Source organism: Arachis hypogaea, chromosome 13 (assembly GCF_003086295.3).
Source record: "Arachis hypogaea cultivar Tifrunner chromosome 13, arahy.Tifrunner.gnm2.J5K5, whole genome shotgun sequence".
Taxonomy (NCBI): Eukaryota; Viridiplantae; Streptophyta; class Magnoliopsida; order Fabales; family Fabaceae; genus Arachis; species Arachis hypogaea.
Genome location: NC_092048.1, coordinates 50,018,640 through 50,090,728, shown reverse-complemented (window position 1 = coordinate 50,090,728; position 72,089 = coordinate 50,018,640). Strand labels below are relative to the sequence as shown.

The window sequence follows — 72,089 nt, the reverse complement described above, 5'->3', positions numbered from 1 at the left end:
GTTGGTGGGAGACTAAAGCAGAGTTTTAACCGTTTGTCACAGTCTTGGACACATTCCAACGTTATGGTATCGATACTCAGATTTACTCAATATCTTGAGCTAAGGCCAAGTTAGCCTAACTCTCAATGTTTAGCAAGAAAACTAAGAACACAAGAGAAATGAAACTTTGGTGGAAATAACACTTTATTACTCAAGTGTATGTTACAAATGATTTCCATACCCAAACTCTAATTCTCACCCCTTGTTTAAAGTTATCCACCTCCTTAATGGATGATTAGGATTAAATCTAATTAACGGTCTAGATTGACCAGCCAGAACCTTCACTACAAATATCTATCCTACCATAACTCTCTAAATACTTCTAGATTATTCCATATTACTCTTTATAATTCTATATATATTCACACTATTTTAGAATACTCTATGATTTTCAGAGTCTTTCAAAACCTTCTAGGGTATTCTGAAATTTTTAGGACATTCTAGAACATTTCAAAACCATCTAGAGTATTCTCAAATATTTTAAAAAACTATATAAACACCGTTAAATATAATCTTCTAAAATTTACTATGGCATGTCGTCCTAAGGGGTCTTAAGAACTTTTAAAGAAGTCTTCAGAATGTCTCTTTTTGACCTAAAGATTTTTAGATTGAAATTCAAGAGCACTAACACTACATTTGGCTGGAGAGAAAATGAGTGGAAAGAAAACAGATGAAAAGAAAATGAATGAAAAATGATATTTTCTTTTGTTTGGTTATCAAAGAAAATAGGAAGGAAAGAAAATTTTGGTGTGGATCCTACTAAAATTTTTTTTCCAGCACAAGCAAAAGAACAAGAAAAAAATGCTATATTTTTTGTATTTTGTTATGATAACAATGGATGTCTATTAATGTGGGCGGCTGAGCTTTTCAAAGCTTAACTTCTCAATACAAATTGAGAATTAATGAAGGTTGAATGTTTGAATTTTTGTATCTATAAATAGAGGGCAAATCCTCACGTAACATACACAAAACTGATAATAATAAAACATTCTTCACTCTCTTATAATATTCTCTCTCTCTTATATTCTTTACTACAATATTAGTAAATATATTAATTATATTGTGATAATAATTGTGGTGAATATTACTATTAAAGTTATATAATTATACTTTTTATTTTATATTTGTTACCTCTTCCTTATTTATTTATTCCAAAACACGTTATCAGCATGAGACTCTGATCAAAATTTAGGAAGACTCAAGGTAACAAATGTTTATTATGTCGAAGCTCTCTCATCTTGAATTTAATACTCTTGATATATCTGGAAATAATTATTTATCATGGATATTAGATGCTGAAATCCATCTTGATTCAATGAATTTTGGAGATACCATTAAGGCTGAAAATAATGCATACCAGAAGGATAAAGCCAAAGCCATGATTTTCCTTCGTCGTTATCTTGATGAAGGATTAAAAAATGAATATCTCACATTAAAAGATCCTGCAGATCTTTGGAAAGACCTTGAAGAAAGGTATAATCATCAAAAGACAGTGATACTTCCTCAAACCCGATAAGAATGGACGCACTTGCATTTACAGGATTTTAAATTCATAAATGAATATAATTCAGCAATGTTTTGAATCACCTCACAAATGAAATTATGTGCAAAAAGATAACTGATAATGATATGTTAGAGAAAACTTTCTCGACCTTCCATGCCTCGAATGTGCTCCTGCAGCAACAGTATCGAGAAAAAGGACTTAAAAAATATTCTGAGTTAATTTCTTGCCTTCTTGTTGCTGAACGCAAATATGAGTTGCTCTTAAAGAATCACGGAGTGCGCCTAGCTGGCGCCGCCCCATTTTCTGAAGTAAATGCGGCAAATTATTACCCTAGAAGAGGTAAATGGCAAGGTTTTGGCAACAAGAAAAATTATGGAAGGAAAAGGAATTATGTTCAAAAGAGAGGATCTCACCAGAAGTGGGATAAAGAAAGAAATACTGGGCAAAATAAATCAACAGAGGATAAGTACTTCCGTTGTGGTGGAAAGGGCCATTGGTCGCATACGTGTCATATACCAAGGCACCTAGTCAATCTTTATCAAGCATCTTTGAAAAAAGACGACAAAGGAAAGGAGACGAATTTCGTTTCAAATGATGTTGCTGAAAATTCCACCACTCATTATGATGTATCTAATTTTTTGAGGACCCTAAAGGAAATATTGATCATTTGATCAATGATGAAATAGTTTAATATGTGAAATTGTTAAGTATCCATGTAAATAGATAATGTAAAGAACTTATTGTTAAGTTTTATTTTCTATGTATTTAGTTTTCAAATATGATGTATATAAATAATGAAATATTAATGTTTATGAATTTTGAAATCATTAAATGTGTCAATGGTGCACGAAATTGTGATCTCAGGCAACGGCGCCAAAAACTCTGTACGCACGTCTTAATAAATCGTTTTTCATTCACAACTTCGATACAACTAACCAGCAAGTGCACTGGGTCGTCCAAGTAATAAAACCTTACATGAGTAAGGGTCGATCCCACGGAGATTGTCGGCTTGAAGCAAGCTATGGTCACCTTGTAAATCTCAGTCAGGCGGATATCAAATAGTTATGGAGTTTTCAAAAATTAATAATAAATAGACAGAAAATAAAGATAGAAATACTTATGTAATTCATTGGTGAAAAATTCAGATAAGTGTATGGAGATACGTTCGTTCCTCTGAACTTCTGCTTTCCTGCTGTCTTCATCCAATCAGTCCTACTCCTTTCCATGGCTGGCTTTATGTAAGGACATCACCATTGTCAATGGCTACTTTTCATCCTCTCTGGAAAATGGTCTGATGCGCTGTCACTGCATGGCTAATCATCTGGAGGCATCACCGTGGACAATGGCTGCATCCTATCCTCTTGTGAAAATGGTCCAAATGCTCTGTCACAGCACGGCTAATCATCTGAGGTTCTCGATCATACTGGAATAGGATTCACCCTCCTTTTGCGTCTGTCACTACGCTCAGTACTCGCGAGTTTGAAGTTTGTCACAGTCATTGAATCCCAGAGTCCTACTCGGAATACCACAGACAAGGTTTAGACTTTCCGGACTCTCATGAATGCCGCCATCAATCTAGCTTATACCACGAAGATTCTGACTAAGGGATCCAAGAGATACTCATTAAATCTAAGGTGGAACGGAAGTGGTTGTCAGGCACGCGTTCGTTGGGGAATGATGATGATTGTCACGTTCATCACATTCATATTGAAGTGCAAATGAATATCTTAGAAGCGGAATAAGTTGAATTGAATAGAAAAACAGTAGTACTTTGCATTAATTTATGAGGAACAGCAGAGCTCCACACCTTAATCTATGGAGTGTAGAAACTCTACCGTTAAAAATACATAAGTGAAAGGTCCAGGCATGGCCGAATGGCCAGCCCCCGTGATCTAAGAACTAGACGTCCCAAGATGTCTACTACAATAGTAAAATGTCCTATTTATACTAAACTAGCTACTAGGGTTTACAGAAGTAAGTAATTGATGCATAAATCCACTTCCGGGGCCCACTTGGTGTGTGCTTGGGCTGAGCTTGAATGTTACACGTGCAGAGGCTCTTTCTGGAGTTGAACGCCAGGTTGTAACGTATTTCTGGCGTTCAACTCTGGTTCGTGACGTGTTTCTGGCGTTTAACTCCAGACAGCAGCGTAGAACTGGTGTTCAACGCCCTTTTACGTCATCTAAACTCGGCCAAAGTATGGACTATTACATATTACTGGAAAGCCCTGAATGTCTACTTTCCAACGCAATTGGAAGCGTGCCATTTGAGTTCTGTAGCTCCAAAAAATCCACTTTGAGTGCAGGGAGGTCAGAATCCAACAGCATCAGCAGTCCTTCTTCTACCTCTGAATCTGATTTTTGCTCAAGTCCCTCAATTTCAGCCAGAAAATACCTGAAATCACAGAAAAACACACAAACTCATAGTAAAGTCCAGAAATGTAAATTTAACATAAAAACTAATAAAAACATCCCTAAAAGTAACTAGATCCTACTAAAAACATACTAAAAACAATGCCAAAAAGCGTATAAATTATCCGCTCATCACAACACCAAACTTAAATTGTTGCTTGTCCCCAAGCAACTGAAAATCAAATAGGATAAAAAGAAGAGAATATACTATAAATTCCAAACTATCAATGAAACATAGCTCCAATCAGATGAGCGGGACTTGTAGCTTTTTGCCTCTTGAATAGTTTTGGCATCTCACTTTATCCATTGAGGTTCAGAATGATTGGCATCTATAGGAACTCAGAGTTCAGATAGTGTTATTGATTCTCCTAGTTCAGTATGTTGATTCTTGAACACAGCTACTTTATGAGTCTTGGCCGTGGCCCTAAGCACTTTGTTTTCCAGTATTACCACCGGATACATAAATGCCACAGACACATAACTGGGTGAACCTTTTCAGATTGTGACTCAGCTTTGCTAAAGTCCCCAATTAGAGGTGTCCAGGATTCTTAAGCACACTCTTCTTTTGCTTTGGACCTTGACTTTAACCGCTCAGTCTCAAGTTTTCACTTGACACCTTCACGCCACAAGCGCATGGTTAGGGACAGCTTGGTTTAGCCGCTTAGGCCAGAATTTTATTCCTTTAGGCCCTCCTATCCACTGATGCTCAAAGCCTTGGGATCCTTTTTATTTACCCTTGCCTTTTGGTTTTAAGGGTTATTGGCTTTTTGCTCTTGCCTTTTGGTTTTAAGAGCTTTTGGCTTTTTCTACTTGCTTTTGCTCTCTTTTTTTTTCGCTATTTATTTTTTTTCTTTTTTTTTTCAACAAGCTTTGTTCTTTGCTGCTTTTTCTTGCTTCAAGAATCACTTTTATGATTTTTCAGATTATCAAATAACATGTCTCCTTGTCATCATTCTTTCAAGAGCCAACATATTTAACATTCTTAAACAACAACTTCAAAAGACATATGCACTGTTCAAGCATTCATTCAGAAAACAAGAAGCATTATCACCACATCAATATAATTAAACTAAGTTCAAGGATAAATTCGAAACTTATGTACTTCTTGTTCTTTTGAATTAAAACATTTTTTTATTTAAGAGAGGTGATGGATTCATAGGACATTCATAACTTTAAGACATAGTTACTAACTACTAATGATCATGTAATAAGACACAAACATGGATAAGCACTTAACATAAAGAAAACGAAAAACAGAGAATTTAAGAGCAAGGAATGAGTCCACCTTAGTGATGGTGGGGTTTCCTTCTTGAGGAACCAATGATGTCCTTGAGCTCTTCTATGTCTCTTCCTTGTCTTTGTTGCTCCTCCCTCATTGCTCTTTGATCTTCTCTAATTTCATGAAGGATGATGGAGTGCTCTTGATGTTCTACCCTTAATTGTCCCATGTTGGAACTTAATTCTCCTAGGAAGGTGTTGATTTGCTCCCAATAGTTTTGTGGAGGAAAATGCATTTGAGGCATCTCCGGGATCTCATGGTGATGAGCTTCATGAGTCTCTTGAGCTCCATGAATGGGCTCTCTTGTTTGCTCCATCCTTTTCCTAGTGATGGGCTTCTCTTCCTCAATGGGAATGTCTCCTTCTATGTCAATCCCAGCCGAATTGCATAGATGGCAAATGAGGTGAGGAAAAGCTAACCTTGCCATAGTGGAGGACTTGTCAGCCACCTTGTAGAGTTCTTGAGGTATAATCTCATGAACCTCCACCTCTTCTCCAATCATGATGCTATGGATCATGATGGCCCGGTCTATAGTAACTTCAGACCGGTTGCTAGTGGGAATGATTGAGCGTTGAATGAACTCCAACCATCCTCTAGCTACAGGCTTAAGGTCCAGTCTTCTCAGTTGAACCGGTTTGCCTTTTGAGTCAATCTTTCATTGAGCTCCTTCCACACATATGTCCATGAGGACTTGGTCCAACCTTTGATCAAAGTTGACTCTTCTTGTGTAGGGGCGTGCGTTCTCTTCCATCATTGGCAAGTTGAACGCCAACCTTACATTTTCCGGACTAAAATCTAAGTAATTCCCCCGAACCATGGTGAGATAATTCTTTGGGTTCGGGTTCTTACTTTGATCATGGTTCCTTGTGATCCATGCATTAGCATAGAACTCTTGAACCATTAGAATTCCGACTTGTTGGATGGGGTTTATTAGAACTTCCTAACCTCTTCTATGGATCTCATGTCGGATCTCCGGATACTCATTTCTCTTGAGTTTGAAAGGAACCTCGGGGATCACCTTCTTCTTGGCCACAACATCATAGAAGTGGTCTTGATGAGCTTTGGAGATGAATCTTTCCATCTCCCATGACTCGGAGGTGGAAGCTTTTGTCTTCCCTTTCCCTTTTCTAGAGGATTCTCCAGTCTTGGGTGCCATCAATGATAATGGAAAAACAAAAAGCTTATGCTTTTACCACACCAAACTTAGAATATTGCTTGCCCTCGAGCAAGAGAAGAAAGAATAGATGAAGAAGAAGAAGAAAATATGGAGGAGAGGAGGGAGAGGTGTATTCGGCCAAGAAGAGAAGAGAGGGTTGTGTTGTGTGAAAATGAGGAAGAATGGAGGGCTATATATAGGGAAGGGAGGGGGTAAGGTTCGGCCATAAGGGTGGGTTTTGGGTGGGAAATTGATTTTGAATTTTGAAGGTAGGTGGGGTTTATGAGGTAGGTTTATGGGGAAGAGTGGATGGACGTGAGTGGTGAAGTGGTGATAGGGAAGAGAGATTGAGGTGATTGGTGAAGAGTTTTGGAGAAGAGTGTTTATTGGAAAGAGAGGATGAATATTGAGAAGAGGGAAGAGAGTGAGTGGTGGTAGGTGGGGATCCTGTGGGGTCCACAGATGCTGAGATGATCCTGTGGGGTCCACAGATCCTGAGGTGTCAAGGAATTGCATCTCTGCACCAATTAGGCATGTAAAATGCCTTTGCATGCAATTCTGGCGTTTAAACGCCGAATTGATGCTTGTTCAGGGCGTTCAACACCCAGATGCAGCATATTTCTGGCGTTGAACGCCAGCCAGATGCTTGTTTCTGGCGTTCAATGCCAACTCTTCTTCACTGTGCATTTCTGGCGTCTGGACGCCAGGATGCTGCTTGTTTCTGGCGTTCAACGCCAGAAACATGCTCTATTCTGGCGTTGAACGCCAGACAGATGCTCCTTACTGGCGTTTAAACGCCAGTGAGATCCTCCTCCAGGGTGTGATTTTTCTTCTGCTGTTTTTGATTCTGTTTTCAATTTTTATATTTATTTTGTGACTCCACATGATCATGAACCTAATAAAACATGAAATAACAATAAAAATAAAAAAAATTAGATAAATAAAAATTGGGTTGCCTCCCAACAAGTGCTTCTTTAATATCAATAGCTTGACAGTGGGCTCTCATGGAGCCTCACAGATGTTCAGAGCATTGTTGAGACTCCCCAACACCAAACTTAGAGTTTGGATATGGGAGTTCAACACCAAACTTAGAGTTTGGTTGTGGCCTCCCAACACCAAACTTAGAGTTTGACTGTGGGGGCTCTGGTTGACTCTGTTTTGAGAGAAGCTTACTGTGCCTCTTTTCCATGTTTACAGAAGGATGTCCTTGAGTTTTAAACTCAAGGGAGTCCTCATTCAATTGAAGGACTAATTTGCCTCTGTCAACATCAATCACAGCTCTTGTTGTGGCTAGGAAGGGTCTTCCAAGGATGATGGATTCATCCTCATCCTTCCCAGTATCTAGGACTATGAAATTAGCAGGGATGTAAAGGCCTTCAACCTTTACTAACACGTCTTCTACTTGTCCATAAGCCTATTTTCTTGAACTGTCTGCCATCTCTAATGAGATTTTAGTAGCTTGCACCCCAAAGATTCCCAGTTTCTCTATTACAGAGAGGGGCATGAGGTTTATCCCTGAACCAAGGTCACACAGAGCCTTTTCAAAGATCATGGTACCTATGGTACAAGGTATTAAGAACTTTCCAGGATCCTGTTTCTTCTGAGGCAATGTCAGTTGATTCAGATCACTCAGTTCATTGGTGAACAAGGGAGGTTTATCTTCCCAAGTCTCAATACCAAATAAATTGGCATTCAGCTTCATGACTGCACCAAGGAACTTGGCAACTTGCTCTTCAGTAACATCCTCATTCTCTTCAGAAGAAGAATACTCATCAGAGCTCATGAAGGGCGTAAGGAGGTTCAATGGAATCTCTATGGTCTCTAGATGAGCCTCAGATTCCTTTGGTTCCTCAGAGGGAAACTCCTTATTGATCACTGGACGTCCCAGGAGGTCTTCCTCCTTGGGATTCACGTCCTCCCTTTCCTCTTTGGATTCGGCCATGATGGTTATATCAATGGTCTTGCACTCTCCTTTTGGATATTCTTCTGTATTACTTGGGAGAGTACTAGGAGGGATTTCAGTGACTCTTTTACTCAGCTGGCCCACTTGTGCTTCCAAATTTCTAATGGAGGACCTTGTTTCATTCATGAAACTCACAGTGGCCTTAGATAGATCAGAGACTAAGTTTGCTAAATTAGAAATATTTTGTTCAGAGTTCTCTGTCTGTTGCTGAGTGGATGATGGAAAAGGTTTACTATTGTTAAACCTATTTCTTCCACCATTATTAAAGCCTTGTTGAGGCTTTTTTTGATCCTTCCATGAGAGATTTGGGTGATTTCTCCATGAGGGGTTATAGGTGTTTCCATAAGGTTCACCCATATAATTTACCTCTGCTATTGCAAGGTTCTCAGGATCATAAGCCTCTTCTTCAGAAGATGCCTCTTGAGTACTGTTGAGTGCAGCTTGCATTCCATTCAGACTCTGAGAAATCATATTGACTTGCTGAGTCAATATTTTATTCTGAGCCAATATGGCATTCAGGGTATCAATTTCAAGAACTCCCTTCTTCTGAGGCATCCCATTACTCATAGGATTCCTCTCAGAAGTGTACATGAACTGGTTGTTAGCAACCATGTCAATGAGTTCTTGAGCTTCTGTAGGCGTTTTCTTTAGGTGAATGGATCCACCTGCAGAAGTATCCAATGACATCTTAGATAACTCAGACAGACCATCATAGAATATATCCAGGATGGTCCATTCTGAAAGCATGTCAGAAGGACACTTTTTGGTCAGTTGCTTGTATCTCTCCCAAGCTTCATAAAGGGATTCACCTTCTTTCTGTCTGAAGGTTTGAACATCCACTCTAAGCTTGCTCAGCTTTTGAGGAGGAAAGAACTTGGCTAAGAAAGCCGTGACCAGCTTATCCCAAGAGTTCAGGCTATCTTTGGGTTGAGAGTCCAACCATACTCTAGCTCTGTCTCTTATAGCAAAAGGGAAAAGCATGAGCCTGTAGACTTCAGGATCTACTCCATTAGTCTTAACAGTATCACAGATCTGCAAAAATTCCGTTAAGAACTAAAAAGGATCTTCAGATGGAAGTCCATGGAACTTGCAGTTCTGCTGCATCAGAGAAACTAATTGAGGTTTCATCTCAAAATTGTTTGCTCCAATGGTGGGGATGGAGATGCTTCTTCCATGTAAATTGGAATTAGGTGCAGTAAAGTCACCAAGCATCCTCCTTGCATTATTATTATTTTCGGCTGCCATCTCCTCTTCCTGTTTGAAAATTTCTGAAAGGTGCTTGCTGGGTTGTTGTAATTTAGCTTCTCTTAGTTTCCTCTTCAGAGTCCTTTCAGGTTCTGGATCTGCTTCAACAAGAATATTCCTGTCCTTGCTCCTGCTCATATGAAAAAGAGGGAACAGAAAAATAATAATAATAGGGATCCTTTTTACCCAGGTATAGAGGTTCCCCTGTGTGAGTAGAAGAAGAAAAGAATGTAATGTAAAGAAAGAAACACAAGGGTGAGGAGAGCAGAGATGTGAGATGAAGAGAAGTGTTAGTAGATGAATAAATAAATAGAAGGAGATGAGAGAGGAAGAGGATTTTCGAAAATTATTTTTGAAAAATAGTTAGTGATTTTCGAAATTAGTTTTTGAAAAAGGTTAGAAATCTTCGAAAATTAGGAATAAAATTAAAATAAAAAATTAAAATAATTAGTTAATTAAAAAGAATTTTTGAAAAAGAGGGAGATATTTTCGAAAATTAAAGAGAGAGAGTTAGTTAGGTAGTTTTGAAAAAGATAAGAAACAAACAAAAAGCTAGTTAGTTAGTTGAAACAAATTTGAAAATCAATTTTGAAAAGATAAGAAGATAAGAAGTTAGAAAAGATATTTTAAAATCAAATTTTTGAAAAAGATATGATTTTGAAAAAGATAAGATAAAAAGATATTTTTGAAAAGATATGATTGAAATTAGTTTTGAAAAAAGATTTGATTTTTTTTAAAATCACAATTAATGACTTGATTCACAAGAAATCACAAGATATGATTCTAGAACTTAAAGTTTGAATCTTTCTTAACAAGCAAGTAACAAACTTGAAATTTTTGAATCAAAACATTAATTGATGATGTTATTTTCGAAAATTATGATATAAGATTAAGAAAAGATTTTTGAAAACTATTTTTATAATTTTCGAAAATAAATAAAAAAATGAAAAAGATTTGATTTTTGAAAAAGATAAGATTTTTAAATTGAAAATTTGATTTGACTCATAAAAACAACTAGATTTTAAAAAGTTTTGAAAAAGTCAAATCTAATTTTTGAAATTTTAAGAGAGAAAAAGGGGAAGATATTTTTTTTGATATTTTTTTTGAATTTTATGATGAGAGAGAAAAACATGAAAATGATGCAATGCATGAAAATTTTTAGATCAAAATATGTGATGAATGCAGGAACACTATGAATGTCAAGATGAACACCAAGAACACTTTGAATGTCAAGATGAACACCAAGAACAATTTTTTTGAAAATTTTTATATGCAAAGAAAACATGCATGACACCAAACTTAGAAATCTTTAATGCTTAGGCACTAAGAATTCAAGAATGCATATGAAAAACACCATACAACACAAAAACAATGTAATATGAAGATCAATCAAGAAGGTTTATCAAGAACAACTTGAAGATCATGATGAATGCAATGCATGAATGCAATTTTCGAAAAATACAAGATGAGTATGCAATTGACACCAAACTTGAAATTGACTCAAGACTCAAACAAGAAACACAAAATATTTTTTGATTTTTGTGATTTTCTAATTTTTTTTTTGGATTTTTTCAAAAATTATTTGAAAAAGAAAAATAAGGATTCCAAAATTTTTAATATGAATTCCAGGAATCTTGTACTCTTAGTCTAAAGCTCCAATCTGAGGGTTAGGCATGGCTTACTAGCCAGCCAAGCTTTAGAAGATATTTATACTTTCCATGTATAGAGCAACTAAGTGTGTGAGGATCAACAAGCTCTTGTGATGATAAGTTGAAACCCCAGTCCAAAAGATTAAACATGGCTTACAGCCAGCCAGGATTCAACAAATCATCATGAAACACTAGAATTCATTCTTAAAAATTCTGAAGAAAAATATATTTTTGAAAACATTTATTTAAAAAATTTTTTTTTCGAAAACAAAGGAGAAATTTTTGAAAGATTTTTGAAAAATTTTTTGAAAACTTTTTGAAAATAAAATAAGAGAAAAATTACCTAATCTGAGCAACAGGATGAACCGTCAGTTGTCCAAACTCGAACAATCCCCGGCAACGGCGCCAAAAACTTGGTGCACGAAATTGTGATCTCAGGCAACAGCGCCAAAAACTCTGTACGAACGTCTTAATAAATCGTTTTTCATTCACAACTTCGATACAACTAACCAACAAGTACACTGGGTCGTCCAAGTAATAAAACCTTACGTGAGTAAGGGTCGATCCCACGGAGATTGTCAGCTTGAAGCAAGCTATGGTCACCTTGTAAATCTCAGTCAGGCGGATATCAAATAGTTATGGAGTTTTCAAAAATTAATAATAAATAGACAGAAAATAAATATAGAAATACTTATGTAATTCATTGGTGAGAATTTCAGATAAGTGTATGGAGATACGTTCGTTCCTCTGAACTTCTGCTTTCCTGCTGTCTTCATCCAATCAGTCCTACTCCTTTCCATGGCTGGCTTTATGTAAGGACATCACCATTGTCAATGGCTACTTTTCATCCTCTCTGGAAAATGGTCTGATGCGCTGTCACTGCATGGCTAATCATCTGGAGGCATCACCGTGGTCAATGGCTGCATCCTATCCTCTTGTGAAAATGGTCCAAATGCTCTGTCACAGCACGGCTAATCATCTAAGGTTCTCGATCATACTGGAATAGGATTCACCCTCCTTTTGCATCTGTCACTACGCCCAGTACTCGCGAGTTTGAAGTTTATCACAGTCATTGAATCCCAGAGTCCTACTCGGAATACCACAGATAAGGTTTAGACTTTTCGGACTCTCATGAATGCCGCTATCAATCTAGCTTATACCACGAAGATTCTGACTAAGAGATCCAAGAGATACTCATTCAATCTAAGGTGGAACGGAAGTGGTTGTCAGGCACGCGTTCATTGAGGAATGATGATGATTGTCACATTCATCATATTCATATTGAAGTGCGAATGAATATCTTAGAAGCGGAATAAGTTGAATTGAATAGAAAAACAGTAGTACTTTGCATTAATTCATGAGGAACAGCAGAGCTCCACACCTTAATCTATGGAGTGTAGAAACTCTACCGTTGAAAATACATAAGTGAAAGGTCCAGGCATGGCCGAATGGCCAGCCCCCATGATCTAAGAACTAGACGTCCCAAGATGTCTACTACAATAGTAAAAGGTCCTATTTATACTAAACTAGCTACTAGGGTTTACAGAAGTAAGTAATTGATGCATAAATCCACTTCCGGGGCCCACTTGGTGTGTGCTTGGGCTGAGCTTGAATGTTACACGTGCAGAGGCTCTTTCTGGAGTTGAACGCTAGGTTGTAACGTATTTCTGGCATTCAACTCTGGTTCGTGACGTGTTTCTGGCGTTTAACTCTAGACAGCAGCATAGAACTGGCGTTCAATGCCCTTTTACGTCCTCTAAACTCGGCCAAAGTATGGACTATTATATATTGCTGGAAAGCCCTGGATGTCTACTTTCCAACGCAATTGGAAGCCCGCCATTTTGAGTTCTGTAGCTCCAGAAATTCCACTTTGAGTGCAGGGAGGTCAGAATCCAACAGCATCAGCAGTCCTTCTTCTACCTCTGAATATGATTTTTGCTCAAGTCTCTCAGTTTCTACCAGAAAATACCTGAAATCACAGAAAAACACACAAACTCATATTAAAGTCCAGAAATGTGAATTTAACATAAAAACTAATAAAAACATCCCTAAAAGTAACTAGATCCTACTAAAAACATACTAAAAACAATGCCAAAAAGCGTATAAATTATCCGTTCATCAGTCAAGTTTTAAAATAAAATTTTAGTATATGACATTATGTGCAGTGTTTCTTAAAAAAATAATTCTGATCAAGTATTCAATTTAACTGTGCATACTACTCATTTTATTATTATTTGTCTTTGAAGAGAATGACAAGGACATATAGTGAAGATGCTTGCCTTGCGGATAGTGCAAGTTCGCACACCATTCTCAAAAGTAATATATATTTTACCCATCTTGTGTCAAAAGAAGAATATGTTAATACTATTATTGGCTCAGAAAATGTGATTGAAGGCTCCGAAAGAGCTATAATTTTGTTTCCCGGAGGAACAAAATTCATAATAAATAATGCACTATTGCCTACCAAGTCTCTAAGAAACTTGTTGAGTTTTAAAGATATTCGCCAAAATGGATATCATATTGAGACTATGAATGAAGGAAATCATGAGTACTTATGTATCACAACTCATGATTTAAATAGAAATGTTATATTAGAAAAGTTACCCTCACTTTCATCTGGGTTATATTATACCAAAATTAGTACAATTGAATCACATGCCATTATAAACCAGAAGTTTACTAGCCCAAATGAATTCATAACTTGGCATGATCGATTGGGTCTTCCGGGAACAACCATGATGTGGAGAATTATTGAAAACTCCCATGGACATTCACTAAAGAACCAGAAGATTCTTAAATCTAGTGAATTTTGTTGTGCTGCATGTTCTCAAGGGAAGTTAATTTTAAGGCCATCACCAGTAAAGATTGGATTTGAGTCCCCTGAATTCCTAGAAAATATTCAAGGTGATATATGTGGACCTATTCATCTACCATGTGGATCTTTTAGATATTTTATGGTCTTGATAGATACATCTTCGAAATGGTCACATGTGTGCTTATTATCTTCTCGCAACCTGGCGTTTGCGAGATTACTGGCTCAAATTATTCGATTAAAAGCACAATTTCCAGAAATTTCAATCAAAGTAATTCGTCTTGATAATCTGGTGAATTTACTTTCCAAGTCTTTGTTGCTTATTGTATGGCTAATGGAATAAGTGTTGAACATCTAGTAGCTCATGTTCACACACAAAATGGGTTAGCAGAATCACTTATTAAACGGCTCTAATTAATTGCTAGACCCTTACTTATGAGAACAAATCTCCCAACCTCGATTTGGGGGCATGCTATTTTACATGCCGCAACACTTATTCGTTTGAGTCCAACGAGTTACCATCAGTTCTCTCCTATGCAATTAGCTTTTGGCCAGCAGCCAAATGTTTCCTATTTAAGAATATTTAGATGTGCGATATATGTTCCCATTGCACAACCTAATCGCACCAAAATAGGACCCCAAAGAAAATTGGGGATATATGTTAGATATGATTCTCCCTCTATAGTGAGGTATCTTGAGATACAAACTGGAGATGTATTTAAAGCCCGGTTTGCGGATTGTCATTTTGATTAATCAAAATTTTCAACATTAGGGGGAGAGAATAAGCTTCCTGAAAAGGAACTTAATTGGAATGCATTATCGTTGATGCATTTAGATCCTCGATCAGGGCAATGTGAACTAGAAGTTCAAAAGATTATACATTTGCAAAGAATAGCAAATGAATTGCCTGATGCATTTTTTGATACAAAGAGAATAACCAAATCTTATATACCAGCGGAAAATGCCCCAATTCGAATTGATGTCCCAGTTGGACAAATTGCCACCGAAGCAAATACACGCCAAAAGCGTGGCAGGCCTGTCGGTTCCAAAGACAAAAATCTTCGAAAGTGAAAAGAGGTAAATACTATTCCTATAGAAAAAGACATAGTAAAGACACCTGTAGTTGTCCAAAATTCTGATATAGCTTTAACGCCAGAAGACGTTCAGGTACCTGAAAATTGTGAAAATGATGAGATCTCGATAAATTATATCTTTACAGGAGAGAAATGGGACCGAAATAAGACAATTATTAATGAAATATTTGCATATAATGTGGCATTAAATATTATGCATGAAAGTAAGGATCTTGAGCCAAGATCAGTCGAATAATGTCGACAAAGAAATGATCGGCCAAAATGGGAAGAAGCCATGAAGGCTGAATTAGACTCACTTGCAAAACGTGAAGTCTTTGAACCTGTAGTCCGTACACCTGAAGATGTAAAATCTGTTGGATACCGATGGGTATTTGTGAGAAAACGAAATGAGAAAAATAAAGGTGTGTGCTACAAAGCCCGACTTGTGGCACAAGGTTTTTCACAAAGGCCCGGTATAGATTATGAGAAAACATATTCCCCTGTAGTGGATGCAATAACATTGCGTTATTTGGTTAGTTTATCTGCATATCATAGACTGCATATGCATTTAATGGATGTGGTAACAACCTATTTATACGGCTCATTAGATCGGGATATATATATATATGAAAGTCCCTGAAGGACTAAAGATATCTAAACCATCCAATGAATATTCGCAAGGGTTATACTCAATCAAATTGCAAAGATCTTTATATGGTCTAAAGCAATCTGGACAAATGTGGTAATCGTCTTACTAAGTATCTGGCCAAAAATGGAATCAAGAATGATGATATCTTTTCATGTGTTTCCATAAAGAAATCTACATCTGGATTCATTATAATTGCTGTGTACGTTGATGATTTAAATATCATTGGGACTCCTGAAGAGAACCCAACAATTATAAAAACTCTAAAAGAAGAGTTTGAGATGAAAGATCTTGGAAGGACTAAATTTTGTCTCGGCTTGCAGATCGAGCATATAAAAAATGGGATCTTTATTCATCAAACAATATACACAGAGAATATCTTGAAGAGATTTTATATGGATAAGTCACATCCATTAAGTACCTTAATGATCGTAAGATCTTTGGATGTGGAAAAGGATCAATTCCGTCCTAAAGAAGAAAATGAAGATATCCTTGGTCTTGAAGTACGATATCTCAGTGCCATTGGAGCACTAATGTATCTTGCTAATAATACAAGATCCGATATATCATTTGCTGTGAACTTACTAACAGAGTATAGTTCCTCTCCAACCAGAAGACATTAGAGTGGAATCAAACAAATCTTTCGATATCTTCATGGAATGGTTGATATGGGATTGTTTTATCCCTATGGAACCATTAGTTGGCTATGTAGATGCTGGATACTTGTCTGATCCACATAAAGAGAGATCTCAAATAGGATACCTATTCACATATGGTGGTACAACAATATCATGGAGGTTCACAAAATAGGAAATTGCAGCAACCTCCTCTAATCATGCTGAAATACTAGCGATACATGAAGCTAGTCGCGAGTGTTTTTGGCTCAAGAGTTCAATCCAATATATTCTGTCATCATGTGGACTGACTGATCATAAGATAGCTCCAACTGTCCTGTTTGAAGATAATACAACATGCATTGCTCAACTTAAGGGTGGATATATCAAAGGCGATAGAACAAAGCATATTTCTCCCAAATTCTTCTTCACTCATGATCTTCAAAATCAAGGGACAATTGATGTCCAATTGATCCGCTCAAGTGACAATCTGGCATATTTATTCACAAAGTCACTCCTAAAATCCTCCTTTGAAAGATTGGTGCATGAGATTGGGATGCGCCAATTTCGAGATATTAAATAATGTTGACAAGAGGGGGAACTGTACTCTTTTTTCCTTGGTCAGGTTTTTTTCCATTGGGTTTTTCTTGATAAGGTTTTTAATGAGGTAGTACCCATCACAAAGGATATTGTACTCTTTTTCCTTCACTAAGGTTTTTTCCCACAGGGTTATCCTTTAATAAGGTTTTAATGAGGTATATTATTAAATAGACATCCAAGGGAGAGTGTTATGATAACAATGGATGTCTATTAATGTGGGCGGCTAAGCTTTTCAAAGCTTAACTTCTCAATACAAATTGAGAATTAATGAAGGTTGAATGTTTGAATTTTTGTATCTATAAATAGAGGGCAAATCCTCACGTAACATACACACAACTGATAGTAATAAAATATTCTTCACTCTCTTATACTATTCTCTCTCTCTTATATTCTTTACTACAATATTAGTAAATATATTAATTATATTGTGATAATAATTGTGGTGAATATTACTGTTCTTGTATGGATACCTGAAGGTGGAGCTCGGCTCCTGAGAGGCAACGCCGAGTTGTTATCTTCAGTGCCGATATTTTGGGCCTTGGGGAAATCCGAGCTTCACTCTGAGGAGATGTCCAGTCGCACAGAGCGTGAGCAAGAAACAAGGGGGGAGTGTACCTACAAAGGCACTCCAAAGCTTAAGTTAGTATTAAGAATTCAATGTCTCTTTAAGGAGAAGATATTATACCTTTATAGGTCGAGTGAAACAGGTCGGTTATGCTTCTGTTTCGTCGTCTGATTTGAAGAATAATAATGAGGCTTAATGGGTAATGATGTCTGTTCAGACGTTTTGATTCTAGTACGTAAGCCGTTGAGCTCGGTTTGTAACGCGTAACGCCGAACTACGCTTTATTTGACCGAGTTATGAGTCGTGATGCCGAGTTATGACTTGATATTTGTAACGGTCGGATCATAGCCCCCAAGCTTAGCTTGGAAAAGTGTTTTAATGAAGCAGGATGAGCTTTTAATGAAGCATAAGTCGGCCATTGATTAGGTGCATAACTTTGGCCGATGGGTTAGGCTTGGAGCCTCCAGTTCAAGATGCTTAATTAAAATTTTGAAAACATAAAAGAATGTGAAAAGTGACAATTTTTAATGAGGAGAGAGAGAAGTAATGATGTCATTTAAGTGGTTTTGTCATTTCCAATGCTTCCCAGGGGGGTTTGATGTGATTAGTAGTAGGTATAGTGGAATGTAACTGGCAGTAGTTATTTTTTGGTAATTGTAGTGGAATGATAAGAGTCTCATTTTCTAGTGAGTGTAAAATTGATTTTTGAGATTGCTAGAGAAGAAATGAGCAAACGAGGTACGTTCTAACTTCTCTTCTTCTGTGTTTGTTATTCTGTATTGTTTCTTTCTTCTTCTGTTAACTGGTAACGGGGTTTGAAAAAGAGAAGAAAGAGAAGATTGATTGGTCTTATGATTGAGTTAATGAGGATGTGAGGAAGTATCCATCGTTGTTCCTGGATGAGGGTGTGGTGAAGGAAATAGATACGAGAAAGATTGTTAGGGTTGGGTCTGATGTTTGTTTGGAGCTACTTCCTTGTTCTTCTAGTGAAAGGGTGTTTCATAGGGGGGAGGGATTTGAGTTCCTTTATATGTATAGTAGTGTGTTGGAGGAATTGAGGGTGAAACTGCCTTTTAGTGATTTTGAGTGTCAGGTGTTGAAGCAGTTGAACTGCGCACCTTCCCAACTGCATCCCAACGGGTGGGGGTTCCTTCGTGCGTTTGAGGTGCTTATGGAGTTTTTGGAAGAGAAACCAACGGTGGAGTTGTTCCTTTCGTTATTTCAGGCCAAAGGGGTTTGGAAGGGGGGTTGGGTAAACTTGAATAGTTCTCCCCGATTTGCTATTTTCAAACTGTACAAATTCTCTTTTAAAAATTTCAAGGAAATATATGTAAAGGTTAGGAATGTTGAGGGAGAGTTCCCTTTTTATATGGACGAGCATTTTGGGGAGACGTTTCCGGTTTGGTGGTGTTCGGAGCCTCAGAGTATTCTAGACTCAGAGATTATAAATGCAAGGAATGAGTGCATCATAGAATACCTGATTGAGGCTGTTGATCAGAAAGAGCTAATGTCGGTGTTTGACTTGCTTCAGTGGGAGGATAATAGGGAAGCCGTTATAGAGTATTTAGGTGAGGGTTTGAATATTTTTTTATTAGTAAGGTCAAGATATGTTCTAACTGTTTATTTTCGCTTGTTTGTAGGAGGGAAATATCCAGCAACTTTGAGGTCGAGAGTAAAAAGAAAAAATTTGGACAAAGAAGGTTCATCGTCTAAGTTGACAAGGCTGCTGGGGCTGGCGAGGTTAACCAGCCCAAGCCGAGGAGGAGAAAGGTTGTGTTAAAGAAGAGGAAACATGATTTGGTGGATTTGTCTGATGAGTTCGAGGATGTTCGGGACGAGGTTCCAGCGGAGGAGCTGAAGTTGTTTTTTGAGAATCAGAAGAAGTTGCATGACGTGGCCAAGCAGAGTGACGGGTCGTTGTTATGGAGGAAGGATTTTCCATATATAGTTGTCACGGATGAGGTGTGTCAAATGCCGGCGGATGTGACTTTGGCCAGTGAGGTTGGTGATGTTGCCATCGATCAGTATATGCAGGTGTGTATGTTATTTACTATTTCTAATTTTTGGTTGGATATGTGTGTGATTAGTTGCTCTGTTCTTGTTGAAGGTTATTGGACTTTGGATTGCGAGTTTGGGGCGTAGCCAAGAGAAAAAACATCGGCAAGCGGCCGAGCAGAAGTCAGATGTGAAATTTGAGGAACAGTTGAGTTTGAAGAGTGCAGGGGTTACAGAACTGGAGAGTAAATTAGCTGAGTTTGAGAAGGAGCTAAAATTGACCAAGGAAAATTATTCAAAAGAGGTTGAGGATGTTAAAAAGAAGGAGGCTGATCTGTCGAGTATGAGTACTCGGGTGGTGGAGTTGACTACTGAGTTAAAAAATCTAGAAAAGAGTAAGGAGACAGCGATCCCAGATTCTTTTATTGACGGGTTTGAGCGAGCTTTTCTTCAAGCCAGGTTCTTAGCTCCAAATGTGGATTTTGATCAGATGGATCCGGGTAAGATTGTTCGGGATGGGGCCATGATTGAGGATGATGGTGCTGAAGAGGAGGGGGATGAAAATGTTCACTAGTCTTTGGTTTGTTGTATTTTTTGGATAATTTATTTTGGTAAACTATTTTGCTTTTGGGTTGAGCTTTTATTTTGCTACTGTTTTTGGAGGAAAGCAACTTGTGATGCTTCTGATTACATGCTGTTTGTGCATGTTATGATTATTATATAATATAATGTTATTATCTGGTTTTATGACTGTGCTTGGAGCCAAATTGTTTGTTATGGGTGAAACATATCGTGGTGTTAGGTAAATTTGTTTTAATGGTGAAATGCTATTATTTTGATGGAGATTGGTTAATGTTAAGGAAAGGCCGAGTAGGCCGGGTTTAGTGAGATGTGGAGTAACCGAAATAGAAATAGATATAGATTTTATTTGATAGATAATGTTTGGTGTAATTGGATTAGGTTTGATGGTCGGCTATAATTTTGAGAAATTTTGAATAGTCAGTTCCCGAGTATTGATTGGAAATATGATTGACTGATAAATTCCGAATAGTCAGATTCGCAGTAAGATCGGATAGTTGTTTGACTGATAGATTCAGAATGATCGGTTTTCGATGAAGATCGGATATTTGTTTGAATGATAGTTACCGAATAGTCGATTTTAGAGTATAGATCGGTGTCGGATTAAGGTCGGCTTTTTGTTTTAACTGATAGTATCCGAATAGTCAGATTCAGAGTATAGATTGGTGGTATAAATAGGTTACAAATAAATGAAAAGTTTGAAATGCAAGAATATTTACTTGATGAAATAAGAAGTTTATTTATTGGAAAACCTTTGATTTCAAAGGCCCAGGTAGGCTAGCCTCGTTAAAACCTTTCCAAGCAAAATCCATTGTGGGAAAAATCTTGGTAGTAGGAAAAAGAGTACTCGCCTGTCTCTGGTTGTTAACTGTAATATAACTTTAAAGATGATACATTCCAAGTGTTAGGCAGATCTTTACCATCTAAGGTTTGTAATCGGTAAGCTCCATTGCCGATGACTTCTATGATTCGGTAAGGTCCTTCCCAGTTAGCTGCTAGTTTGCCATGGGATGAGGGTCTTCTGGCTTGTTCGGCTTTTCTGAGCACAATGTTGTTTACTTGAAAAGACCTTGGGTGAAGTCTTTGGTTATATCTTCGAGCTATGTGCTGCTGCATAACTAATTGTTTGATCGTTGTGGACGATATGACTTCTTCTAGGAGGTCGAGTTCGAATTGCCGAGCTGTTTCTTTTGTAGTATGGTCGGCCATTTCAGTGCGCAGTGAGGATTGGGAGATCTCCACGGGTATCATTGCATCTGAACCGTAGACTAGCCGCAATGGTGTTTCCTTTGTGGTTGAGTGAATGGTGGTATTGTATCCCCATATTATCTCTGGGATAAGCTCGGCCCAGAGGCCTTTTGTATCATCCAGTTTCTTTCTTAGAGCATGTAGTATTACTTTATTTTTAGCCTCTGCTAACCCGTTTGTTTGTGGATGCTCTACCGATGAGAAATGTTATTTGATTTTCAAGTCCTGCAAAAAGGATGTGAACTTCTGATCGGTAAATTGGCGACCATTATCTGTGATAATGTACCGAAGTATGCCGAATCGACAAATAATATATTTCCATGCAAAAGAAAGCATTTGTTGTGATGTAATCTTAGCTAGAGGCTTTGCCTCTATCCATTTTGAAAAATAATCAATTCCTACAACTAGGAATTTTACCTGCCCTGCTGCTGTCGGGAAAGGGACAAAGATATCTATACACCATTGGTTGAACGGCCAGCTTACATCGGAACAGTGTAAGTGTTTGGCTGGGAGATGTGTGATCAGACTGTGTTTGTGGTAGTTATTACAACTGTTGACTTTTGTTTTACAATCTTGTTGTAGCGTCGGCCAGTATAATCCAGCTCTGAGGATCTTTGAAGAAAGGTTTCGGGCTCCGAGGTGTGTACCACATATTCCTTCATGTGCCTCGGCAAGCGCAAGCTCGGCTTCTGTTCTGCAAAGACACTTTAGTAAAGGACGAGAGAATCCTCGTCTATATAGGCAATTGTTATAAATTGTAAAGAAGGAGGCTTGTCGGCAAAAGTGTCGAACGTTTTCGACGTTGCCTGGCAAGATCCCTGTCCGAAGATAGTTTATGTATGAAGTTCTCCAATCTGCTTCCTGTGTTACACTTAAAACATCTGTTAATTCTATACTAGGCTTAATTAAGGTAGATCGGTGAAGGGAGGAATTATTTATTTGTGTGTTGGCGAGTTTAGAGAGTATATCAGCACGGCTATTGTTTTCCTGAGGTATATGTTCAATATGGCATTTATGAAATTTTGAAAGTAAAGTTTGAACAATTGCTAGGTATTTGGATAGTAAAGGGTCCTTTACCTGGTATAGCTCGTTTACCTGCTGAACAATTAGCAGAGAATCATAGTAGACCTTAAGCTCGGCTATGTTGAGATAGGAAGCGAGTCTGAGGCCGGTAATAAGTGCTTCATACTCACTCTGGTTGTAGCTTGCCTTGAAGAAAAAGTGAAGCGAATGTTCAATGACGTTACCATTTTCATCATCGAGTATGATCCCGGCGCCACACCCTTGTGGGTTAGAGGAGCCGTCGACATACAAAGACCATTCTGGTGAATATTCGGCGATGTCCAGTATTGTGAATTCGGCAATGAAATCGGCCAAGAATTGAGATTTGATAGATGATTGTCCTTGGTATCTGATGTCAAAATCGGAAAGTTCGACCGACCATTTTACTAGTTGGCCGGCCAGTTCTGGTTTCTGAAGGACTTGTCGCAAAGGATGATCCGTCCGAATATGGATTACATGACTCTGGAAGTATGGCCGAAGTCTTCTGGCTGAGAAGACAAGAGCTAGGGCCAGCTTCTCAATGCTCGGATATCGAAGCTCGGCATTCTGTAACGTTTTGCTTGTAAAGTAGATCAGAAACTGCTGCTTTTGTCTTTCTGCAATAAGAGCGGAGCTTGTAGCCCAGTTAGTCACAGATAAATATAAAAATAACGGTTCTCCTTGTAGGGGGTTTGTAAAATTAGAGGTTTTGAAAGAGTTTCTTTGATGGTTGTGAATACTTGTTCACATTCATCAGTCTATTGGAAAACCTTTTTCTTTTTTAAAGTTTGGAAAAAACATAAAGACTTAGAAGCTAGGCAGGGTAAGAATCTAGAAAGTGCAGCAAGTCTCCCTATCAACCGCTGGACTTCTTTGATAGTTTGTGGGCTTGACATATCTAAAACTGCTAGGCATTTTTCTGGATTCGGCTCAATACCTCGGCTAGTGAGCATGAAGCCGAGGAATTTGCCGCTCTGGATGCCAATGCGCACTTTTCGGGATTTAACCGCATGTTGTATTTTCTGATTTGACTGAAGATTTCTGTGAGGTCATCAAGGTGATTGTTGCCGATCTTTGTTTTAGCGACCATATCGTCAACGTAGACCTCAATGTTCCTGCCGATCTGCTTAGCGAAGACTTTGTCCATCAGGCGTTGATATGTTGCACCTGCATTCTTAAGGCCAAATGGCATGACTTTATAACAATAGTTTCCATGTTTAGTAATAAAGGCTGTCTTATTTTGATCGGATGGATGCATTTGGATCTAGTTATAGCCAGAATATGCATCCATAAAGCTAAATTTTTCATAACCAGAGGCATTATCAACTAAGCAATCAATATATGGCAAAGGATAGGAATCTTTTGGGCATGCTTTGTTGAGATCGGTAAAATCAACACACATGCGCCATTTACCGTTATGTTTTTTCACCATGACGACATTCGCCAGCCATGTTGTGAATCTGATTTCTTGGATGAAGCCGGCGTTGATGAGCTTTTTGGTTTCTTCCAGGGAGGCTTGTTTGCGGTCATGGCCGAGGTTTCTCTTTTTTTGTGCTATAGGTCGGACAGTTGGATCTAATGCCAGCTTGTGGGATATGATGGATGGATCGATGCCTGGCATATCAGCTGGGGTCCAAGCAAATAGGTCGGCATTTTATTGTAAAAATGCTTGGAATGAGGATTTCTCTTCCGAGCTTAATGTTTAAGTGTGGGGAGATTGATAAACCACTATTTTATGGTTTATCTTGTGCTAAATTGATTGGTTTTTATCAATTCTTTGCTCACTTATTCATATAATTTGCATGGTTTTACAATTCCTTCCTAATTCTGTGATATAGTTGATAACATGTTTCCTAGGCCTTTAAACTGCTGATTTTAATTATCCTTTATTACCATTCGATGCCGTGATCTGTATGTTGAGTGCTTTCAAGCTTTATAGGGCAGGAATGACTTAGAGGATGGAAAGAAAACATGCAAAAGTAGAAGGAACACGAAAAAATGAAGTTTTAAAGAGCTGACAGCGACGCACACGCATGGACGACGCGCACGCGTGCCTAGCGCAGAAGATGAGCGATGCGTACGCGTGAGTGATGCGTATGCGTGAAAAGGAATTTTGCCAAATGAGGCGCACGCGTGACCTACGCATACGCGTGACATGCGCCACGTGCAGAAAGTTGCAGAAAGCGCTGGGGGCATTTTCTGGGCTCCTTATTGGCCCAATTCCAAGCCCGAGAACACAGAATAGAGACTTCAGAATGGGGAAATCATTGGAGGATTCATTCATTCATCAATTCACAATATTTTTAAGTTTTAGATGTAGTTTCTAGAGAGAGAGGCTCTCTCTTCTCTCTAAGTTTTAGGATTTAGGATTTCTTTTAGTTTTAGGTTTATTTCTTCTCAATTCCAGGTTCAATGTTCCTTTAATTTAGTTTCTCTCCTACTTTTACTCTATGTTGCTATTTGGTTTATGAATTCTCATGATTTAATTTGATTTTCTATTTTAATGCAATTTGAGGTATTTCAAATTTATGATTGCTTTCTTCAATTTATGTTATTGATGCTTTCAATTTAAATTAGGTTTCTCTCCTTTTGGCTTTGGTTGAGTAATTGGAGACTCTTGAGTTATCAAACTCCTTGTTGATTGATAATTGTTATGTTTCCTAGTTGATTTGAATTCCACTGACTCTAGTCTTTCCATAGGAATTGACTAGGACCTGAGGAATCAAACTGATTCATTCACTTGAGTTACCTTCATAGTTAGAGGTTGACCAAGTGGGAGCAATGAACAATTGATATCACAGTTGATAAGGGTAACTAGGATAGGACGTCCAGTTCTCATACCTTTCCAAGAGCTTTATTAGTTATTAGTTTAATCCTTGCAAATTTTATTTTTCTTGTTCCTTGTTCAAAAACCCCAAAAAGATAACCTTCCATAACCAATAATAAATACACCTCCTTGCAATTCCTTGAGAGACGATCCTAGGTTTAAATACTTCGGTTTATTTTTATTGGGTTTGCTTAAGTGACAAACAAGTATTTGTACGAAAGTATTCTTTGTTAGTTTAGAAACTATACTTGCAACGAGAATATATTTGTGAAATTCTTTACTAGCAAAAATCCGATCGTCACAAGTCCTCTGTCGGGGTTGGTTGCTCGAGGGTTTTGACCCTAGGGTCAAGGTCGGCCAAGGCTGGTAGGTCGTCTTGGTTGCCGATGTTGTGGACATAAGCCTGTATGTGTTGGTTAGGTCTTTTAAAACTGTTGTTGTAGCATTCTCTGGCCTCTCGGCCATCACTGTGAATGGTTGCAATTGTGTTATCCTGCAATGAAAACTTAACACAGAGATGAATTGTAGAGACTATGGTGCCGAACCTATTTAAGAAAGGTCGGCCAAGTATCAAATTGTAAGGACTAAAATAATCAACTAAGTATTGAATATCTGATGTTTTTGACGAGGGAAACTCACCGAGTGTTGTTTGTAACCACACAAAGCCCATAACCGGGACTCTCTCACCTGAGAAACCAACTAGGTCTCCGGTGGAAGGTTGAAGGATGTTGCTGCTGAGTTTCATCTTCTGGAATGTGGAGTAAAAAAGAACATCGACACTACTCCCAGGGTCCAGTAAAAACTTTTTGACTAGGAGATCTCCGAGCTGTAGGGAAATCACGACCGGGTCGTCTAGATTTGTTACGTTGGTGTTATGGTCGGCTGTTTGGAATGTTATCTGAGGAAAGTGTGGAAGTGTCTGTTGTTGAGTTTGATCGGCTTCTATGGAAAGCATAGCTCGGTAAGATCACTTTCTTGCTGATCTTGTGGCTCATCCACCTGCAAAACCTCCGAAAATACAGTTAATAATACGTCTTGGTTGGTCTGGATGATTAGTGTTCGGTCGATCTTTATCTCGGCCATGCTATGTCGCCAAACTTTGGTCACCAGAGGGGGGTGTTCGTCGTTGTATGTGGCCGCCGATGTACTTGTTGAGGTGAACTTGCCGAGCTAGTCGCTCTAGAAGGTCTTTGGCGATGACACACTCGTCAGTAGTGTGTCCGTGCTTTTGGTGGAAAGAGCAGTATTTTGATCTGTCTGCGCCTTTTGAATCTGGGTAGCTGCCGGCTTTTCTTAGCGGCGGGATCAATTTTGAATTTAGGATATCCTTGATGATGTCGTTGTGCTTGGTGTTGAACTGAATGTAAGAGTCGTATCGCGGAGTTGGTTTGAAATTTTTCTTGTTGTCTTTTGTTTTGTCATCGTCTCTGTATTGTGGCTTCTCTGTTTTCCGAGCTTGTCAGAGTTCTTCGATGTCAATCTGACCTTTCGCCTTTTCACAAAACTCGGTCATAGTTTTAGGTTTGGCTACAACAATGGTCTCCTGAAATTTTCTCGGTCGGAGTTCGCTTTTTATTGCGTGCAGTTCCACCTCGGGATGGAGATCGGGTATACTCATGGCTATCTTTGTGAAGCGCGTCATGTAATCTCTAAGGCTTTCGTGCTGACCTTGCTTGATTGCGTTCAGGTAATCGGAGTCGTGTAGGTAGATGGCCGATCCAGCAAAGTGCTCCTCAAAAGGCTTTGATAGGTCTCGAAAGCAAAAAATAGAACTTGCAAGCAAAGAACAAAACCAATCAAGTGTAGGACCGTCTAAGTAAGATGGAAAACAACGACATAAAACTTTATCAGATGCACCGTTTACTATCATTATGGAGGTGAAATTTTTTATGTATTTCTTCGGATCACCTAGCTCATCATAAGGGGTTAGTGTGGTCGGCAGGGTGAACCTCCTGGGCAACACGAAATTCATCACCTTGGCCGTGAACGGCCCAGGGGAGCTTTCTAGGTTGTCGTCCTCATTGTCTGGCCGAGCTTCCTCATTATGCTCGGGTTGCTCTTCTTCGTGCTGAGCAGTTTCAAAGACATGCGTCGGCCCTGAATTATGCTCGGCTTCTTCTGTCGGTTCTTGCCGGTCATTTTTATTTTCAATTCGGGTGTTATTCAAATTAGAAATTTGATTTGCCATTCGTTGGTTCTCTTCGACCATGCACTGGTTGGCTTACCGTAACTCGGTCACCATCTGAAGGAGTTCAGATGGTGTAGGTGGAAGTTGTTCAGCCATGACTCCAAGCGAGAACGTCGAGGCCGATGATATATGGAAAGGATTATATTCTCGGCCCACGGTGGGCCCCAATTATTCTTGTATGGATACCTGAAGGTGGAGCTCGGCTCTTGAGAGGCGACGCTGAGTTGTTATCTTCGATGCCGATTTTTTGGGCCTTGGAAAAATCCGAGCTTCACTCCGAGGGGATGTCCAGTTGCACAGAGTGTGAGCAAGAAACAAATGGGGAGTGTACCTGCAAAGGCACTTCGAAACTTAAGTTAGTATTGAGAATTCAATGCCTCTTTAAGGAGAAGATGTTATACCTTTATAGGTGGAGTGAAACAGGTCGGTTATGCTTCTGCTTCGTCGTTTGATTTGAAGAATAATAATGAGGCTTAATGGGTGATGATGTCTGTTCAGACATTTTGATTTTAGTACGTAAGCCGTTGAGCTCGGTTTGTAACGCGTAACGCCGAACTACGCTTTATTTGGCCGAGTTATGAGTCGTGATGCCGAGTTATGACTTGATATTTGTAACGGTCGGATCAATTACTATTAAAGTTATATAATTATACTTTTTATTTTATATTTGTTACCTCTTCCTTATTTATTTATTCCACAACATATTTCCGATACTACCTTAGTTATATTATGATTAACAATTATTAGTATAAATTTAGTTTTAATATATTATTATAATAGAAATTCATATTTAAATATTATATATATTAAATAAATAATTTAAATCAAATATATAAAATTATAATATTTTATAATATTTATAAAATGTAATAAAATATAAATAAATAAAAATATTTATATTTTATTTTATAATAAAAATATTAATATAATTTTATATTATTATAATTTTTTTTATTTTTATTTAAATAAAAAAGATATTTTTTCTATCTTTTTATCAATTTTTTATTCATTAAAACAACACACAAATAATTCTACTTTTTTTTTTTCTTTTCATTTTTTTCCTACGTCTAAATAATGTGTAAAGCATTGTAAGTGTCCTAAATTTAGTTTTTACCCTATAAGATAGGAGCTTCTAACAAGCCTTGGTCTAAAGTTGTTAAATTAAGACAAAATTGAACCAACATTAAACTTAGGTCCAGTTTGAATAAACAGTCTAAAAGTACTTATTTTAAAAGAAAAATGATAAAAAGCCTTTTATTATGAGAGAAGTCATTTTTTTAACTTCTTCTTAAGCACCAAAATAATTTTTTAGAAAGTTACAATTTTATTTTGAAAATTATACCAAACATTAATACTACACATTTTTATAAATTAAAAATTAAAAAAATCACTTATAAACCTATCCAAACGCCCTTAATCTCATTTTCACTTAATATTTCTCACGTGCTTGTTCTTCAATGCAAGAGTGTATTTATGTAACATTAATCAATTTCAAAGTCATCAAATATTCTTCCTTAATTTTGCTAGCAATAGTTGCAAAATTGAAATAAAACATATAAATTGTGCTGATAATAGCTACAAAATTAAGAGATGATTAAGAAAAATATAATTCATTTTATAATTCATTTAAAACGAAAAATATTTCGTAAATGCCACAATTAGGGTTCAAAGTTCACACACATGAGAGTCGTGTACTAGTCCGGCTACTAGGCCAAACAAATTGCAATTCTTATGTTATGAGGCCATTTTACTTTCCTAAATATTGTACATATCCTAAATTCAAAATTAGATTAAATTTTCTTATATTTATTTTATTAAATTTGATATGTTATTATACAATAATTTATCAGTAATAATTAAAATGTAATTATTTTTAAATAAAATTAATAATTAAAATTTATTAAATAATAATTTTATTTAATAAATTACTAGTTGAATTACTGTTGATCATGTGATTTGACTGAATTTACTGATGAGGGTTCGATGTTGACTTTTGATTATGGAGATACCTATGAATTCAATTCCGATAAAAACGAAAAAGGAAAATAAAAATAATAAAATAACGATATGGCGGGAAAGATAGACCGGTACATCAAGTGTACAGGAGAAGTTTCTCTTCCCTCCTTTCCAGAAAACCTAACGCAAGACACTCTGCCGCTCGCCCTTCTCAATTATCTCCCCCAACTCTCCACTCTCTACACTCTGCAGTCTGCACTTAAAACCAAGGTTCCTGCTTTTGCCAACTAAACCAACCACTTGGATTCCTCCTTCAAAAAAAAAAAAAAAACTTATTTTTCTCTCTAGATCTCCAAATCTCTCTCTCTCTCTTCATTCCCCCTCTTTTCACTTGTTCCACTTCACTCTCACTCACACAATGGTACCTACCAAAACCACACCAAAATCTTCAAAAACCATCGACTCTATGCATCCGCACACTCCCACCCAAACCAACGAACCCTCTTCGTTTCCCCCTCGTAGACGCAGTCTCCGCCTCGCTTCCATTCCAAACTCCGATCCTCCCAAATTCGGTGCTGACGATGGTTCAACCGCAACCGCCGTTAGGGTTTCCAATGACACCGACTCTGGTCCCACCGGAAACGCCGCCAGTGGAAAGGGAAAAAGAAAGGGTAGGTCAGCTGTTTCCGGAACAGCAACTGTCAAGTTGGACGAGAGTGGGAAGGGTTTTCTGAACTTACGGTCAGGAAAGAAGGTTCTCATGAGAGGAATGGAAGCAAACCAATATAACGCTGTCAGTAACGGCGATCCGGGAAGTGGTAGCGCCAAGCGTGGTAGGAAAACCATATCACAGAAAAGCGAAGAAGAAGAAGAGCAGCAAAAGTGTGAAACGAAGGACACAAATAGTTATGTTGATGCGGTGAAGATCGAGAAGCAGAATATTGATGAGGGTTTGGAAAATGTTGTTTCTGGTAATAGGGGGAAGAGGAAACTGGGCGGCGGTAGCAGCAGCAGAGATGCGGTTACGGTGGAAGTTGGAAGCATGAGTGTGGGACGAAGGAGACTCAGCAGGGAAGAGAAAGGGAAATCTGCGGTTGTTGCTAATGGCGAACCACCACGCAATGCTGTTGCTCATGAAACTACATTGGAGAATAGATCAGATGCCAAGCTCCCTTCAGAAGAGGGTAATGCAGTTCCTGTCCAAATGAGAGCTCGAGAACGATCAAGAGACACTAACAACAACAACAATAACAATGGTAATCAAAGAGAGCATGGCTCGAATAGGATGGACCGGTTTAGGGACATAGCCAGGGAGAACGCGTCGCGATTTGCTCATTTCACTGCTGAAGATGAAGAAAACACCAATGACAATTCGGTTCCTGAGCCTGAAGTTGAGCATGAGATTGAGGATTGGCCAGGTCCTTTCTCAACGGCTATGAAGATCATACGGGATAGGGAGAAGAAGAGTTTTCAAACAGGGTGTGGGCCTTCGGAAAGAAGCTTAGTGGAGTCTATTAAGTGGGTTCCTAAGAGGAATCAAGCGCTAACCGGTAGAAAGTTCTTGGCTCCTTCATTGCAGGAGCTTTGCCTTGATATTCTTGCTCGGAATGTTGATGACATAGCTTCACTTGACAGTGTGCCTGATTCCCTGAGGCACAGGCTTAGCCAATTGTTGTGTGACGCGGAGAGGATTACCGATCACTTTTTTGAACTACTTGTTTGTGGATCACCCACAGAGATTCGGTTGAGGAATTGCTCTTGGCTGTCGGAGGAGCACTTTGTTAAATGTTTCCAAATGTGCGACACTACCAATTTGGTGGTACGTCCTTCTATGTAATATGCTCGTTTTGAACTTATGTGTTAACGGTGATTCATCTCAAGTATAGTTTAGTGTTAGATTTTCTATTAAGTTTATGTTTGACTTATTGGCCAGTATTTATGGTACTATATTTTGCTATATTTTGATTGTGTAACTGGGAATCTTCGTTCTTTTTAAAAGGTTTATTTTCTTGGCTTGTTCAATTTCAATTGTCTTGTTGAAGATTTGATTAACTTCTTGTCTGCTTCTATTATTAACATCATAGATTACCTTAGTTCTGGTTATTTTTATTTACATTTTGAATAGGTGCTGCAACTCGACCAGTGCGGGCGATGTTTGGCAGATTATGTAATATATGCTACTTTGGCACAATCAAGGGGGCACTTGCCTAGATTAACTAGCCTATCCATTACGGGTGCATGTCGTCTTTCAGATTTAGGGTTGCGAGCACTTGTCTCTTCTGCTCCAGCACTTAGATCAGTCAACCTCAGCCGGTGCTCCCTTCTCACATCTTCTGGCATTTTTCATTTGGCTGAATCATTAAGATCTCTTCTAAAGGAATTGTATCTCGATGAATGCAATGGCATTGATGCTGCACTGGTTCTGCCAGCACTTCTGGAACTTGAACATTTGGAAGTTTTGTCAGTAGCCAGTGTTAAAACTATTTGTGATGAATTTGTCAAGGATTACATCACTGCTCGGGGTCACAACTTAAAAGAGCTCGTTTTACAAAATTGTGTGTAAGTACTAACTACTAAGTATTATCAGAGTTAGTTATGGTTGTTTCATGTCTGGAAACTCTTAAGATGTGACATAAATTCAGGAAGTATTTTCCTGTGTATGACCGAAAATTTTATTTGAAACCGTCATTGTGGTTGGTTCAAACTTTGGTTGGCTGCTTACCATACATGGACTTAACTATTACTTGTGAATTTGGATACTTTTATTTCCCCTTGATTTTAAACTCCATATTTTTCTATTATCGTCAAAACTTGTTGATTTACATTTCTTGATGTGCAGAAATGTGACAGATGCATCAATAAAAATAATTGCAGAACATTGTCCTGGATTATGCGTGCTTGATATTATGCACTTGGAGACATTAACAGATTTATCCATAGGTTATCTAAGTAATCATTGCCGTGCACTTCATACACTGAAGCTTTGCCGTAATACATTCAGGTCCTTATTTTCCCTGCTATCTCTCTTTATTATAGACAGAGCATATATCTTTGCTTATTTTTATTAGGACGCTTCTTAGATCAGTCTGTTATTTGCAACAGACGACTCAAAATAGTTTCTAATGGTTTTTGCACTATCAAGACTGCTATATGATTTTTCGAATTCGAACTCATACATTTTTTATGCATCCAAAAGTGTTTGATTCCCTTGTAGTCTTCGATCTAAATGGTCCTTTGTACTCAGGATTTGAGATAATCAATTTTATCTAATTCATTATCTATCTTGGTAGGGTCTGCTACTAACTGTTAAATTTTTGTTCCCCTTTGCTAATGCAGTGATGAAGCCATTGCTGCATTTTTGGAGACAAGTGGGGAGTCCTTGCAAGAACTGTCACTTAATAGTGTTAAGAAGGTACTTCGTTTATTTGTCTCCCTGTTTCTCTCCCCATATGGCTGCAAATGCTATATAACCCACCCCATATGCACATTTAAGCATTTGCGAGGAGCTGGAATTGCTGTATGGTTTATTAAGTGTCGAAACATCCTTCCTATTTGAGTTAATATTCAAAAAAGGAAAAAGAAAAAGAAAAAAGAACTCTTTACACACCTGATAAGTTGTATTGTTTCACTTTCTGAGGGCCAAGTTCTATTTAATGCAGGTTGGCTACCACACAACCCTATCACTTGCAAGCCATGCAAAAAATTTGCGTACTCTAGATCTATCTTGGTGCCGAAATTTGACAGACAATGCATTGGGTTTAATAGTAGATAGCTGCTCGTCACTGATATCACTTAATCTTTTTGGATGCACACAGGTATATATCAATTATTAAAACTTCTCGCTGTATCTATGGTCGAACTATTATGGCATCGAAAAATATGGTGCAATGAATGTTGATTGGAGTAGTGGGACGTTGGAAAAAGGTTTTAATGTTATGTCTTTTCTGCAGGTAACAGATATTTTTCTGAAGGGCCACTCAAACATGCAGCTTGAGATAATTGGTTTGCAGAACTCTCCTTTGTTGCGTCATGTCAAAGTCCCTGATCCTTATCAGGGTGCTTTGAATTATTCGTCAGTATCCATGGATGGTGTATAAATTAGGATTAGTACCAGAGATGAACTTATGTAGTAGTTAGTGGCATAAGTAAAATATATTTCGATGTAAGAATGAGACCAGGTGAAAAATTTCGACCAATATGAATATGCAACAAATTCTAAAGGGTGTATGCTTATTATCGTGTAAATTTGTTGTTTACTTTTTATATATCTTTCCCAGAAACACTTTTGACACTCAAGTTGGGTTTCCCTTCAAAGAGCTATTGTAGATGCATATTTTGGTTGCTAAGGGAGTACCATATTCCCTGTTATTCTTAGGATCAAATGATATGAGAAGGAATCGTGTCCCTTTTTATTTTTTTACTTTGTTCAATAGAGGGAATCTTATCCATTTATTAGAGAAATACATGTGATGTGTGATGCTTGGTTTAGGATCCTACTCGATTGGTGGTATGCATGGAGTATTTGACCAAGATCCAATTCCCATCCTACAAATTCTGATAAATGTGCAACTTTTCAGCTCCAGTCTAACCTAAAAACATCTTGCAAAAATGTGCACTTGTTCACCTACTATGTGAGTGTCTAATGACCTGTAAAATAGAATCATTCTGAACCCCTTCCCCCCAAAATAGAGTAGCACAACCCTATAACACTGCCATAACTAAAGACATATCTTGTCCATGGTGGACATGACATTGCTGCAGCAAGAGATGTGTTATTAAAACACCTTAGAATAAATTCAATTCAAAATGACAAAAGCAAGAATTTAGATATTAGTATAAAAGTAACACTAGGCTTTAAATTAAATTAATGTTAACGTATAGTACAATGGAATTTCTATCGACAACATTCTTGATTCTGTTATGGCAATGTGCTACGATAGACTTCAAAGTGTTGGCAAATGAATCAATTGAAAATTTCAAACCTCAAATGTCAAATGTTAAGGTCTAAACCTTATAAATACTAAGGTTATTGGCCTTTTTTATATATCTAATTTTAGGTATTAATATAGAAATTTATTTTTCATATACCGATAGTGTAAGCATTTTATACATTGTGTATTAACACATCAATAAAAATAATTAGGGATACTATTTAAAAATTCATCTAAATATATGAATCTGATTGAATCAATTTATAAAACTCTTTAACATTGTTAGTGTATAATAATATAATTTAATAATTAAAATAGTAAAGTTTTATGTTATATATATATCATTAACAGAGGGAAATACAAAAAAATGAGGGGATGGGATCATACCCACCAAAATAAATACAATAATTGCGACATAAATTGGATCCATATTCAGTTTGTTCATTCTTAATAGATCTGAGTTGTTTCTTTCATCAAATTTAACTATGGGAAGAATAGAATCTGTTACATACTTACATCTATAAAAAGAGCGATGCACTAAATAGGGGAGCTAATTACTTGCGAGTTGCGAACAACATAAACATATTACATCCAATAATTACAGGAACATGGAGCGTATTAAATTTGAAACTCGCACCAGCTCCAGAACCATCCAATTGAAGTATAACCAATAATCTTTTGTATTTAAGTCTGCAAACATAGCAAGAATGTTTCCTCTAGCGACAATTTGGTGTTTGCCGTCTCAACCATCTGAAATACACCAAGGTTAGAAGCAATAAAATCTAGTACAAAAAATGGCGAAACTATTATTAGTGTGGAATCAACACACTCCAACTAGTATAATAACATTTGAAAATACCCAAGACCCATGCATCTATGAATCCTCAAAATTCAACAAAGAAACTTTATTCCCAAGAAATAATATGAATAATTTTAATATTTCAAGTTATGCTCCTGCAGTCTATTGATAATTGTTAGTTTATCAAAATTAGTAAATTGAAAATTAATGTTTATAACATCAAAATACAAGCCACTTCATAGGTTTATAGAACATGGAACTTCCATCATCATAAGTTGCACAACCATGGTAAATCATAACCGATTTTTGACTTTTAACTAGAATTCAAAATAATGGAAAATAATTCATAAAACTTTGTTCATATAATTAGTATGCATCATTGTATTTACCTGGAAGCCCAACTTCTGGTACAACATCTGTGCAGGCCTATTATTTCTATCAACATGAACATATATTTGAGTCACCCCTGTTAAAAACAGGAATTTATGTTAAACTTGTGGTCAAATGTGTGACGTATCAGGCATACATTGTAAGAGCGACTCTAACTTTAACGTTTCATATTACCATTATATTTTGCAGCTTCAATAGCAAAATATAACATGTTGCTCGCTATTCCCTGTTGTCTAGCTGGTTTGGTGACACATAAGTTTGCAATGTAGCCATATTTGCTAGGTGCCGTTCTGTCGATTCTAACAAAAAGTGGAGCCTTTACGTGTTCCTGAAGAAACAATTGAAAAGCTAAAGCATCACAACCACAAGGCTAAGCAGAACAAGAGATGCATTCATCAATAAGAAATTAGAAAATAATGAAGTGTAATACCCCGGGAATGGTCTCGCCTTGCAGCAAATAGCGGATATTCAAATCAAGGGTTCCCACAACACTTTTTAATACTGAATGTTTTAAATTGTTGTGCTGCTTCCTTACCTGACAAGCTTGACCCCAAATAATCAATTATCATCAAATTGTGAGGAACTTAACAAGTTTTCTTTCTCATATATAGGAACCTGAAAATCTCAAGTAAACTAAATCAGTATCTAAGATGAGATTGATTTACCGTGATAATGCATGTGCAAGTCTCCCCATTTAGAACCTTGCACCGCCTTCTTAACGCAATAAATTCCTATGCAATAGGAATTCTTGTCAAGATTTTCATTTAAGACATACAATATATACACTGCGCGAAGTAATAATTATCCTGAACCTCTACCTGCTCAGCGAATTTCCTCTTGAAGTTATCAATATATCTGGATAAAACACAACGAGAATCAGTGGCATGGTGGCACCCAGATTTTCATATACTGTGGATCAATGCAAACTTAATGGACCACCCTTCGGCCGTTCCCTTCAGATGTCTCATAAAAAACTACTAGTGGTTAAAACAATGTCCAACAATTCCTATTGAGTATAAACTAAATTGGTTTTCAAAGAATTTCAGATTGAACACTTTGCTCCCGAATAAATTTTCATTCTCTAGAAGTCCTCGAGAATCATTTTGGTCCCTTCATCATTTTGAGACTTAATTGTCTTATAATAAAATTTGTTAGGGGCTTATACGTCCAATAAACATATTAAAAATTTGATTGAAAGCGAGAAATGATTCTTAACAAAGACCGAAGTGTCCGATTTAAAATTTATTGGTGCCAACGTTTACTCGTACCTATCTTAATATGGTTTATATTATAGAATTCTCAAAAACCAAATTTCTGATGTATATGTATCATACCTTTCATACATTCTATTCTCCCATTGACATTCTGATCTCAGCCATGCCGCTGTCTACCACAAAATTTAAAATAAACACATAAATACATAGAAATCAATGTTCCTTTCTTAAAAAAAAAAAAATCACTATTCAATAAATGACATACCCAATATTCTTCATCAAGCACAGCTTCACGCGCAACAAATTCCCCGAATTCAAACCTATTTCCTTGAGCCACTTCTTGACCAGATGGCTGCAACCGTTCAAACCAAAGATTCTTGGACCCTAACGTTTCGGTTTTTGGAGTCGGTGGCCTTAAATGCTGCACACAAAGTTCTTCTTTCTTCTTCAAATTAGTCGTCGTCTTATTATCATTAGTGTTTTCCAACATCGGGGAAGATTTCGTATGTGCCCTATTCGTGTTCAATATCCCAAAATAAAAAACCCAACAAAATAAAATGGTTCGAAAAGAAAAAAAGAAGATATACGACGAAAGAAAAACAATAATTGAAAGTTACATGGACCATGAGGCAACAATTTTTGGGCATTTGAAACAGCTAATGGACCGATTGAAGAACAAAGCATGCAACTCAGGTCTGTGTGTTGGAATTGTTGCCATGGGAGGCATTCTTTCTTTTTGTTCACTGGTGATTCAACGGTTTGTTGAATGAAAAATAATGGAAATTGAGAAGAAAATTATGCCAATTATTTATGTTTTGGTAGCCTCAGCGCTCAGTTATTGAATTGGGATATACTTGCTGTGAAGCAACTAACCCCCCTTTTTTCTGTATATTGTTCCACCATGCAAATATGTTGTGGAAGAGGGAGAAAATTACCCGCTATTTTTGTGAAGAAAATTTGGTGATGATGCCAATATCTGTCGTGATTCTTGGCCATTAGTTGAGAGGTTCAGGATTTGGTGTTATTCGGTGGCAAGGTGTTCTCCAAATCTAAATCACTATCATTGAGTTATAATCATAGCTGCTCCAATGAATCAATGACACGTGGGTTAAATGGACCTCCCCTTCCTCTTTTAACAATCTAACTGTTTTAAATAGGAATCACAACGGATATCCATGGACTCCTTTCGTTTTCGGTCTCCAATAGAAAATTGCCTTTTATTTCTGCTCATTTTTATTATAGGTTTTTATTTATTTTTTTCAGGCAAAAGTAAATATTTATGGGTATCTGTATATATTAAACTTTAACAAATAAAAAAAAAATAATCATAATAAAATTTTATACAATTCAGTTAAAATATATCAAATCAAATCCAATTTAAACATATTCAACATTATTAAATTTAATTTAATATTATTCAACTAAATCTTTAACATACAAACTAAAATAAAATAAAATAAAAAAGTTTTTAACATAACAAATTTTGGTCGACGATTATAATTCGGTGATAGTATTCTCTTCTTGTAGTGATACAAATTTAAATAATTAGTTGATACAAATTTAGATATTATGAACATCATTAATTTGTTTCTAAATAAATCTAAAAAAAACATATACTTACATCATGTATAATTATATATAAAGGGTATTTAAGTAATTTCACTCTAGTGAAAATTTAGCGGGTACTTCAGTTTCTTCTCTCGTCTCTGTTTATTCGTGGGGACGGATTCTCATTCCCATAAGGACTTAGCAGGTCTCCATTTTTTTCTCCGTCGTGGTAATTTCTGCGGATACCCGCGGGTATGGATTTTTTTCCAATTTCTCAATTGGAGTCTCTTGCTCAATAGAAAATATTTTGCTGGATTTTTTTTAAAATTAATTAAAAAAGAGTCTTGTTATACATCTAAGTCTTTTTGGCAACCAAGTCAAGCCAAGTTGGTCCAAATCTAACAAAATTCACTCACACAACATGCGCCTAAAATCACACTGTTCTTCTCATTCTTTTTCGTGTTTCTTCATGTGCTTTTCTCCTCCTTCTTCTATTGGTATTGTTGTTGTAGTATTTTATTTTTCTTTTTTCTCCTCCTCCTATTCCTCATGTGATATTATAGTTATTTATTTATTTTTATTTTTTCTTCTCTTTTTTTTTGTTTTATTCTTTTTGAAACGGTGAAACAAAAAGAATTATGAAAAAATAAAATAAGAAAAAAAAAGATGAAAGAAAGAAGCAGTAGAAAATGAGGAGGAGGAAGAGAAAGAGTTTTAAATTATACAAAATTTATCAGAACAATAACACTGAAATTTCTTAAAAATAACACATAAATTTTTTAGTTTTGATACCGAAATTTTGCTACAAAAATACAAAAATATCTTATTTAATGTTGTATTTTTTCTGTTGTTCTTATTTCTTTTTTTAGGAGCATTACTTCTCATATTAGACTTGAATGAACATTTTTATACTATATTGCAATCTTATTTAGTTGAATGAATGTAGGTTCTGACTCTTCCTACTGATTTTACAGCATTATGTGTTTCTTCTTCTTCTTCTTTGTTTATTTTTTTATTTTTGTTAAGAGAGTAAAATATAAAGACTTTTGAGAAGGTAAAACAAGAAGGAGAAGATGAACATGAAAAGAAGAAGAAGATGATGATGATGATAATGAAGGAGAAGAAGGAGGAGGAGGAGGAGGAGAAGTTGAGTTATCATTAAGTAATTTCGATACATTCTAGATTTAAATAAGTTGCACTTAATCTGTGTTTGTTTTGAAATGAGTTTGTTTGTGTGTCATCATCATTAAGTAATTTTGATGCATTCTATATTTAAATAAGGTGCACTTTTAGTCTGTGCTTGTTTTGAATTGAGTTCCTTTGTGTATCGTCATCATTAAGTAATTTCAGTGTATTCTGGATTTAATTTATGTGTTATCATTAAGTAATTTTGGTGCATTCTGGATTTAAATAAGGTGCAGTTCAGTAAAATAGGAAGCATACATGTAAAAGTACTCCCAGTCCCCTCTCCTTTCACAAACCCTCTCTTTGCTAGTACAAGGAAGGAACTCAACACCAATACCCGAACCCTCTTTTATTAACGTCAAGCTCTCAAACTCGCAAAATGATTCAGCGTCAGAATATGATGGCGCACGGATCTTAACATCAACATACCCAATGATATGGATTTTCATTTTTTACCTTAACTATTTTCTGCCTTTCTTTTTTCCTCTCTTTTTTCATTTTCTTTTTCCTAACCATTATAAAAGACAAACAGGACATAGATAAGTACAAGAAGAAGAAAAGACTAACCTCTGAAAGTCATGTCGCATTCAACTTTTAGGCAGATGAAACGAGGGCTTTGTATCAATTCTCAAGGGATAAACAACAATAAAACATTATTATAAGCCACTAACTTAGTGGGTAATTCAAAGTTTAACTGTTTACATACCCAAAGGCAACAAACTGTCCAGATGCAGTCACACAACGAAAAACTAATTGTAGCACGTTTTCACAAGGTAAAAACATTATTAAAAATTTATTTTATTTACTCTATTAAAGACCCAAGCTTGAAACGTAGTAACGCGCCGTTGAGCTTGAGGGCTACTAAATTCAATCATCAACCGAGGTATAAATTATACGTAAAAGCTCAACTTACTAAAATTTAGGTTGGTCAAGCTTGGGGGCTATGTATCGTATCCCTTATATCTCGGAAAGAACGAGTTATACCTCAGTAGGATAAAATGAAATTCAAATTAAATTAAACTCCTTATCATAACCCACTCCTCTCCAAAATCTTGGTCCTAGTCTTCCATGACCAACGGACTGACGAATAATTTAAACATAAAAAGCTATAAATCAAGGGTGAACGCCACCACACGCAGTGGGCACAAACAACTCGATCATTGATATTGTATACTCGCTTTTATTGAGATATTATTCACTGACTTGAGCGTCGAAGTCCCTTTTACAGGTATTACGTTCGGGTCCGAGTTCACGAGAATAGTTCAGCGCCCGACAGAGTTGCCAAGCACCCTCGAACAATCAAGGAACTGACGTATAACGCGACAAAAATATTCTTACAAGAATAACATGTATTAAATTTTAATTGTTAAAAAATATCTTTAAAAAAATATATTTTAGACATCTTTACGTGAGTGGCTTCTTCTCCAAAACAGATGCAGCGGAAAACGTAGGAATATGGTCATCATTATAAGCCATAGAGATAGCTACATTATTGTTAAATTTCATGGCTGCACTGTTTGCCATCCATGGCTCCGTTCAGAAGCGCGCATAATCACAAGACGAAATGAATTATAATACAAGTAAAATCATACACGAAATTCATCCATTAGATGAGCATGCGTTTTTAATCCTACCAACCAAACACATTAAACTACAAGTTATTTCCCGTTAAGACAAACTTACATTGGCACAAAGAAACCATACAAAAGGAGGAGGATCCTACTAGTTTTACATGCATGCAATACGAACTAAATCCAAAACGAAAACACACAAATAAGAAACAAATTCAGTTGAACGTAACAAAACAAAACAAATACAATCACTATTTTCTCTCTTCACTAATGTCTCAATTAACCTGAGCCTCCAAGCACACCCTTGAGCTTCTTCACCTGAGCAGCATCAAGAAAAGTTGTCTGCGTTATCAACTCAGTTGGGAAATCACTCTTGAACAACGCAAAGTCCAAGATTTGAAGTCCAGGATTGGCACTGCTGAAGCTCACAAACGCCAAAGCCTGAGTCCCACCACCATTGAGTTGGAAGTGTAAAAGCCCTTGAGGATACACCATAACATCTCCCTTCTTGAGGGTCTTGAAATACACCGTGTTGTCGGAAGAAACGAACCCTGCACAGATCGTTCCTTGCACCACAACAAGGAGCTCCGAGGCACCGGGGTGCGTGTGGAGTGGTACCACTCCACCTGGTGCCAAGTCTAAACGGGCCGCGGAGATTCCAAGGCCGTTGACGCCTGCAAACTGGGCATCAAATGCAGGCGTCACAGAGGCTTTTATGATGTTTGAGGTGTTTCCAACGGCTCCAAGGCCACTATAGACGAAATCGTCTACGGTGACCTTTGCAGGACTTTTACAAGAATACCCTGCAGGGCCGTTGGGAGCTGTGTAGTCAGCAACACAGAAATCTACTACGGAAGCCTGGGAGAAGGTGAAGAGAGAAAATATTAAGAAGATAGCGGCGAGAACCATCTTCATTTTTTTGTAGTGTTTTAATTTCTACGTATGTGTGTGTGGTTCTGTCATATCGGCTTCGTTGTGTGTATATATATTTGTAAGTGGGAATGCGGGAGAGTGTACATACATTTAACTTTACCATTTGCATTTACTGGCTTGGTTAAAATTGAGGGGATTTTTTGGTTAATCTAGCTAGGGGTGGAAACGACAGAAATTTTGAACTAGAAATCGATGCATGTGATCAGTGTAATAACAAGAAGAGTCTTTTTGGTTTGAATTTGGGAAGCGTAATCTTCTGTGTATGTTGTAAATTGCTGTAAGATTATTTCTTTCAGTGCCTTGTACTCTAGCTAATTTTCTAGCGTGATTTTTGGAACTGAATTGTTAGGTATAATTTCTATATAAAAAATCCTATTTGTCTTTTAAAGTTTATCTTTTAATCAATTTTTAAATTTAATTATTTAATTATATTATTTTTTAAATTTTTATTTAATTATATTTTCTAAATTTTAAGAACCACAGACACTTTTATTTAATTTAAATTTTATATATATAAATGCTTAACATCATTGAGTAACTACTTTTTCATATTTTACATTTTTTTAAAATTAATATATCATTCAAGTAGCTCCATTTATATGCCAATGAGTAATAGCTCAAACAGGTTGCAGGTTCGAGTCTTCTATCTTTGGTAAAAAAAAAAAAAAAAAAGTAACTCTATTTATATTATTTTATCTGTGTTTTAGTTTTCTTTGTTTTTATGTGATTCATGATTATAATTTTTTATTCTTTTTGACAAGATAAATAATTATTTATTTATTGTTTTAATTTTTTTCTTTATTTATTGTTTTAGTTTTTGTTTTATTATTTACTGAAAGTTTGACATTTTTTATTTACAAAATCTACAACTTCAATCTTTTTTATTCTTTAGTTTCATGAAGAACGTGTATCACTTAGGCATCAGTAAACGTTGATATTTAACATTACATTATTTCAAAGTGTTGGTGGTAACTGGTAAGTCTCAAGTGATTATTTTATTTGTATTTTTTTTATTATTTTACATATATATATTCATAATACATCCAAAATAATAAGATAACAGGCAAAATATTTTTAGTATACATTTAAAATTTATTTAAATGTGTTTATATTTTTTAACATAAATAATTTTTTAACACATTTAAAATAATAAGACACACAAAATACTTTTAGTATACATTTAAAATTCGTCAAATTTATACTTATACTTAACATAAATATTTTTTAACACATCTAAAATTATAAAGTTGCTCGTTAAATATCAAATGAAATATTCCAAAATTTGCATATTTTTTTATCAACAGAATATTTTTTTTGTGAAAATCTAGCTTGGAAAAATGTGGTAATCCAACATATATAAGTAGAACATGTTCGTTGACTTCAAGTCAAGAGATCTAATATCAAAGGTTTCAACTGCCTGCTGCTCTTAGAAACATGTACTCCACAAACTCAAAAAAAAAAAAAAAAAAAACCTATGAGTATGTATTTGGGTAGACACTCGTAAAAGTAAAACACATATTCACCTATTAATCTTTCCATGTTATTCAGCTAAACTACCCGAGGGACGAGTGCGGCTACGGAGAGGAGGAGCGGCAATAAAGGAGTATGAAGTGCTGCAACTCTAAATTTTACGAAGGTAAAAAATTTTGTTAGGGTAAAATCTGTTTTGGAATATTTAAGAGTTTGTTTTGGGTTATGTTAACGTTTAGAAGATTTAAAACTGATTAGAAATTTAAAATTAAATGGTTAGATTTTAGTTTTACTTAATTTGTTTTTTAAATTTATATTTTAAATTAAAAATATTAAATTTATTTGGATGTGTTTGTTTTAATTTTTTTAAAATTAATGTAATTAAATAACTGTTTAAAAAAAATAAATAGGCCTGCTACACATACAAATCTTTTTGGCTTACAAACTATACAAGTTGCTTCAAGTTCAAGAAAAAAACACGCACACCACTCTTTTAGAATCAAGCGTCTAACGCACGTGCCTTAATCACCCTTCCACAACACGTTCACTCTTCTTCTTCTTCCTCAATCAAAACGCAAACCATCAAGATTCAAGGAACATTCGAAACAAACTACGATTCTGCAGAAACGTTCCAACTCCTCAGTAGAAGAAATCAAGAAGAAAAGATACAAATTTCCATAAAAAATCACCAGAAAAAACGAAGAAACATTATTTAAGGTACTGTTTTACTGTTCTTCTAGGTTTTTCTTCTAGATTGTCTCTTTCATGTGCCTCATCCTTAACCTGCAAAACATTAAAAAATTTCAAGAAGAAATATACTGTCTTCTCCTATTTTGGGTGTATTTCTATAATCTTTTGGGTGTATTTCTGTAACCGTTTGAGTGTATTTCTGTAATCCTTTCTATAACTATTTGGATGTATTTCTATAACCGTTTGGGTGTATTTCTGTAATCGTTTGGGTGTATTTCTGAAGTTTCATTATCTTCAAAACGATTTCAAAGCTTGATTTCAGAAACCATTAAAATAAAAAAAAAAAAACGAATGCAAAGAACGCACGAAGGAGATCCAACAAATTTGGCAAGAAACTCGAAAAAAGAAACGCATTAATTGATTTGAATTGATTTAAAAGTCTGTTAAAGAGGCACATAACATAAACAACATGTTTAGTGAATTTTGTTCTCTTCAGACATGTAAAGCTTGTAACACAAAATACTTGTATATAGATATTTTCTCTAAAACAAATAGTTTATAGGATACCTAGTTTCTATATATATATATATATATATATGATTGATTAATTAGCTTTTCCAACATTTGTGGGTATATTTAGTCACAAAGAAAACAATGTAATAATTCAAAGTTGCACTACATATGTTATTATGCCATGGGTCCCGCCACTTAGTTATTTGAAGTCATATTCTGGATTTGTAATTGTCTCCAATGTTTTATCATATACTTCCACACAATTCATTTTTGAAATTCATTCTGCGTAATTTCAGATGTATTCTAAGTGTATTTTCAATTAATCTAATATATAGTTATTAAGTGTTATATAGGTAATGCATTATTTTAAACACTCTGATCTGTACAAACAGATTTTTCTCCAAATGCAATTTAGTATTGTGGATTGTGGAATATTTGTTCTGGCTTTTCAGAATATCCACCATCACGTGACACAATAACTTAATTCCTTTCAACAATAATTAGTTAAGAAAGCAAATTACCACTTCTTGTTTTTGTAGTGTAGGGTAGAGAAAGACCATATGATGCTTGAGTATGCACGTTTAAGTAGTGTTGAGAGGTTAAACAGCAGGGTAATACATTATTTGCTGAATTTGGATTCTCGTGGGTCCACATCGTCACATAGACTCACGGCACAAGTAGACATTTTGACAGCTAGAAGGGCCATTCTCTCTGCAAGTCTTTATATATACAGACCTCAGAAATCAAGGCTAAAATTTTTATATATGAATAATTTTAATGTGAAATACAAAAATATTTGATGATTTTGGTGTTCTACAGGGTTGTGGTAGTAGCACAAAACGTCACTGACGTTTTGCAATAAATTTTTTTTTTAATCATCAAAGAACAAAACTTCACTGACGTTTTGTAATAAAAAATATTATTTTAATTATTAAAACAGAAAACGTCACTGACGTTTTGTTAGAAAAATATTATTTTAATTGAAGAAACACAAAACGTCATTAACGTTTTGTAAATGGCCATAGTTGTGTTTAACACACAATTTGGTTCATGACGAAGGATTTCACCTCTAGTGATACAATATTAAAAAGAAAAAGTTCCAGAAATCAACAACCATGTTCTGCACGTACACATTTTGTGACTCTCTCTCAAATTCCCCCATCTCCACGGAACCTCTTTTCACTTTACTGATATAATTAAATCCGTAAACTGAATGAAAAATTATTAGGTATTCTCTGTAAGTTAGAACTCTTGCACTAATATGTTAGATGAATAACAAGTTATTAATGAATATTTATAATAAAGTTACTTTAACGTATGTGGTGCAAATTAACGATTGGGTAGACTAAATCCTTTTATTTTATTTTGAAAGCACCTAATAACCACTCTGAAGTGAATAATGATGATTATTAGTATTAGTACAATGATAGTTATTAATATCTTATGACAACACCATCAATTAATTAAGCAAAGGTGGCATTTAAGAGATTGAACCACTAAATTGAGTTTAGTTGTGTTTATATGTTTTTTTTTTTATTTGAGATAAATTTAATTGTTTATTTTTTGGTGTCTATTTATTTGTTTATTTAAGAAAGGAAAAGGTTGGAGATCAATATTTTTAGTAAGAACTCAAAAGTAAAGAATTTATTACTTTTAATTTAAATACAAGAAAAACGTTAATCATGTAACATTGTTTCTTAAAATACATGATAAAAATAATTACATTTTAGAGCTCTTTCTTGATTATATTGAGAAGCTTTGATGTCTGAGAAGCTTTGATGTCTTCTAAAAATGTAAACATTGATAAAATCTAAAGACATATCCTTAATTAACTTGATGAGATATATAACTTCTTTGACTCTATTATTTAAACTTTTATGAATAAAAAAAATAAAAACAGTAAAAATTTAAAATCTTGTTAATTTATGTATATTTGGACATGTGAATTGGCCGTTATTCTGAGCCATCATGATATCTAGTTATTAGTAGCTAGTGAGTGGCTCTTCATATTGGTCCCTTGGAATCGCTACAGATAGAGTACAGACAAATATTAAGTTGCATGCTCAAACTGCAGCAAAAAGATAAGTATTTTAGCATTGGCCAATCAGCAATGGCATTTTCATAATATACCAATAACGAGAGCCATGAAGTGTATATATTTTATGTTGGCATGTGACTCCAATCAGTAATAAGATGTCAACTCTTACCAGACAGATATTTTTAAATTTTTAGCCCAAAATGGACATCTCAACCAAAAAAGGCGAAATGCAAGTTAGTGATTGAGATGAAATCCACGTATATATAGTAATTCAATCATGTATGGGCTGCCATGCCATTTCTTGTTTGTCACTTTGTTCGCAGTTCCAAAGCCATGGCAATTTGAAGTTTTTAGTCATATATACAATTTATTTTAGAGAAAATTTCATTTCTCTCTTTTTTTAAGAGATATTAAAATAACACTTTTTTCTCTTCTATTTGTAAAATATACACTCCTTTCTCTTATAATTTTTAAAAATTTTTTTCTTTAATCCATTTTGAATGTTTTGTGTTAACTAACGTTAACTTTATCTATTTTTAAAAAAAATAAATTATTTTTTACAAAAATATTATTTAACAAAATTTTTTTTTAATTAAATTTTGTTTACTAAAATATTTTTTAAAAATTTTTTGATGATTAAATTATTTTTTTTAAGAAACCCTTCAATAATTTTTTAATTATTAAATTGTGATTTTACCAAAGTTTTTGTTAATAATTATTTTTGTATTTTACTGTTAATTTTTTGATATCAATGTATATTATTTTAATATTAAATTAAAAAATCTTACCACGGTTAATATGTATAACAATTAATATTAATAAATAATTTATTTCATCAAAAACTATTAAAAATTATTAACAACTTTATCAAAACTTAAAACCAAGTCGAGATGGATAAATCCCAAATTTAAAAAATTAACATCTCATTCTTTCACATCTTTACAAAACAAGTTTCTTAATAATTAAAATATTATTGAAGGATATCTTAAAAAAAATAATTTAATCATTAAAAAATATTTAAAAAAATAAAATTTAATTAATAGAAAAATAATTTGTTAAAAGGTATTTTGGAATCACACAAAAATAAAATTTTTGCTAAAGGATACTTTTGTAAAAAATAATTTATTTTTCTTAAAAAAGGGTAAAATTAATGTTAGTTAACACAAAAAATTTAAAATAGATTAAAAAAGAGGTTTTTAAAAGTGATAAGAAAGAGGAGTGTATATTTTACAAATAGAAGAAAGAAGAATGTCATTATAGTATCTCTCAGGAGAGAAAAATGAAATTTTCTCTTTATTTTAATTGACATGCATTATATGATTTGACGGTGATGCTTAATTAATCGTAGACTGGGTTAATCTAAATTGAAAAAATCTAGGAACTAATTCTATATTGTTGTGATAAGAGCTGATGTGGATAACCATTGATTATATGGGCGGCTGATTTTTTTAAGCCAAACTAAACTTTAATGAAGTTTGAAAATGATGCCCATGTCTATCTATAAATAGAGAATCTGATATGAAGTAATACACATAGCAATAAACAATTCTCTCTCTCTTTTTGTTGCAATACTTCTTTCTCTCTCTTTAAATTTTTTTATTTTATATTTGTTACATCTTATTTATTTATTTATTTAGTTATTTTATAACACGTTATCAGCACGAGACTCTGATCAAATTTTAGGAAGACTCCAGGTAACAAATTTTCATTATGTTGAAGCTCTCTCATGTTGAATTTAATGCTCTTGATATATTTGGAAATAATTATTTATCATGGATATAGATGTTGAAATCCATCTTGATTCAATGGATCTTGGAGATACCATTGAGGCTGAAAATAATACATCCCAGAAGGATAAAGCCAAAGTCATAATTTTCCTTCGTCGTCATCTTGATGTATGATTGAAAAATGAATATCCCATATTAAAAGATCCTGCAGATCTGTGGAAAGACCTTGAAAAAAAAAAAGGGTACAATCATGTGATACTTCCTCAAGCCCGATATGTTAAAAAAAACTTTCTCAACTTTTCATGTCTCGAATGTGCTTCCCGCAGAAGCAGTATCGAAAAAAAGAATTTAAAAAATATTTTGAACTAATTTCTTGCCTTCTTGTTGCTGAACGAAACAATGAGTTACTCTTAAGAAATCATGAAGCGCGCCCAGTTGGTGCCGCCCCATTTCCTGAAATAAATGCGGCAAATCATTACCCCAGAAGAGGTAAATGACAAGGTTTCAGTAACAAAAAAATGGAAGGAAAAAGAATTATATTCACAAGAAAGTATCTCACTAAAAGTGGGATAAAGAAAGAAACAATGGGCAAAATAAATCAATTGAGGATAAATGCTTCCGTTGTGGTGGAAAGGGCCATTGGTCATGTACCTGTCGTACCCCAAGGCACCTAGTTGATCTTTATCAAGCATCTTTGAAAATGGATGACAAAGGAAAGGAAACAAACTTTACTTCAAATGATGAAAATTTCACCACTCATTATGATGTATCTAATTTCTTTAAGGATTCTGAAGAAAATATTGGCTATTTGGTCAATGATGGAATAGTTTGATATGTGTATGTGTTTGTTAAGTATTCATGTGAATAATTTTACTGTGCATATACTTCTACTCGTTTTATTATTATTATTATCATTTGTCTTTGAAGAAAAATGGCAAGGATATATTTTGAAGATATTTGTCCTGCGGATAGTGCAAGTTCGCACACTATCCTTAAAAGTGATATATATTTTACCCATCTTGTGCCAAAAGAAGAATATGTTAATACTATTATTGGCTCAGGCAATGTGATAGAAGGCTCCGAAAGAGCTATAATTTTATTTCCTGGAGGAACAAAATTTATAATAAATAATGTACTATTACCTACCAAGTCTCTGAGGAACTTGTTGAGTTTCAAAAATATTCGCCGAAATGGATATCATATTGAAACAATGAATGAGGGAAATCATGAGTATTTATGTATCACAACTCATGATTTAAATAAAAAGGTTATATTAGAAAAGTTACCCTCACTTTCATCTGGGTAGTATTATACCAAGATTAGTGCAATTGAATCACATGGCATTGTAAACCAGAAGTTTACTAGCCCAAATGAATTCATAACTTGGCAAGATAGATTGGGTCATCCGGGAACAACCATGATGAGGAAAATTATTGAAAACTCCCATGGACATTCACTAAAGAACCAGAAGATTCTTAAAACTAGTGAATTTTGTTGTGCTGCATGTTCTCAAGGGAAGTTAATTTTAAGGCCATCACCAGTAAAGATTGGATTCAAGTCCCCTGAATTCTTAGAAAGGATTCAAGGTGATATATGTGGACCTATCCATCCACCATGTAGATCTTTTAGATATTTTATTGTCCTAATAGACGCATCTTCGAGATGGTCACATGTGTGCTTATTGTCTTCTCGCAACCTGGCGTTTGCGAGATTACTGGCTCAAATTATTCAATTAAAAGAATAATTTCCAGAAAATTCAATCAAAGCAATTTGCCTTGATAATGCTGGTGAATTTACTTCCCAAACTTTTGATGCTTATTGTTTGGCTAATAGAATAAATGTTGAACATCCAGTAGCTTATGTTCACACACAAAATGGGTTAGCAGAATCACTTATTAAACGCCTCCAATTGATTGCTAGACCCTTACTTATAAGAACAAATCTCCTAACTTCGGTTTGGGGACATGCTATTTTACATTCCGCAGCACTTATTCATTTAAGGCCAACGAGTTACCATAAGTTCTCTCCTATGCAACTAGCTTTTGGCCAGCAGCCAAATGTTTCCTATTTAAGAATATTTGGGTGTGCAATATATGTTCCCATTGTACCACCTAATCGCACCAAAATGGGACCCCAAAGAAAATTAGGAATATATGTTGAATATGATTCTCCCTCTATAGTGAGGTATCTTGAGATACAAAGTGGGGATGTATTTAAAGTTCGATTTGCGGATTGTCATTTTGATGAATCAAAATTTTCAACATTAGGGGGAGAGAATAAACTTCCTGAAAAGGAATTTAATTGGAATGCATCATCGTTGATGCATTTAGATTCTCGATCAGGGCAATGTGAACTTGAAGTTCAAAAGATTATACATTTGCAAAGAATAGCAAATGAATTGCCTGATGCATTTTCCGATACAAAGAGGATAATCAAGTCGTATATACCAGCAGAAAATGCCCCATTCGAATTGATGTCCCAGTTGGACAAATTGCCACCGAAGCAAATACACCCCAGAAGCGTGGCAGGTCTGTCAGTTTCAAAGGCAAAAATTCTCGAAAAAGAAAAGAGGTAAATATGATTCCTGTTGAAAAATACATAGTAGAGACACCTGCAGTTGTCCGAAATTCTGATATAGTTTTAATGCCATAAGACGTTCAGGTACCTAAAAATTATAAAAATGACGAGATCTCGATAAATTATGTCTTTACAAGAGAGAAATGGGACCGAAATAAGACAATTGTCAATGAAATATTTGCATATAATGTAGCATTAAATATCATACATGAAAGTAAGGATCTTGAGCCAAGATCAGTCGAAGAATGTCGACAAAGAAATGATTGGCCAAAATGAAAAGAAGCCATGAAGGCTGAATTAGACTCACTTGCAAAACGTGAAGTCTTCGGACCTGTAGTCCATACACCAGAAGATGTAAAACCTATTGGATACAAATGGGTATTTGTGAGAAAACGAAATGAGAAAAATAAAATTGTGTGTTACAAAACCCGACTTGTGGCACAAGGTTTTTCACAAAGGCCCGGTCTAGATTATGAAGAAACGTATTCCCCTGTAGTGGATGCGATAACATTGCGTTATTTGGTCAGTTTATCTGCATATCATAAACTGCATATGCATTTAATGGATGTGGTAACATCCTACTTATACGGCTCATTAGATCGGGATATCTATATGAAAGTCCCCGAAGGACTAAAGATATCTAAACTATCCAATGAATATTCGCAGGGGTTATACTCAGTTAAATTGCAAAGATCTTTATATGGTCTAAAGTAATCTGAACGAATGTGGTATAATCGTCTTACTGAGTATCTGGCAAAAAATGGATTCAAAAATGATGATATCTGCCTGTGTGTTTTCATAAAGAAATCTGCATCTGGATTCATTATAATTGTTGTGTATGTTGATGATTTAAATATCATTGGAACTCCTGAAGAGATTCCAACAACTATAAAAGCTCTAAAAGAAGAGTTTGAGATGAAAGATCTTGGAAAGACTAAATTTTGTCTCGACCTACAGATCGAGTATACAAAAAATGGGATCTTTATTTATCAAACAACATACACAGAAAAGATCTTGAAGAGATTTTATACGATAAGTCACATCCATTAAGTACCCCAATGATCGTAAGATCTTTGGATGTGAATAAGGATCAATTCCTTCCTAAGGAAGAAAATGAAGATATCATTGGTCCTGAAGTACCATATCTTAGTGCCATTGGAGCGCTAATGTATCTTGCTAATAATACACGACCCAATATATCATTTGTTGTGAATTTATTAGCAAGGTATAGTTCCTCTCCAACCAGAAGACATTAGAGTGGAATCAAGCAAATCTTTCGATATCTTCATGAAACGGTTGATATGGGATTGTTTTATCCCTATGGATCCAAGTCACAATTAGTTGGCTATGCAGATACTGGCTACTTGTCTGATCCACATAAAAAGAGATCTCAAACAGGATACCTGTTTACATATGGTGGAACAGCTATATCATGGAGGTCCACAAAACAGACGATTGCTGTAACATCCTCTAATCATGCCGAAATACTAGCAATTCATAAAGCAAGTCGTGAGTGTTTTTGGCTCCGAAATTTGATCCAATATATTCTGTCATCATGTGGACTGATTGGTCATAAGATAGCTCCAACTGTCCTGTTTGAAGATAATACAGCATGCATTGCTCAACTTAAAGGCGGATACATCAAAGGTGATAGAACAAAGCATATTTCTCCCAAATTCTTCTTCACTCATGATCTTCAAAATCAAGGAACAATTGATATCTAACAGATCTGCTCAAGTGATAATCTGGCAGATTTATTTACAAAATCACTCCCAAAATCCTCCTTTGAAAGATTGGTACATGACATTGGGATGTACCGATTTCGAGACATTAAATGATGTCGGCAAGAGGGGGAGACTGTACTCTTTTTCCCTTGGTCAGGTTTTTTTCCATTGGATTTTTCTTGACAAGGTTTTTAATGAGGCAGTTCCCATCACTAAAGGATATTGTACTCTTTTTTTCTTCACTAAGGTTTTTTCCCACTGGATTTTTCTTTAGTAAAATTTTAACGAGGAAATAATCCTAAATGGTCATCTAAGGGGGAGTGTTGTGATAAGAGCTGATGTGGATGACCATTGATTACATGGGCGGCTGATTTTTCCAAGCCAAACTAAACTTTAATGAAGTTTGAAAATGATGCCCATGTATGCCTATAAATAGAGAACCTGATATGAAGTAATACACATAGCAATAAACAATTCTCTCTCTCTTTTCGTTGCAATACTTCTTTTTCTCTCTTTATATTTCTTTATTTTATATTTGTTACATCTTCTTTATTTATTTATTTAGTTATTTTATAACATATATGAAGACAAACAGTAATCTTTTTTTTAAAAAATACTAATTTTAAAATTTTAAAAATTAGTTTTACATTAAAAAATTATGCGTTTTTCCATTTCCTTTTACCTGTGTTCTCTTCTCCTCCAAATCACCTTTAGAAGTTTTTGTACTAAAATTTTAGATTTTTTAATTATATTTTAAAATTTATTTTATTAAATTTTAAATATTTTTTTACAATAATTTTAAATATTTTTTTTTATTTAATTTTAGATGTTTCTTTTATTATATTTTAAATATTTTTTCTCACTTTTAGATATTTTTTTAAAATTAAAAACATCCAAAAATCAAAACATAACAATATTAACATATAAAATTTCTGAAAAAATAACATTCAAAACTTCCAAAAATTTTGAAAATGTACTGCAAAAAAAATAAGAGTGTGATAGAGAAAAGCACGCACACGACAAAATGAAGCGCATATATGACAGAAAAAAGATGTAAGAAAAATAAGTGAAATGATTAAAATTTCACATGATTTTTATTTTTAAATATAATAGTAAAATTAAATTTTTAGAGTAAATTACATATTTTTAATTTTTTTATATTTTTTTATAATTTAACTAATTGTTAGTTATAGATAGCTGATATCCTAATTAATTACCTAACAAAATTAATCTAAATTTTCGTTTGAACTACATTTTACATGTGCACCACAAACTTGTATGGAAGAGGTTTTTTTGCAGTATAACTAACTGGGTAATGCTAAGTAGACAAAAAAATAATAGCCAGAACTTTTCTTATCTAGCATTTATTAATTATCGCAACAATTAATGAATACTAAATAAAGTAAGTTATGACTGTTTTTGACTGATTTTCTTTAGTTACCAAATATTTCCGAAACTATATATCACCTTTTGCAAAAAGGATTTGTTATGCGTTCTTTTTTATCAAATATAGTTAGAAAAATAAAATATTTTTATTTATAAATTATAATAATTTTATATTAAGTAAATTTTTTTGTAATTATTTTAAATGAAAAAAATTTTGAGAAATAAAAAGTCATAATCGAATTATGTTCTAATTTTTTTATATGTATTTTTTTATAATTATTCAAATATTCTGATAAAAATTCACATCATAATACATAAAACTTTACATTTTCTTCTCCCTCCATTTTGTCTGTAATAATGCTTTTGAACGTTATCAATATTATTTTTCATCCAAATCATTGGATTTTTATTTTTATTTTTTATACTCTTCCTTTAAATTCGATCGTCACCATTATTTTCACTACTATGACCCACACCAATACAAACAAATGAACAATACCATTATCACCTCAAACTTTATCACCACCATATAAGAGGAAAGAAATTATAATAAAAAATAATTAATCAACCAGAGGAAAATTAAAAAAAAAATTCCATTTAAAAAATTTTAAAAAGAAAATATGTCAATTACTCATTTCATGCTCTCTTGATTCTATTATTATTATTTTATTTACAATAATTTTTATTCTTAATTAAAATTTTTTTAATTGGACTATTAGATCCACATTTACTCATTACATTACATTTTCCTTAACAATAATTTTATCCTTAAGATTGTAGAAAAAAAAAGTAAATCCTGATCATTATATTATTTTACAACAGGTAGCATTTTAGCGCTAAAATTATTGATGTGGCGTGTCCTAGTGTCAGTATGCATACCTCTGTCTTCTTGCCTTATTTTAGAAAAGTATTTTTTTTATAATTATATATGAAAATCAGTATTTAATGCATAATTAGACTAATTGTCAATTATTAATATTTTTCATCATTCTAATTATATTAAGGATTAAGTATTTTTTTCGTCCTTAAGGTCTTGACAAAAATCAAAATCGTCCCTGACCTTTTTTCCTTATTAAAATCATCCTCAACGTTATAAAACGTTAAAAAATCATCCTTTTGTCCATGAACAATATTTTGTGGACAATTTTACCCTTGAACAAAAAAAAAATGTAACCAAACGCAGATCCCTCTTCTCTTCTTTTCCCATTGATAGCAACAACCCTTCTTCCTTTTTTTTCTTCTTCTTCTCATAACCCACTCATCATCGAGATCTTTCAGATTCCCTCTTCGACGGACTTCTCCTCCTATAACGCCGTCGACGCCTCTCTTTCAGCCCTAACACTCCCGTCTCGACGAGTCCTTTGTCCTCACTGTACTCCACCATGACCCCGACGCCGCCGCCGCCCACGTCCACCACTGCCTGAACTTCTTCCGTTGGGCCAGCCGCCAACCCTACTTCCACCACACTCGTCGCACCTTCTCTGCCATCTTTCGAATCCTCACTCGCGCTTGAATAATGCTAGACATATACAAATTACTCCAATCCTTCTGCTGCCATGGCCCGCCTTCCACCCCGTGCACAGTTCAACGATACTCTCATCATTGGAGATGCTATTGCGGATAAGCCTGATATTGCACTCCACCTGTTTGGTAAAATGCGATTTCATGGTTTAGACTTGGATACCTTTGGTTACCATGTGCTTTTGAATGTCCTTGTTGAGAAGAGTTATTTTGATTCTGTTGATGAGGTTGTTAGGCAGATTAGGGATAAGAGATTTTGAGAATCAGTACACCAATGCGCTTGTTATGAAGAGTTTGTGCAAGCAGGGGAGGTTGGCTAAAGGGTTCTTGTTTGGCTTGGTGGATGGTGGCAAGGAGCTTCATGCTATTAGGGGGTTTGGATAAGGGGCCTTGTGCATAGTGGCCGGTTGGATGAGGCCTTAAAGTTTTTCAAACAGAAGAAGGAAGATGAAGGGTACATTCCTAGCTAGTTTGGTGTTTTATATTAAGAGGAGGTTTTTTTTTGTTTAAGGGTAAAATTGTCCACAAAATATTGTTCATGGACAAAAGGACGATTTTTTAACGTTTTATAATGTTGAGGATGATTTTAATAAAAAAAAAGGTCGGAGACAATTTTGATTTTGGCCCAAGACTTTAGGGACGAAAAAAGTACTTAACCCTTATATTAATTATCAATCATTCTAATTGTCAATAATTATAATATAATTTTTAATCAAATAAAATCGATAACAAATTGATATTGATATCAATAATAAAAGAATAAATTTATGATTCTAATTATCATAAATATGATACTAACATAAATAATTTTGTTCAAATGCTCTATAATGCACATGTATATTAATTAGCGACAAATTGACATTGATATCAATAATTAATTTTTATAATTAATTTTGTGCTACTAAAAGTTATATATAGTATTTTTTTTGTAGTTTATGAATTTAAATTTGAGAGTTAAAATATTTTATTTAATTTTTAAATTTGTTATTCTTCTTTGATAATTTCATAGATTAAGAATATATTTTTTAATTTTATAGTAAATTTTATTTCTTAGAATTTTTTTTTTAATTGGGCTATCAGACCTACTTTCACTCATTACATTACATTCCACTGAACAGTAACTTTGTCCTCAAAGTTGTGAAAAAAAAAATCCTAATGAAAATTTCAATGTTTATAACCAAACCTTAGGACTCAGTACGTATTTCGTGTCTTTATGATTTCTTTTTATTGGGCTTGGTATTGAAAATGAATGTCCAACAAGTAAAAGTCCAACTCAAAATTAGGGGTCATTCATGACCAAAGAAAAATGGCCAGTACTCTGGTAAAGGAAAAAAAAATTTGGTTCTTCATATAATAAAAGTAGATGGAACCATTTTGGAGTGACACGTGTGACTTCGTTGCAAGGAGAAAAAGGTTGCTCTACAGAGGCTACTGACACGTCCTCCCTCTTCTGTCCTATCTCCATAATTAGTTAGCGTTAATTATATATTGGTTAGTTAATAATGGTTATGCGTTGTACTTTTTTAGATGTCATAGTCTGTTGAATCTTGTAAAATGTTGGATTTTAATAAACTAATGAATTTTTTTGTGGATTGTGAGTTTTTTATTTTGGTTTTGTATATAGAAGTAATATAGTAATAGGAGTGGGTGTTGTCTTGTTTTTTCTTTTTTTCTTTTTGTGTAGGTTTGATTAGGAAAAGAAAAATAAATTGTAAGTAATTTTTGAATCTCATTACATGTGACAAACAAAATCTCTACTGCTCTTAAAATAGGATAATTTTTACCATTAAAAAAGAAAGGTTAAATAATAATAATAATAATAATAATAATAATAATAATAATAATAATAATAATAATAATAATAAGAAGGAGTAATTAACAGATGGTTTATGTTTTTTTTTATTATTTAATTGAAACATAATATTTTTTGTATTATTTAATAGATACATAATATTTGACATGTGTTTAATAGACTTGAGTTTTATTTTGACAACTACGTAATTGGTTAATTTGTTGCGTACTTTTTTGTTTGGTAATTAATCCGCTAATAATAATTGAAGTAGTAAGTTCATGGCAGAGATTAATATTGAGGTAGTTTAGAAGGAAGTAATTGTTGGATCAAAATTTGAAAAGTTCAGTGGTTATTGTATGTAAAAAAGTAGATTTAGCATATTATAGAATGTAAAACATTAAAACATGCTTAATGTTACGATATGATATTCATATATCCATTCAATATCTATTTAGCATTATTTATTCTTTCATTTAAGTATTATTAGAAAGTACAAACATTAAAGAATAAGCAGTGTATATATTTTAACATTTGAAAAAGTATAATATTGCACATGTATAAATAGAAGAATAAAACTGAGACTTTAGACACACAACAATAATAAAAGCAAATATTTTCTCTCTCTCTTTCTTATATACACTACAATATAAAACACTTTTACTTTCTCTCTTCACATACTACTAATATAATATTAATATATTATCTTTATAGTAGTATAATAGTATTGGTAAATACTGATAGTAGTATTTTTCTATTTATACTTTTCTTTATTACCTCTTCCTTATTTATTCTACAACACATTATCAGCACGAGATTCTGATCAAATTTTTAGGAAGACTCAAGTAAAATTTTCATTATGTCAAAACTCTCTCATCTTGAATTCAATGCTCTTGATATATCTGGAAACAATTATTTATCATGGATATTAGATGCTGAAATTCATCTTGATTCAATGGATCTTGGAGATACCATTAAGGCTGAAAATAATGCATCCCAGAAGGATAAAGCCAAGGCCATGATTTTCCTTCGTCGTCATCTTGACGAAGGATTGAAAAATGAATACCTCACATTAAAAGATCCTGCAGATATGTGGAAAGACCTTGAAGAAAGGTATAATCATAAAAAAACAGTGATACTTCCTCAAGTCCGATATGAGTGGACGCACTTGTGTCTGCAGGATTTTAAATCTATAAATGAATATAATTCTGGAATGTTTAGAATCAACTCACGAATGAAATTATGTGGAGAAAAGATAACTGATCATGATATGTTAGAGAAAACTTTCTCGACCTTTCATGCCTCGAATGTGATCTTGCAGCAGCAGTATCGAGAAAAAGGATTTAAAAAATATTCTGAGTTAATTTCTTGCCTTCCTGTTGCTGAACGCAACAATGAGTTGCTCTTGAAAAATCATGAAGCGCGCCCAGCTGGCGCCGCCCCATTTCCTGAAGTAAATGTGGCAAATTACTCCAGAAGAGGTAAATGGCAATGTTTTAATAACAAGAAAAATTATGGAAGGAAAAAGAATTATATTCAAAAGAGAGGATCTCACCAGAAGTGGGATAAAGAAAGAAATATTGGGCAAAATAAATCAACAGAGGATAAGTGTTTCCGTGGTGGTGGAAAGGGCCATTGGTCACGTACCTGTCGTATCCCAAGGCATCTAGTCGATCTTTACCAATCATCTTTGAAAAAGGATGACAAAGGAAAAGAAATAAATTTTATTTCAAATGATGCTGAAAATTCCACCACTCATTATGATGTATCTGATTTCTTTGAGGATCCTGAAGGAAGAATTGGTCATTTGATCAATGATGGAATAGTTTAAAATGTGGGATTGTTAGGTATCCATGTAAATAAATAATGTAAAAAACTTATTGTTAAATTTTATTTTCTATGTATTTAAGTTTCAAATGTGATGTATATAAATAATGAAATATTAATGTTTATGAATTTTGAAATTATTAAATATGTCAAGTTTTAAAATAAAATTTTAGTATATGATATTATGTGCAGTGTTTCTTAGAAAAATAATTCCAATCAAGAATTCGATTTGACTATGCATGTATTGCTACTCATTTTATTATTATTTATCTTTGAAGAAAATGGCAAGGATATGTAATGAAGATGTATGCCTTGCGGATAGTGCAAGTTCGCATACTATTCTCAAAAGTGATATATATATATTTTACCCATCTGGTGCCAAAAGAAGAATGTGTTAATACTATTATTGGCTCAGACAATGTGATTGAAGGCTCCGGAAGAGCTATAATTTTGTTTTCCGGAGGAACAAAATTCATAATAAATAATGCACTGTTGTCTACCAAATCTCGAAGAAACTTGTTGAGCTTTAAAGATATTCGCCGAAATGGATATTATATTGAGACTATGAATGAGGGAAGTCACGAGTACTTATGTATCATAACTCATGATTCAGATAAAAAGGTTATATTAGAAAAGTTGCCCTCACTTTCATCTGGGTTATATTATACCAAGATTAGTTCAATTGAATCACATGCCACTGTAAACTAGAAGTTTACTAGTCCAAATAAATTCATAACTTGGCACGACCGATTGGGTCATCCAGGAACAACCATGATGCGGAGAATTATTGAAAACTCCCATGGACATTCACTAAAGAACCAGAAGATTCTTAAAACTAGTGAATTTTGTTGTGCTGCATGTTCTCAAGGAAAGTTAATTTTAAGGCCATCACCAGTAAAGATTGGATTTGAGTCCCCTGAATTCCTAGAAAGGATTCAAGGTGATATATATGGACCTATTCATCCACCATGTGGATCTTTTAGATATTTTATGGTCCTAATAGACGCATCTTTGATGAGCGGATATTTTATACGCTTTTTGAGGGTAATTTCATGTAGTTTTTAGTATATTTTAGTTAGTTTTTAGTATATTTTTATTAGTTTCTAGGCAAAATTTATATTTTTGGACTTTACTATGAGTTTGTGTGTTTTTCTGTGATTTCAGGTATTTTCTGGCTGAAATTGAGGGAGTTTAGCAAAAATCTGATTCAGGCTGAAAAAGGACTGCAGATGCTGTTAGATTCTGACCTCCCTGCACTTGGAATGGATTTTCTGGAGCTACAAGAGTCCAAATGGTGCACTCTTAATTGCGTTGGAAAGTAGACATCTAGGGCTTTTCAGAAATATATAATAGTCCATACTTTGCTCAAGGATAAATGACGTAAATTGGCGTTCAACACCAGTTCCATGCTGCATTCTAGCGTTAAACGCCAGAAACAGGTTACAAGTTGGAGTTAAACGCCCAAAACAGGCTACAACCTGGCGTTTAACTCCAGAAACAGCATAGGCACGTGTAAAGCTCAAGTCTTAGCCCCAGCACACACCAAGTGGTCCCCAGAAGTGGATTTCTGCACTATCTATCATAGCTTATTCATTTTCTGTAAACCTAGGTTACTAGTTTAGTATTTAAACAACTTTTAGAGATTTATTTTGCACCTCATGACATTTTTAGATCTGAACTTTGTACTCTTTGATGGCATGAGTCTCTAAACTCCATTTTTGGGGTAAGGAGCTCTGCTGTGTCTCGATGAATTAATGCAATTATTTCTATTTTCTATTCAAACACGCTTGTTTCTATCTAAGATGTTTATTCGCACTTCAATATGATGGATGTGATGATCCGTGACACTCATCACCATTCTCAACCTATGAATGCGTGCCTGACAACCACCTCCTTTCTACCTTCGATTGAATGAGTATCTCTTGGGTTCCTTAATCAGAATCTTCGTGGTATAAGCTAGAATCCATTGGCAGCATTCTTGAGAATCCGGAAAGTCTAAACCTTGTCTGTGGTATTCCGAGTAGGATTCAGGGATTGAATGAGTGTGACGAGCTTCAAACTCACAAGGGTTGGGCGTAGTGACAGACGCAAAAGGATCAATGGATCCTATTCCAACATGAGTGAGAACCGACAGATGATTAGCCGTGCGGTGACAGCGCACCTGGACCATTTTCACTGAGAGGACGGATGGTAGCCATTGACAACGGTGATCCACCAACATACAGCTTTTCATAGGAGAAAACTTGCATGCGTGAAGAAGATGACAGTAGAAAAGCAGAGATTCAGAAGATAAAGCATCTCCAAAACTCCAACATATTCTCCATTACTTCATAACAAGTATTTATTTCATGCTCTTTTATTCTTCGCAATTCAAACTGATAATTATAATTGATATCCTGACTAAGAGTTACAAGATAACCATAGATTGCTTCAAGCCAACAATCTCCGTGGGATTCGACCCTTACTCACGTAAGGTATTACTTGGACGACCCAGTGCACTTGCTGGTTAGTGGTACGAGTTGTGAAAAGTGTGATTCACATTTCGTGCACCAAGTTTTTGGCGCCGTTGCCGGGGATTGTTCGAGTTTGGACAACTGACGGTTTATTTTGTTGCTTAGATTAGGAAAAATTTTTCTTTTTGGTTTAGAGTCTTCTAATATTGTTTTTGGTTGAATTTTTTTTTAAATCCTTATTTTCTCTTTTTAATTTTTTTTCGAAAATTTTTTATAAAATAATAATTTAGTTTTTCTGTTTGAGTTTAGTTTCATATTTTAAGTTTGGTGTCAATTGCATGTTTTTATTTTCTTTTAAATTTTTGAATTTGTGTTCATTGTTCTTTCTTAATCTTCAAGTTGTTCTTGTTTATTTTCCTTGTTTGATCTTTAGTTTTTCTTGTTCTGTGTCTTTTCTTGTTTTTCTTGTGCTTTTTCAAGATATCAGTTTTCAAAAAAAATTTATTTATTAAATACCTTATTAAAACACGTTAAATTTATAACTCAATTGGCTAGAGCGTTGTGCTTATGTTCTTGGTAATTGGCTATCTTCTTTTTAATTTTTTTTAAAAATAATTTTTTCTTTGATTAAATCTTGTGCCAAACTTTAAGTTTGGTGTTTTCTTGTTAATTTTTCTTTAGTTTCCGAAAATTTTATTTTGGTTTTCTAAAAATTTTAAGTTTGGTGTTCTATCTTCATGTTCTTGTTGTTATTGTAAGTCTTCAAAGTGTTCTTGAGTCTTCCTTGTGTCTTGATCTTAAAATTTTTAAGTTTGGTGTTCCTTAGTTTTTTCCCTCCAAAATTTTCGAAAATAAGGAGCATTAGATCTAAAAATTTTAAATTTTGTGTCTTTTTATTGTTTTTCTCTTTCTTCATTAAGATTCAAAAATCAAATCTTTTTAAAATTGTTTTTCAATCATATCTTCTCAATCATATTTTTTTCAAAACTTCCTAACCACTTTCTCTTCCTTCATTTTTTTTCGAAAATATCATTCAAAAATTCAAATTTCTATTTTAAAGATTTTTATTTTCTTTCCTATTATAGGTTTAAAATTTCAAAATTCAAAATCTTTCTCAAAAATCATACCCAAAGTTTTTCAATTCTTCTTAATCAAGCAATCCTTTTCATTTTCAAATTTATTTCTGATTTTCGAAATTTACATCTTAATTTCTAATTACTATATTTTATTTTATCTTATTATTTTTATTTCTCTTAACAATTTGGTTTGTTCTACTTCAATAAAATAAAAACAAAAATATAATTTCTTTGCAATTCATATCAATTCCATTTTATCCATCATGGATCTAAGTGGAAATGAACAGTCCAGAAGGACTCTGGGATCATATGCTAATCCCACTACTGCTGCATATGGGAGTAGTATCTGTATACCCTCCATCAAAGTAGGCAGTTTTGAGCTAAATCCTCAGCTCATTGTCATGGTGCAGCAAAACTGCCAATATTCCGGTCTTCCACAGGAAGAACCTACTGAGTTTCTGGCACAATTCTTGTAAATTACTGACACAGTACGTGACAAGGAGGTAGATAAGGATGTATACAGGCTGTTACTATTTCCGTTTGTTGTAAAAGATCAAGCCAAAAGGTGGTTAAATAACAAACCCACAGCAAGCATAAGGACATGGAAACAGTTATCAGACAAATTCCTGAATCAATATTTCCCTCCAAAAAGAATGACACAGCTAAGGCTAGATATCCAAGGCTTTAAACAAGAGGATGATGAGTCCCTTTATAATGCCTGGCAGAGGTACAGAGGGATGTTAAGAAAATGTCCCTCTGAAATATTTTCAGAGTGGGTGCAGTTAGACATCTTCTACTATGGGCTTACAGAAGGAGCTCAGATGTCCCTAGACTACTCAGCTGGTGGATCTATACACATGAGGAAAACTATTGAAGAGGCTCAAGAGCTTATTGATATAGTTGCTAGAAATCAGCATTTGTACATAAGTGGTGGGTCCTCCATAAAAGAAGAAACCAAGGCAGTGCCTACTGAACTTGGTCCTCCAGAACAAGTTGCTGAACTCAATCAACAATTGTGTTTTCTAACAAAACAGCTAGCAGCATTCAAGGAGATATTACAAGACACTAAAAATGCTAATAAAAATATGGAGGCACAATTGAATCAGACAAAACAGCAGTTATCAAAGCAGATAACAGAAGAGTGCCAGGCAGTTCAATTAAGAAGTGGAAAAACATTAAATACCCCACTTCAGAGCAGCAGAAAGCCAAGGAAAGAACAACTGACACAGGATGACCAAAATTTCATCCAAAATCCGTCTGAGGACAGTAAGAGCCCAGAGAGGTATAATTCTGGCGTTCAAACGCCAGAATCAGGCAAGGAGCTGGCGTTAAACACCCAATGGAAGCTCAGTTCTGGTGTTCAAACGCCAGAAACATGTAAGAAGCTGGCGTCCAACGCCAATCAAGCTTCTAACCCTGGCATCCAAACGCCAGTGAGGGATCAGACACACACAAGTGCTGATAGCAACCCCTCTAAAAAAGCTTCTCCAACCACCTCTGTAGGAAATAAACCTGCAGCAACTAAGGTTGAGGAATACAAAGCCAAGATACCTTATCCTTAAAAACTCCACCAGGAGGAGCAGGATAAGCAATTTGCCCGCTTTGCAGACTATCTCAGGACTCTTGAAATAAAGATTCCGTTTGCAGAGGCACTTGAACAAATACCTTCTTATGCCAAGTTCATGAAAGGGATCTTGAGTCATAAGAAGGATTGGAGAGAAACTGAAAGAGTTCTCCTCACTGAAGAATGTAGTGCAGTCATTCTGAAAAGCTTCCCAGAAAAGCTTAAGGATCCCGGGAGCTTTATGATACCATGCACATTAGAGGGTAATTGCACCAAGACAGCTTTATGTGATCTTGGGGCAAGTATCAATCTAATACCTGCATCCACTATCAGAAAGCTTGGTTTAACTGAAGAAGTCAAACCAACCCGGATATGTCTCCAGCTTGCTGATGGCTCCATTAAATACCCATCAGGCGTGATTGAAGACATGATTGTCAGGGTTGGGCCATTCGCCTTCCCCACTGACTTTGTAGTGCTGGAAATAGAGGAGCACAAGAGTGCTACCCTCATCCTAGGAAGACCTTTCCTAGCAACTGGACGAACTCTCATTGACGTCCAAAAGGGGGAAGTAACCCTGAGAGTCAATGAGGATGAGTTTAAGTTGAATGCTGTCAAAGCCATGCAGCATCTAGACACACTAAAAGACTGCATGAAAGTTGATCTTATTGACTCTTTGGTAGAGGAGATCAGCATGGCTGAGAGTCTCGAATCAGAGCTGGAAGACATCTTTAAAGATGTTCAGCCTGATATAGAGGATTCAGAGGAATTGAAAGAGCCTCTGAAACTTCCTCAGGAAGAGAAAAAACCTCCTAAACCCGAGCTCAAACCATTACCACCATCCCTGAAATATGCATTTCTGGGAGAAGGTGACACTTTTCCAGTGATCATAAGCTCTGCTTTAAATCCACAGGAAGAGAAAGCACTACTTCAAGTGCTAAGGACACACAAGACAGCTCTTGGGTGGTCCATAAGTGACCTTAAGGGCATAAGCCCAGCTAGATGCATGCACAAGATCCTATTGGAGGATGATGCTAAGCCAGTGGTTCAACCACAGAGGCAGCTAAATCCAGTCATGAAGGAAGTGGTGCAGAAAGAGGTCACCAAGTTACTGGAGGTTGAAATTATTTATCCTATTTCTGATAGCCCCTAGGTGAGCCCTGTCCAAGTTGTCCCCAAAAAGGGAGGCATGACTGTGGTTCATAATGAAAAAAATGAACTGGTTCCTACAAGAACAGTTACGGGGTGGCGCATGTGTATTGACTACAGAAGGCTCAATACAGCTACCAGAAAGGATAATTTTCCTTTACCATTCATAGATCAGATGCTAGAAAGACTAGTAGGTCATGATTATTACTGCTTTTTGGATGGTTATTCAAGTTACAACCAAATTGCAGTAGATTCCCAGGATCAAGAGAAAACAGCATTCACATGTCCATCTGGAGTATTTGCCTACAGAAGGATGCCATTTGGGCTATGTAATGCACTTGCAACTTTTCAGAGATGTATGCTCTCTATTTTCTCTGATATGGTGGAAAAATTTTTGGAAGTCTTCATGGATGACTTCTCAATATATGGAGACTCATTTAGCTCCTGTCTTGATCACCTGACACCAGTTCTGAAAAGATGCCAAGAGACTAACCTGGTTTTAAACTGGGAAAAATGTCACTTTATGGTGACTGAAGGGATTGTCCTTGGGCATAAAATTTCAAACAAGGGGATAGATGTGGATCAAGCTAAAGTGGAAGTAATTGAAAAATTACCACCACCTGCCAATGTTAAGGCAATCAGAAGCTTTTTGGGGCATGCAGGATTCTATAGGAGGTTTATAAAGGATTTTTCAAAAATCGCAAAACCTCTGAGCAATCTGCTAGCTGCTGACACGCCATTTGTATTTGACACAAAGTGTCTGCAGGCATTTGAAACTCTAAAAGCTAAGCTGGTCACAGCACCAGTTATTTCTGCACCAGAGTGGACATTACCATTTGAACTAATGTGTGATGCCAGTGACCATGCCATTGGTGCAGTACTGGGGCAGAGGCATGACAAGCTTCTGCATGTCATTTATTATGCTAGCCGTGTTTTAAATGATGCCCAGAAAAATTACACAACCACAGAAAAAGAATTACTTGCAGTGGTTTATGCCATTGACAAGTTTAGATCATACTTAGTAGGATCAAAAGTGATTGTGTACACTGACCATGCTTCTCTTAAATATCTACTTACAAAGCAGGATTCAAAACCCAGGCTCATAAGATGGGTGTTGCTTCTGTAAGAGTTTGATATAGAAATAAGAGACAGAAAAGGGACAGAAAACCAAGTGGCACCTGTCCCGAATAGAACCAGTAGAAGGGGCGTTCTTCCCCTCTATTGAGATCTCTAAAACCTTTCCGGATGAGCATTTGTTCGCCATTTAGGAAACACCATGGTTTGCAGACATTGCAAACTATAAAGCTGCAAGATTCATACCCAAGGAGTACAGTAGGCAACAAAAGAAAAAATTAATTACTGATGCAAAGTACTACTTGTGGGATGAACCCTATCTCTTTAAGAGATGTGCAGACAGAATAATCCGTAGGTGTGTGCCTAGAGAAGAAGCACAGAAGATCTTATGGCATTGCCATGGATCAAAATATGGAGGTCATTTCGGCGGTGAGCAAACAGCCACCAAGGTCCTCTAATATGGTTTCTACTGGCCTACCCTTTATAGAGATTCCCGAGAGTTTGTACGTAACTGTGACAGTTGCCAGAGAGCTAGTAATCTGCCTCATGGTTACGCCATGCCTCAACAAGGAATCTCGGAGATTGAGTTGTTTGATGTATGGGGTATTGACTTCATGGGGCCTTTCACACCATCATACTCAAACACTTATATTCTGGTGGCAGTTGACTATGTATCCAAATGGGTAGAGGCTGTTGCCACACCCACTAATGATCCTAAAACAGTGCTAAAGTTCCTCCAGAAACATATCTTCAGCAGGTTTGGTGTCCCTAGAGTAGTAATCAGTGATGGGGGCACCCACTTCTGCAACAAACAACTTTACTCTGCCATGGTCCAGTATGGAATTAGCCACAAAGGGGCAACTCCATATTATCCACAGATAAATGGGTAAGCTGAAGTCTCTAACAGAGAACTGAAAAGAATCCTGGAACAGACTGTAAGTACCCGTAGAAAGGATTGGGCAAGAAGCTTGGATGATGCTCTGTGGGCCTACAGAACAGCATTCAAGACTCCTATAGGGACCTCTCCGTACCAGCTTGTGTATGGTAAGGCCTGTCATCTGCCCGTGGAACTGGAATACAAAGCCTACTGGGCAACCAAATTCCTAAACTTTGATGCCAAATTAGCTGGAGAAAAAAGATTGCTCTAGCTGAATGAGCTAGAGGAATTCAGACTCACTGCTTTCGAAAATGCCAAGCTTTACAAAGAGAAAGCAAAAAGATGGCATGACAGAAAGCTGTCATCTAGAGTCTTTGAACCAGGATAGAAGGTTCTGCTGTTTAACTCTAGGCTCAGGCTATTCCCCGGGAAACTGAAATCTCGGTGGAGGGGACCATATGTGATTACAAGTGTGTCACCATATGGCTATGTGGAGCTTCAAGACATTGATTCTAATAAGAAGTTCATTGTTAATGGACAGAGAATCAAGCATTATCTTGAAGGCAATGTTGAGCAGGAATGCTCAAGGCTGAGGCTAGATTAAAAAGCTCAGCAAGGTCCAGCTAAAGACAATAAAGAAGCGCTTGTTGGGAGGCAACCCAGCCATTAGCAAAACTCTTTCTGTTATTTTATTTTATTCTATTCTTCATTTTCTTTATTTTTAAAGTATATAAGTTCAATACTAATAAGGTAAAGAATCAATTGCATAAGTTCACAGGGTCACAGAAGGATTCAGAGAACAAAACAGGAAAAAGGAGCTCACTGGCAAGAAAACGTCAGTAAGAGGCACAATTGGGCGTTAAACGCCAGTAGAGATAGCCATATGGGCGTTAAACGCCAGAAAGAAGCAGCTTCTGGGTGTTTAACGCCAGATTTACAACATCCTGGGCATTCAGAAAAATGCCCAGTAACAAAGGAGTTTCTGGCGTTTAACGCCAGCTAGAAGCAACAGCTAGGTGTTAAACGCCCAGACCAAGCACCAATTGGGCGTTAAACGCCCAAAACATGCAGCAGTTGGGCGTTTAATGCCAGGATTGTGGGGAGTAGGCAATTTCGTTTTCACTTCAAATTTTTTTCAATTTTCATGTTTCAATTCATGATTTCTTACAAATGCTAAATTTTCAAATCCTTTTTCAAAAGATATCAAATGTATCTTAATTCATAAACCCTTTTTCTTTAATCCTCTTCAAATTCTTTTCAAATCCTTTTCAAAAAAAATCTATCTCTTTTCCTTCTAAAATCTTTTCAACTCATCAATATCTTTTTCAAATCTTCACAACATCTTTTTCAAAACAAAGCTATCTCTCTCAAATATCTTTCATATTATTCATATCTTTTAAATTTTAAAGTGCATCCTTTTCCTATCATACTTATCTTTTACAAATCATATCTTTTATCATATCTTCTTCAAAAATTTCGAAAACACACCCCCTCCCTTTAAATCCTAGTTCGGCCTTCCCCCCACCTTCACAATTCGGCTTGGCTCTCCTCATATCCCACTTCTTTCCTTTCTTTTGCTTGAGGACAAGCAAACCTCTAAGTTTGGTGTGTCTATCCGTGATCACTAAGCCAATACCCACTAAGATCATGGCTCCTAAGGGAAAACAAACCAACTCAAAAGGCAAGAAAGAGAATATTCTAAAACCACTTTGGAATCAAGGGAAGTTCTTAACCAAAGAACATTCAGACCATTACTACAAAATAATGGGTCTAAGGTCAGTGATCCCGGAAGTTAAATTCGATCTGAAAGAAGACGAATACTTGGAGATTCAAGAACAAATTCGAAACAGGAGCTGGAAAGTCCTAGCTAATCCTGAAACAAAGGTGGTAAGAAACATGGTTCAGGAATTCTATGCAAATCTGTGGCAGACGGACAGGCAGAGAATAGCAGGAACCGCATTCTATGACTATAGAACTCTGGTCAGAGGGAAGATTGTTCACACCTACCCTGACAAAATAAGGGAGATCTTCAAGCTGCCTCAACTGCAAGATGACCCAGACTCCTTTAATAGGAGAATGATGAGATCAAACCTGAGCTTGGACAAAATTCTAGAGGACATATGTCTCCCTGGAGCTAAATGGACAACCAACACAAATGGTGCCCTGAACTAACTCAAAAGAGGAGATCTCAAACCAGTCGCCAGAGGCTGGCTGGACTTCATTGGGCGCTCTATAACTGCCCACTAGCAACCACTCTGAAGTCACCATCAGAAGAGCAGTAATGATTCATTGCATTATGCTAGAAAAAGAAGTGGAAGTTCATCAGCTGATTGCTTGTGAGCTTTACAAAATTGCAAATAAGAACTCCAAAGATGCCAGATTGGCTTACCCAAGCTTGGTCTCTCTGTTTTGTAAAGATGCTGGGATAAAAATGGGAGTAGATGAGTACATCCCAGTTGAGCTACCAATCACCAAAAAGTCTATGGAAGGACAACAAGTGCAGGACGACCCCATCAAGAGGAGAGCACAGGAGTTCCTCCCGAAAATCCCTCAAATTGAATACTGGGAGCGCCTAGAAGCATCTGTCACCAAGTTGTAAGAAGCTGTGGATCAACTGAAGGAAGAACAACAAAATCAAAACAGCATGCTCTGCAAACTGCTTAGAGAACAAGAAGAGCAAGGGCGTGAACTGAAGGAACTAAAGCGTCAGAAACTATCTCTTGAAGGGCCAAGCACTCCACAGACTAAAGAGGCATCCACCTCCCAAATTCAAGGTTGTTGAGTTCTAATCTTAGCCTTAACTCTGTGATAATTGCTCTTATTAGAAATTTACCTTAGAAGTTATATATGAGTAGTAGTAATTAGTATCTCTATTTTGATTTTATCTCTAATTAAGCTATAATTTATTTTTCTCATCATCATCAAACATGAATAAAATAGAAGATTTTTAGAATAAGGAGGCAATAATTTTTTTTCGAGTTTTTAATAAGGAAAATTCTAATTATTTATATGTGGTGGCAATGCTTTTTGTCTTCTGAATGAATGCCTGAACAGTGCATGTTTTGATATTGAATTTTATGAATGTTAAAATTGTTGGCTCCTGAAAGAATGATGAACAAGAAAAATGTTATTGATGATCTGAAAAATCATGAAATTGATTCTTGAAGCAAGAAAAAGCAGCGAAAAAAAAAACAAAAGAAGGAGCAGTAGAAAAAGCCAATAGCCCTTAAAACCAAAAGGCAAGGGTAAAAAGGATCCAAGGCTTTGAGCATTAATGGATAGGAGGGCCTAAAAGGAATAAAAATCCCTAACCATGTGCTTGTGGCGTGAAGGTGTCAAGTGAAAACTTAAGACTGAGCGGTTAAAGTCAAGGTCCAAAGCAAAAACAGAGTGTGCTTAAGAACTCTGGACACCTCTAATTGGGGACTTTAGCAAAGCTAAGTCACAATCTAAAAAGGTTCACCCAGTTACGTGTCTGTGGCATTTATGTATCCGGTGGTAATACTGGAAAATAAAGTGCTTAGGGCCACGACCAAGACTCATAAAGTAGCTGTGTTCAAGAATCAACATACTAAACTAGGAGAATCAATAATACTATCTGAATTCTGAGTTCCTATGGATGCCAATCATTCTGAATTTCAAAGGATAAAGTGAGATACCAAAACTGTTCGGAAGCAAAAAGCTACTAGTCCCGCTCATCTGATTAGAATCTGAGCTTCACTTAAAACTCTGAGATATTATTGCTTCTTGATTTCTTTTCATCCTATTTTATTTGTCTAGTTTCTTGGGGACAAGCAACAGTTTAAGTTTGGTGTTGTGATAAGCGGATATTTTATACGCTTTTTGAGGGTAATTTCATGTAGTTTTTAGTATGTTTTAGTTAGTTTTTAGTATATTTTTATTAGTTTCTAGGCAAAATTCATATTTCTGGAATTTACTATGAGTTTGTGTGTTTTCCTATGATTTCAGGTATTTTCTGGCTGAAATTGAGGGAGCTGAGCAAAAATCTGATTCAGGCTGAAAAAGGACTGCAGATGCTGTTGGATTCTGACCTCCCTGCACTCGGAATGGATTTTCTGGAGCTATAAGAGTCCAAATGGCACGTTCTTAATTGCGTTGGAAAGTAGACATCCAGGGCTTTCTAGAAATATATAATATCCCATACTTTACTTAAGGATAAATGATGTAAACTGGCGTTCAACACCAGTTCCATGCTGCATTCTGGCGTTAAACGCCAGAAACAGGTTACAAGTTGGAATTAAATGCCCAAAACAGGCTACAACCTGGCGTTTAACTCCAGAAACAGCCTAGGCACGTGTAAAGCTCAAGTCTTAGCCCTAAAACACACCAAGTGGGCCCCAGAAGTGGATTTCTACACTATCTATCATAACTTATTCATTTTCTGTAAACCTAGGTTACTAGTTTAGTATTTAAACAACTTTTAGAGATTTATTTTGCACCTCATGACATTTTTAGATCTGAACTTTGTACTCTTTTATGGCATGAGTCTCTAAACTCCATTATTGGGGGTAAGGAGCTCTGCTGTGTCTCGATGAATTAATGCAGTTATTTCTGTTTTCTATTCAAACACGCTTGTTTCTATCTAAGATGTTTATTCGCACTTCAATATGATGGATGTGATGATCCGTGACACTCATCATCATTCTCAACCTATG

At 35.4% G+C, this 72,089-nt stretch overlaps 4 protein-coding genes and 1 non-coding gene across 6 annotated transcripts; 2 read left to right on the top strand and 3 right to left on the bottom strand.

Annotated features, from left to right (window-relative positions):
- Nucleotides 1-9,093: 9,093 nt before the first annotated feature.
- Nucleotides 9,094-9,201, top strand: LOC112738948 (small nucleolar RNA R71). The gene has a single exon (XR_003169895.1). It is a non-coding gene; the product is annotated as a small nucleolar RNA R71 (small nucleolar RNA).
- Nucleotides 9,202-20,994: 11,793 nt separating this feature from the next.
- On the bottom strand, nt 20,995-25,991 carry LOC112734161 (uncharacterized). The gene is made up of 5 exons (XM_025783381.1): nt 25,934-25,991; nt 23,357-23,586; nt 22,456-22,986; nt 22,026-22,365; nt 20,995-21,569 (listed from the first exon to the last, which is right to left on the bottom strand). The coding sequence occupies exons 1-5, from the start codon at nt 25,989-25,991 to the stop codon at nt 20,995-20,997; spliced, it is 1,734 nt and encodes a 577-aa protein (XP_025639166.1).
- A 3,534-nt stretch (nt 25,992-29,525) lies between these two features.
- On the top strand, nt 29,526-33,686 carry LOC112738330 (DNA repair protein RAD7). The gene is made up of 6 exons (XM_025788729.2): nt 29,526-31,209; nt 31,516-31,949; nt 32,230-32,391; nt 32,727-32,802; nt 33,050-33,205; nt 33,341-33,686. Exons 1-6 carry the CDS (start codon nt 29,809-29,811, stop codon nt 33,485-33,487), a joined length of 2,376 nt encoding a protein of 791 aa, XP_025644514.1. The 5' UTR covers nt 29,526-29,808; the 3' UTR covers nt 33,488-33,686.
- Nucleotides 33,687-34,757: 1,071 nt separating this feature from the next.
- LOC112738329 (GCN5-related N-acetyltransferase 6, chloroplastic) lies at nt 34,758-37,770 on the bottom strand. Of its 2 annotated transcripts, none has more exons than XM_025788727.3 (9): nt 37,342-37,770; nt 36,990-37,236; nt 36,845-36,897; nt 36,329-36,365; nt 36,176-36,241; nt 35,941-36,045; nt 35,685-35,838; nt 35,510-35,586; nt 34,758-35,071 (listed from the first exon to the last, which is right to left on the bottom strand). In XM_025788727.3, the coding sequence occupies exons 1-9, from the start codon at nt 37,449-37,451 to the stop codon at nt 35,006-35,008; spliced, it is 915 nt and encodes a 304-aa protein (XP_025644512.1). In that variant the 5' UTR covers nt 37,452-37,770; the 3' UTR covers nt 34,758-35,005. The 2 variants fall into 2 exon arrangements, with proteins under 2 accessions (XP_025644512.1, XP_025644513.1); XM_025788728.3 differs by having other exon boundaries at nt 37,348-37,718.
- Nucleotides 37,771-41,063: 3,293 nt separating this feature from the next.
- Nucleotides 41,064-41,980, bottom strand: LOC112738327 (auxin-binding protein ABP19a). The gene has a single exon (XM_025788726.3). The coding sequence runs from the start codon at nt 41,941-41,943 to the stop codon at nt 41,308-41,310; it is 636 nt and encodes a 211-aa protein (XP_025644511.1). The 5' UTR covers nt 41,944-41,980; the 3' UTR covers nt 41,064-41,307.
- Nucleotides 41,981-72,089: the final 30,109 nt, after the last annotated feature.

Coding starts and splice junctions, on each gene's coding strand:
- LOC112738329 (XM_025788727.3), bottom strand. CDS start 37,451: ATGCCTCCCATGGCAACAATTCCAACACACAGACCTGAGTTGCATGCT. Junction 36,242..36,328: donor AGAGGAAATTCGCTGAGCAG/GTAGAGGTTCAG, acceptor CCTATTGCATAG/GAATTTATTGCGTTAAGAAG. Junction 35,072..35,509: donor ACCAGAAGTTGGGCTTCCAG/GTAAATACAATG, acceptor GGTGTATTTCAG/ATGGTTGAGACGGCAAACAC.
- LOC112738330 (XM_025788729.2), top strand. CDS start 29,809: ATGGTACCTACCAAAACCACACCAAAATCTTCAAAAACCATCGACTCT. Junction 32,392..32,726: donor CTTTGCCGTAATACATTCAG/GTCCTTATTTTC, acceptor TTGCTAATGCAG/TGATGAAGCCATTGCTGCAT. Junction 33,206..33,340: donor ATCTTTTTGGATGCACACAG/GTATATATCAAT, acceptor TCTTTTCTGCAG/GTAACAGATATTTTTCTGAA.
- LOC112734161 (XM_025783381.1), bottom strand. CDS start 25,991: ATGAAACTCAGCAGCAACATCCTTCAACCTTCCACCGGAGACCTAGTT. Junction 23,587..25,933: donor AGACCTAGTTGGTTTCTCAG/GTGAGAGAGTCC, acceptor TTAAGAATGCAG/GTGCAACATATCAACGCCTG. Junction 21,570..22,025: donor GGCACATGAAGGAATATGTG/GTACACACCTCG, acceptor TCTCATCGGTAG/AGCATCCACAAACAAACGGG.
- LOC112738327 (XM_025788726.3), bottom strand. CDS start 41,943: ATGAAGATGGTTCTCGCCGCTATCTTCTTAATATTTTCTCTCTTCACC.